Below are 72,089 nucleotides of genomic sequence, written 5' to 3'. Positions count from 1 at the left end.
TTCGAGACAGGGTTTCTCTGTGTAGCTTTGTGCCTTTCCTGGGACTCACTTGGTAGCCCAGGCTGGCCTCAAACTCGCAGAGATCCGCCTGGCTCTGCCTCCCAAGTGCTGGGATTAAAGGTGTACAAGCCAGAACCACCTGCCCAGGGGTGGCACCTCCCCTTCCCACATTAATCATTAATTAAGAAAATGATCCACAGACTGTCTACAGACAATTTTATAGAGGCACTTTCTCATTTAAGGTTTCTCTTCTTAGATAACTCTGGCTTGTGGTAAGGCAGAAAAAAACCCCAACCATGACAAGCAGGTATTTAAAAGCATGACAAAGCTCGAGTTTGCTGGAGCCATGTCAACACCATGCTGGCTGGTGAAACTGGTGGTATTCTGCCACTCAGGCCATATCATATAGTCCCTTTAATCTACTCTCATAAAGTTCTGAAAAGGTGATTATGAAGGCCAATCACTGGAAAACTGAGCAGAGTATTCGGGCAATGGAAGAGTCTGGTATTTTTCTGTCCCCTCTGCCCTGCACTGTGCCACCATTTATCATTTTGTTGACACTAGTAGACAAACACTGCTTCCTCTAAGCCCATGTGTTAAGTAGCCACGTACATAATCAGATTGTGGTTATTTTGCTTGTTTGCTTTTGTTTTAGATAATACAGGATAATTATTGTCTTGTTCAGTCTCTGATCTATATAGTTCCAGTAGGAGAAGTTGGAAAGCTATCAACTATCTTTCTCAAATTCTCTAGCAACTATTTTGTTTTGAGTTAGTTTCTTGCTGTGGGTTCATTCATGATGTTTGGAAGGCAGAACGAGGTATGGATTTTATCTTGACACTCATGACATTGCTGCTGACCACCTGATTCCAGCTTTCATGTGTCAGGAAAGTCTTTGCAGTGCTGAGGCTTTCTGCTCTTATTTCCTAAATCGGAACCCTAATTTCTAATTTTATATTTTTCTGCTAACATGAGAGATAATGGTGGATGGCTTGGGCTTCAATTTCTAGGGTAGAGACATCAGGCCAGTGTTCCATAGGTTTGGGTAGTCTTTTAAAGGGTACACCCCAAAATCTGTCCTCTCAATATCTAGGGTTCTAATTCCCTCATTAAATTTCCTTGTTTTAAACACAATACTTGTTGTTTTGTCCTAAACCTTGAAACAAACGGAGATGATCTGTAGTTCTTCTTTTAAAAAAAAAAAAAAAGAAATACAGAGGTCATCAAAGGGTTGGATTATGCCTATGCTTTTTAGCCATAGAGTTGATAATAGAGTCACTGACAACTTAATCAGTGTTGATTCATGATTGCCACATGGATCTTTAGGTATTACCACAGAGACAATTAATCATTCAAGGTCTACAAAGAGCAATGATTTGGATGTGAAAAATCTTCCTGTCAGCATGAGTCCTGATACACTACTTTCTGTAACACCATTTCCATCTAGATTTCTTTCAGTCATATGTGTGTAGTGAAGGTAATAGCCACAGCCCTGGAAAGAGGTTAGTGTCACTACATGTCTCCTCAATTTACCATAAGTAATACTAACACTTTCCATGACTATTCCCTAGCAGAAGCCTAACTGATTATGTTTTCAAAAATCAGTGGATATAATTAATCAATATTTACTCATGTTCATATATATGATGTGCTTGCTAATTCATTAAATTTATTTATGACATCAATGAGCTATCCATTCACTTAGAAGAGGCAAGTTTTACACTGGGGAATGCTTGGGTACATTGACAGACCCTTGATCCTAAGCCTTATATTATTCCTTAGAAAAATCAATGGTTGGCAGGTAGTCAATTATCAAAATCTATGTACCTGCTAATTGGTTTTTGCTCAATAATTTTTGGATCTTCATTTTTTTAAACAAGCTATCAAACAATTCCAGAGGTTTTATGTAGTCAAATCCTAGGGCATAGTACTTCCTATCAACAACTCTCTTTGCATAGAAGACAATATCATGCATTTAAAAAAAATGTTAAATTGAATGAAATAAGACAGATTTGTGTTTTACTACTTTATGTAATATCTTCCACTTTAATATACTACAAAGTTGAACTCTGCTTTATTTACAAAATATCTATAAATAACTTTCCACTCTGAAAATGAGTTTGTTATATGCATGTATGTTGTGGTTAAAGTATAACACTTGAATTAATGAGCAGTGTATAAGATGCTGTTTTTCCAATAGCTATGATATATGGACCCAAGAATAAAGTAATGTAAAGCATTTGATATAAATTGGATTTACAATAATCAGAGATCTTGCTCAGTAACAAACTTATGAATACATTGTAGGTTACAAGCAACTGAAACAGAGGTGAAGCAGGAGACTCTGGAACACCCTTATAGCTCCAAGGGTCTTCTGGCATCAGTCACTTTCTAGCTTAGAGAAGTAGGTGACATTTCCAATTAGGTTTGATGGTCACAGGGACTGTTTAGGGCATATGCTTCTATCTTTTACTTCACACAGCAGTAAGATTTATATGTCATCCTGGAAGTTATAACCTACAAGCTCATAAACTGGTGTACATAAAGATTTCTAAACCGGAGATGGAAACATGTGTTAAAAGTGTTCTATAGATTAATAAAAAGATTCTCTCCCTGGTAAATATCATCACTTCACTTACTGTGAGAACAAGAGGTCAGATTATTTTTACATTGATCAGACCTTAATTGTCTCCATTATTTATCACAGGAGAGGTGGCAATGGGAATGGCTTCTTCTATTACTTTACTTAATAACCCACATATTGGGCTTTTGATTCCCACCACCATAACCCTTTGCTGATTAGACAGTCTTAATTCAAGAAAAACATAGCCACTTCTGAGGATACACAATCATCCCATTTAGAACGCCCATTTGAAAAATCAGAGATGACAGATGTCTGTTTCAAGAAGTTATCATATCACCTGAGGTGTTTGCTTCAAGTTATTATTGGAATTCATGTTGTTACTGCACAATGGGTGAGTGAGACTGTGTCTGAAACTAGGGCACCATTGTGGGCTGCTAGATCTCTTAATGAATGCTGCAGCACCTCAAAGTGGGTGGGCGGGAACACTGAGGCTTCAGATGCTTCGATAATGACAAGGGGAAGTTTCCCAAAGGCACTAGTCAACTTCAAAGGGAGGAGAGATGGTCTTTGGAAGAGGGGAGCAGTAAATATCAGCTAGAGCTGGATAGCTAGCCATGGAGATTAAAAAAAGAAAGAAAATTAAAAATAAAACACTATAGTTGTAGCTGGACCTATTTCCTTCCTGTTATGTGCAAACACATAAAATAACAATTTTCTTTTGTTTTTATGATTTTATGTAAGGATTGCTTCTGGTATTTAGCTTTACCACTTAGTGTTTGGATTAATGGAAGTTTGGCTGAGCCAGTGCATGGATTTGAAGGAAATGATGTTGCTCAGACTTGCTCCTGATGCTATCATTCAGAAATGAAAGGGATGGTCAGCAGTAGAGCCAGCCTGTATGCAATCCCTTGTACTTAGGAGGTGGGGCAGGAGGATTGCAGATTTGAGGTCAGTCTTGGGGGATGCATATTTGGAAAAGTTTAAAAAACAAAACAAACAAAATTGGTGTGTGTGTGTGAAGAGATAACAAAATGAATGACAGCTGAGGCTTTGGGTCTTCTTTGTGGGAAAACATCTTGAAATGGAATATGGCTCCATTCCTGAAGGCAGATACCTGACATTGTTTTATAAAGTGTAAAGCTGTTGTTTTATGGATCAAGATGTTCTCTAGTCAAAGAAATGCACTGCTAATTTTTAATAGCTATGCTTCAGTCCTACATGAACTTTCTGCACTCTGTGGTGCTGAGGCTGGGCTTTATGTAATGCATTGTCTCAGTTCTGAGCTGAATTCCTTTTAGATTTTGCCCATAGGTGTCTGTGAGGGAGTCTGGAAAACTAGATAAAATGAGTCATCTGAGTTAGCAATGTTTTTCAAAAAAAATAATGTACACTAGATATCTGTTTGAAAATGACTACAAACTCTTCAATTATCAATCTAAGTCCTTATTAAAAAAAAGTAAAAGGGGCAAAAGAGATGGCTTAGCAGTTAAGAGTACAATACACAGCATCCAGATGGCAGCTCATAACCATCAATAACTCTATTTCCAGGGAACCCAGCATTCTCTGACCTGAATGGATACCAGACATGCACTTAATGCAGTGCATATACACACATATGAGCAAAACACTCATACATATACATTAATATAAAAAAGAATAAAAAGATAAATACTCATATTTTCACTGAACAGTTGGACTGTATCATGCAATAGTCAGAACTAGAATAATCTGTATACTAATTTGAAGACTGATGAGTTAGATGAAGGGCAGTTGGTGGTTCAGTCTTACTGTGAATGAAAGGAAGACCCTATACCACTGAACTATGAAATGAGGACCTTTGATTTCTTGCTCCACAGTCTTTAATATTCAATGATGCTTTTGTTTAATATTAGTGGGGCAACCCCTGGTCCTACAACCTTCAGCTGAAACTCCCCTCTGCCATCAGAGAGTTCCACCTCAATCCTAGATACAAATATGTCACAATAGCATCAAAAACTTCTCCTATACATACAATTAGATACAAACCCATAGTCAAGAATCTTTAAAGAATTCTGTTCCCAATGCTATTCTTAACATTGTTTCACTTACAATCCTTTACAAAACATCTATCTTTACTCTTAAAAGCATTTGAGCTTTTTGTTTACCTGATACTCTTAAATATTACCATAATTTAGCTTATATAGTTGTATCTAAAGACTATATACAGTTGTGGGTGTCAATTTTTTCTTTTCTATTATTCTCAAAAATTTCTCCCTCTTTATGATACTCCTATTAGCTGGTTATGCATTCCTTAGTGGGTCTTATTCCCTGGTTTGTCTCCGTTGGATATAGGGCAAATTTTATTTTGTTTTTTTCCTCTTTTATAATGTCATGTATGTTCAGTGTGTAGTATTTCTGACATGTATATTTATTTGTACTTAAAATCCATATGTTTAGAGACCCATATTTGGCAGATTTTCCTGTAAGTGGGAAAATCTCACATTTCAGAGTGTGGCGATGATCTAAGACCAGCTTATTTCTGCTTTAGAAAGAAATTCATTTTTTGGCGCTGTTTGCTTGTCTGTTCATTTTGTTCTTTCTTTCCACCATGATAAGTAGTTGCCTGCATTGCATATAATACACTAGAGTGAATGTTCAATTGTTCTGTATTTGCTATTCAGTTATTTCAATTGCCATACTTGCAATCCTTTGCACTGTTTCCTCAAAGTATCAAAGAAGCTTTTCCAAAGTCTGCCCATGCAGATCAATTGCTTTTCTCTTTTTTCTGTTTTAAGAGGTGGGAATCCTGTACTAGATAAAATCATTGGTTTTCTATGCACTACACATTCAGTTGTAACTGTTGGTTACAACTACACATTCAGTTACAACTGTTGTAACTAACAAGGTAAATATGCACGTATGCACAACTGTACCTTTATAGCTATTGTTCCATGCTGGCCATTGTTCTGCTTCACGGGGGTCAAAAGTAAGACTATTGCTTCCCTCCTTTGATGCTAGCAAGGTTCTTTCTGGTATCATAAAAGCTAGACCTCAGGGAGGAAGCTTTCAGATTAGTTCCAGCTCAGAGTCCTTTGGGCTCTATGTCTGAAGTTCATGGTGTCTTCAGTAGGTGGTCTTTGCCTCTTGGAGAAAAGTTTTTTTTTTTAACCTACCTATGTGCATTTGTATACACAGACTTATGAATATTATAGCCTTTTTAGGTAAACAACAATAATAATATTCTTTATTACTTTTAGAGACATTCTTATTGTTATTTTACTCTTCTCCTTCTGTATTTATCTTCCTCTCCCCTCCTCAGTTAGAGCCTCTCCTTTTCTATTTTCCAGATCAAATCATTTGTACCCTGTTATTCCCTTCTCTATTGATCTCCTGCTCCTATGCCGTAACAATGATACTTTTTTATTTTCCTGGTTTCTGTATTTACTCCAGGATATGTACTCATATGAGAAAATTTGGAGGTGAGAGAGCCTCTGATGAAAGAGAACAGAGCAATGTCTGTCTTTCTAGGTCTGGATTGACTCACTCAATTTAATCTTTTCTAGTTCTATCCATTCACTCAAAAAATTCATTATTCCATTTTTCTGTAAACAGAGGTGGAATTTCTGTCCCTCCTATTACCAAATATCCAGCACCCACTTCCCAAATTAACATACAGAGGCTTATATGATTTATAAATGTTTGGCTGATGACTCAGGCAACCCATGTCTACTAATTTATGCATCGCCATGTGGCATGTGACTTACTGGTCCTTTGTTATCCTGCTCCTTGAGCAGCCGGCTTGCCCCTGCCTGCCCTGCCCTCTTCATCCCAGTCCTCAGCTTGATTTTTCAGCCTAACTTCATCCTGCCTGGCTATTGGTCAAAACAGCTTTGTTATCAACCAATGAGAGCAACACATATTTACAGCATACACCCTACTGATCACCCTACAGCATTTTTCTTTGCAATTGAATATTGAATAGTATTCTGGAGTATATGTATAACACATTTTCATTATTCACTCATTGGTTGAAAGACACTTAGGTTCTTGTTTATTATATAATTAATGGATCAAATATTCTTTGAAACTGGGAATTATTCCAGCCATTTGGAATCATTGCATTGGTCAATCTCTCATGGAATCTATGCTTCAGTAAAACATAGCAGTATAAACTTACAAATCATGTCAAAGAAAAGTCACTTTGATCCATCAAATAGTTGGTGCTTCTAAAAAGAAAAAACAAACAAACAAACAAACAAACCCACTATATCCACTGGTATGATTGACTTGGTGTGCCCCTGCAGGATGTTTTGGAAGTTTCATTTTATGATAGTATATTGGTGCAACTAAATTAAAAAAAAGGTTTTCAAAGTTTGACTAGGAAAGAACATGTCCTAAAAGAGGTATCCAAGAAGCAAATGGTTCCTGAAAGGCTTAGTACATCCAGGAAATATATTAATATAGAAATTGATAAAAGATTATTTGAAATAAAAGAAAAAGTTGCACTTTATTTTATGTCCAGCCTAAACATTTTATTTAACCCCTTATTATTAAAAAAGGCAGAATAGATGAAGTGGCATATTGTTAAACTTTTGCTCTAAATAACTTGGAGGAAGTTTTGGAATTAATTTTCTGATAGGTCTCTAAGTAAATTTGTAAGTAAAGTAATATTATCCTCCCACACAACAAAAGAGGAGGAAACTATCTGTATGGTGTTTATCTGAGATACAATTTTCCTGTGACAGAGGAGAGGGACTAGAACTAGCAGACAGAGGAGAAAGGAAGAGATAATGGGTGACAGATCAACAGGAGACACTCATCTCATTTTCAGAAAGACAAGTATAACATGATGTAGTATCCATAATTTTAGATAATGCCAGGAAATAAAAAACATGTCTTATCAACATTTCACCTAAGGAACATTCTTGATGAAAGACATGTTTTAGACAGCAACATTTTTATGGTGATATATTAAATCATAGTCCTAATCTATTGAAGTTGTCAATGTCTAATCATACCAAATAGTTATTGCTGTGAAAAAAATACTATCTCAAAACTTACTGATTTTTAACAGGAAACATTTATTTAGCTCGTGATTTTGTTGGCTGAACATGTAGTCTGGGCTTGGTTGGATAGTTTTTATGCTTGAATGGGGTCTTCCACATGCCTATGTACTCTGCAGTCATGAGAAGATTCACTTCTTGAGGCATTGGGCAGGTGTTCAATAATGACAAAGTCCTGTTAAAATCTTCTAAAACCACTAAGATTGTTAAAGATAATTTCCCTAAGTTTTTCCTTTTTAAGTCTACTTCTGGTGTTTATTTCCTTGTGAATAACAAAGGTAGTGTATATGGGGGGAAGAGGGACCATGTCACTCCCTAATGGACAATCGTTGGATTCTCCCTTGCTGTCTTGCCTGTTTTGTGCAAAAGGTACTGTCAGTCAAAGAGCCAGTGGAGTTATCCTTTTGTTTTCTGGAACATTCCTCAGACACTTGGAGAAAATTATAGCTGATTTTCCCAGCTCCCAAAAGTGCTCCCTCAGCTAGATAGTTTATACTAGATTTTTTTTGTTATCAGAAGCCTCAGTGAACTATAACCATCCCCACCTAGGGCAGAGGAAAGCATTAGCCTTGGTGGTCTAGAAGAGGCATGGCTTTGTTTGGTGCTAGGAGGCAAAGCTATGATTGGTCTAATTTACAAGGCTCTGATTGGTTCAAGAAAAAAATTATGGCTATGATTACTCCAAAATAAGAGACTCTAATAGGCCTAAAATACCAACCTAAAAGACTGATTTGTGCTCCAAGGCAAGCACGTGATTGACTCAATGAAGAGGTTGGGGTTGGCCTAAACAAATGACATTGATTGATCCAAATACCCTTTTTCTTCAGCTCTATAAGCAGGCCACTGAGTAAGTTGGCTGAACAACCTTCTTCTGCATTCCCTCACCTGGCCTTTTGGCATTAGACTCAATGAAAGACTTATAGGGCTAATGGGTCTTGACAGCTCAGTCCTGTATGAAGACTAACACTAGTGGGTTCCACTTTCTGATGCTCTTACCTCCCTAGAGCCATGGCTTCCTGCCACAATGAGGGAAATAACCACTGCCAGCAAGCAGTGTTTGAGCAGCTTCTGGCCTACTCATGACTTGTATTTGGCTAAAGAGAAAGAACCCTAGCCAGTTAACTGAAAACTGAGACAATTTCTAATTTTGGCTGTGCTTCACACACTACCTCATATTGCTTAGCCATCCAGTCCTGTCTTGTTCTTATGTTGCCTGAGGGTAGTGCCAATAGTGAAGGATGCTTGTAAGGCTTCTGGTGGTTTAGTGCTGGACCTCCTATACTGCCATTTTTACTGATATATGTCAGGAAAGAGGCCTCTGGCAAGGAAAAGTCATGTTGCTAAGGATGTAGAGAGGATTGATGACTATACTCACTGTTGGACTCTGTCACATGAATAAACAATAAACACAAAATGGACATTGTTGAGATCAAAGCCCCAGAAATTAATGACTAAGATGTGGGCTGAAAAGAAGATTTATAATGCAAGAGCACACACACTGCTCTTTCAGAAGATCTGAATTTTTGTTTCAAGCATCCATACTGGGCAGCTTGCAAATACCAGTAACTCCAGCTCCTGGGAATCCAATGCCTTGTTCTAGCCTATATCAGTCCTGTACTCATGTACATATAACCCAAAACATACACATAACTAAAAATAAAATCTTTTTATAAAAAAGAATGATTAAGTTGTATTAGAACTTCATAATACACACTCAGTGATCAGAACCAGTCAAGTTTGCTTATAAAATGCAGACAAGGAAGGTCTTCTGTAATGTGCTCTAGAGTATTGATTAAGATGTTGATTGATTATATGAATGGAAAAATGAAGATTCCTTGTAAAGTATCCTCTAGCTTATTACTAGATAGTGTGGACTGTAGAACTCAAGCCTTTGTCCAGTTCTGATGATTCATGGAAAATTCCTGTGAAGATTTATTATTGATGATTAAATTTAAAATATTGGACCCCAAACAGACCAGTATTAAAATGAATTAACATAAGAGTTTAGAATTGTATGTTTTTAAAGTGAATGGTTAATTGGAAAACATCAGTTGATTTGCTGAGAAGTGGGCAGATGATTATGGTAGTGCTATTTTTTCCAAGTAACATAGTAAATAAGCCATTTTCTGAAGAAACATGGGAGATGGCTCCTCTATAATCCAAGCTGAGTGCACGACATAGCTATAGAGTTACATTTGTCTATATAGTGCTTGTCAACCAAACAGAAATCTTACAGCAACAAAGATGAAATATATTTTGCTCAAGTTTTAGTTAGATTCAGTCAAGTATAGAAAGCAGAAGAATTTTTTTCCTATACTCAGTATAAAAATAAAAATTATGCTTGTAGGATTCAGTTGAATTGTAATCATTCAAAATACAGCGAAGATGTGTGCATTTAGTCTGTTGGCACAATGGACCACATTAACTATGGGCTATTGTTTTCTGGACACTGAGTTTGAAAGAGGTATAAAAATTCTGTTTTTTAACCTTTATTCTTTATTTTTAAAATTATTGCTGATCTAGTCTTTAAATTAGATCTTTGAGTATTTCATACAATGTGTGGTGTCACACTATTATGATCATATATGCAGCTAGCATGCTGTGTCCTGAAGATACTGTTTCTTTGTAGTCATCTACCATCTCTGGCTCTTGAACTCTTCTTACCCCATTATTCTGAATGATCCTTGAGCCTTGGGAGAAAAGGACACAGTATACATGATCCATTTAAGATTGAGCGTTATGCAGTCTCTTACTTTCTGAACCTTGGCCAGTGGTGGGTCTCTGTGTTAATCATCACCTACTAGTCAACTATAAATAGAAGCTTCTCAGATTAGATCTGAGAGGTGTATTGACATATAGCTGTAATACTTTATTAGGAGTCAGTTTAGGATTATGGTCATTTAGCAGTATAATAGTAGTGGTTTCTCCTCTAGGTATTATAACCTTTCTAGCCATAAAGCCTTGGTCCTATAATGGTGCTGGGTATGGGTTTTATCTTCTGGAACAAGTCTTCAATACACCATAAAGTAGTTGGTTGTTCCTATGGTGTCAGGTTAGTGATCCTTGCAGTTAACAGGTTTTGTACCTGGGAATGATTGTTGATTATTTTTTCCTCGGGTAGCATGCATAGTACCTTCCAGTACTATGAAAGATAGCCTGTAGAATGAAGCCTCTATAGGCCAGTACAACTTGATTTTTCCATGTTCTGTGGCTCAGGTATATGGTATCTTCAGAAATGAGTTCTTACCAGCAAGTTCTGGAGGGTAACCAAAAACAATGGCAGTAGCCTTACTGTTTGGGAATGTGTCTGTTGAGCCTTACTGGCCAACAACTTAAAAAGAAGTAATGTAGATGTAACCAACCATCTTATTAAATAAGAATCACAGAGCCAATACAGAGATGAAAGCCAAGAGGTCAGAGCAATAGCTAAGAGCTAAAAACCTTACCCTTCACTGTCGCAGTGGTCCTACCTCTCCAAAAGAGAGCTACTTCCTGTGTGTCTGTCTTTTTATGGTGTTTCTGTTCTGCCTTCTCATTGGTTGTAAATCCAACCACATGACCTCTTAGTCACTGTCTGTCTGTACAGACCTCCAGGTCTTCTCTGGTTGGTATTGAGATTAAAGGCGTGTGTCTCCATGCTGGCTATATCCTTGACCACACAGAGATCTACCTAGCTCTGCCTACCAAGTGCTGGGATTAAAGGCGTGCACCACCATTGCCCAGCTTTCGCTATGGCTCGCTAATAGCTCTGACCTCTGGGCAACTTTATTTATTAACATACAAATCACATTTCAGTACAAATAAAATATCACTATAAAGTAACCCATTCTTGGTACCAGCAATTTTATACATTAGCCTCTGGTGTCTAGTTACAGGTATTTGTTAACCTGCTCTACAATAACTCCCTTTAAATTGCACACACATGTGCACAAACATACACTCACACATACATAAACACACACAGAGTTTTTAATTATATTGGGCTTGTGCAGGTTTCATAAACATATATATATATATATATATATATATATGTAGCTTCTAAATTTTGTTGATGCTTCAACCAGAGTGATGTGAATCTAACTCTTGGAAGCATATTTTTTTTTATGAATTTCTTAGAAATATATGCAGACTAACTTTCAAAACCTGCCAGTGTTAAGATCTGAGTCTGAATGAGCATACTCACCTAAGTCAATTTCTTTTTCATATCAACACATTCATATTTTTGATCATCATTTCAAATTTTACTAATGAAGAATTTCCTTAAAAATCAGCCAACCAAACACACACACACACACACACACACACACACACACACACACACACACACACACACAACCAGACCCTCTTTGTTTGGACACATGGATTAACCACTGCATTATTTTAAAAGTGTCTCAAGTTTAATACCTTATCAGAAACAGAATTAGAACATATTGATATTGTCTACTAGCTACTTATTACCTTATGAATAGTACTAGAAGAATCTAGTTCAAAACACTGATTCATAGAGCTGTAAACAATGGCACAGAGAAGACCCTGTTAAGCTTTTCAAACTCTGATGAACATACTGTTCCAAGTGTATAGCATGAATCTTAAAAGGTCTTATTAACAAAATCAAACTCAGAGCCAGGTATTGGATTAAAGCTGGAAGATCAGAGAAGCAGAACAAGCCACAGCATCCTCACCTCACCAATTCCTCAGCTGATCCTGTTTCCTCAGACTGGAAGCCTCTGAGTTCTCATCCAAATGAATCTCAGCTGAACTGCTGCTCAAAAGCCTAAAACTTAACCAACCTTAGTTCCTAATTTTCACACCTTATATACCTTTCTGCTTTCCGCCATCACTTCCTGGGATTAAAGGCGTGAGTCACCATGCCTGGCTGTTTCCAGTGTGGCTTTGAACTCACAGAGATCCAGATGGATCTCTGCCTTCAGAATGCTAGGATTAAAGGTGTGTGTGCCACCATTTTCTGGCCTCTGTATCTAGTGGCTGTTCTGTACTCTGACTCCAGTTAATTAGGGTGCACAATATTTTGGGGAACACAATATTACCACACAAGTGATGTCTGCAGTATGTAGAATGTTTAAACACTCTATATATTTTCTTAAGGTCATCCAATTATTTCAATTTCATATTGAAGTTATAAATAATAACTTAAGTAAAAGACCAAGGGAATTTTCTATTTTAGTAATTGTTTTGCAATCTTTATATTTAATGTAGTATGTTAAGTCACTGAATTTCTCTGGAATTATTGTGCCAGTTCCTGTTCACTTTTAGAGGCTTTTTCTAAGCATGGAAACTAACCCAGTTAGGCTAACATTGCTCTGAGGACTGACAGGATCACATGAAGCAGTCAGTCATGTAATGGGTACTGAATACTTTGCTCTTTAGATGGTTTCAGCTGGCTGATCAAGGCATTTGATGTAATTTCATCATTGTCAGCTATCAATATAACAGGGGCTGATTTAAAACAGAATTCATAAAGCTCTGTTTAAATGTTCATCATCTTTTTAAGTAAATGTTCTTTCTTGTATTCCGATGGAAATCTGATGTTTTATCACTTTACTCAAGGTTTGCTGAGGAAAACGGAACAAGTGAAAATGAAGTCTGTTGTCAATGTGACCAAAGAGTGTCCACTCACTCACGTGGGGTACTTAAGCTTGTCCGGCTAGTCCATGGTCTGCTGAGCTGGGGGCAGGAGTCCTCAGCTAAGAACATGACAGATGATGGGTAAATCAGACAGCATTCAGTGTTCTTAGAAACAAAACTAGCTAAGGCTAAACTTAGCACAAAAGAAATTTATGGAAGGTCTGGTGAACCAAGCTTAATGGAGAATGTTTATTGGGTACTTAATAGGCATAATGAGCTTGCCTCAGCACTAAGATTGTCTCAATTAATTCTTATCGTAGTCCTGTGAGGTATGTAATTATTGCCTTGTTTTATAGCTAAGGAAACAAGGGTATAGAGAATTGAGTAAATTGCCAAGGTTACACAGCTAGTGTAGTCGAGACCTCAGGATAGGAACCAGGTTGCTCTGGAGTATGTACATCATACCAATATAATCAACACCCAACTCAGAGGACAAGCTAGGATAAATGCACACAAGACATTTTCAAATGTGTGAAAGTCTTCATTCAAAATTCAGTATATTATGAGTTAACTACAGCACCAGCTAATAAGAGCAAAGACTTTGATATGGGTTTTGCCTTAATGCAGAACATAAGAGATGTTCAATTCTCCAATACAGAATGGGAATGCTGTTAAGACAGGGAACTGATGCAGGGTGGTTTATCCTTTTAGGGATATTTACACAATATTATAAACTGAATATCATGTAATTAACAAAAATGATTATAATTCTAGTGGCTGGGTAATCTATCATCAAGGTGGATTGACACTTGGTGGGATCCTGTATCTATTCATGGTACCTTCTTACTTTTTTGGATTGTTGTGGAACATTATTTTAAGATGTGTTGCATTCATTTATGCTGTGGAATATTGTTTAATGATGCAAAGATGTGTTGCATCCTTTTATGTTGCATTTGTTTAACTTTGTAGAGCTCTGTTATTTTGCCTGTCTAAAACACCTGATTGATTGGTATAATAAATACCTGAATGACCAATATCTAGGCAGGAGAGGGATAGGTGGGGCTGCCAGGCAGATAGAATAAGTAGGAGGAGAAATCTAGGCTCAGAGAAGAGAAAAGGAGAAGGACAGGAGAATGCCAGGGGCCAGTCATCCAGCCACAAAGCCAGCCATGGAGTAAGAAGGGAAGAAAGACATATAGAATAAAGAAAGGTAAAAAGCCCAGAAGCAAAACATAGAAGAGAAACAGGATAATTTAAGTTAGAAAAGCTGGCTAGAAACAAGCTAACCTCAGGCCAGTCATTCATAAGTAAGAATAAGTCCCCATGTATTTATTTAGGAGCTGGCTGGAGGGCCCCCAAAGAGTAAAAACAAAACAAAACAAAACAAAACAAAACAAAACAAAACAAAACAAAACAAAACAAAACAAAACAAAACAAAACAAAACAAAACAAAACCCCAACCAACTACATCGGATGGTGGGAGAAGCACTGAGTAAGTTTGGTCCCCTTCATGGGGGTGATAATTTTATGTTTGCAGACTACCCCTTTGTCCTACTTATCTCTGAAAGGCCCAATCACTGAATTTTTTTAAAAGTAATTGGAGTTACATGATGTGAATTTGGGAAAGATACACATATTCAGGGGCTAGAACTGGATGATCTTCTAAGACTCAGTCTGCTCCTCCACCATAGGACAAATAAAATTAAAATAAAATCTCTCTTACAAAGAGAAAGAGTCCAGAAGGCTGTCAATTCAGATGAAGCAAAAGAAGGCAGTGAAAGATATTTTGAATTTTGTAGGTGAAAGCATCCAAGGAAGTGGCTTTTCATGATGCTATCAGAAATAAATTTGCATTATAGACTGAGTCAGTGCCCCATTTGCTTTCCTGCTAATTTAAGTGGATAGCCAGCTATGACCCCAAGACCAATGCAGCAGCATTGGAACAGCAGTAAATTTACACGTCATTCACTTAAAGCAGCAATACAGCCCTTAACTAATACAAGCTTTGTTTTGTGTTTGTTTGTTTTGTTTTTAGGTTCTGTGATATCCCCATAGACAGACTTGCTTACTTCTTGAACCATCTTTCTTTGAAGAGGGCGAAATAAAAATCCCACATGCACTTAGGCACATTTTGAATAAATGAATATCTATTACAACAAATGTCCTGCTCTTGGAGTTGAGCATAAACATCCCACCGTTTCTTGTCAAGGTTTTGCTATGGTTGTGTTACCCATGGGACTTGGGAGCAGGTGCTTAGAGGATGCCTCTAGAGAAGGGGTGTGAGATCTAGTTGCTGCTCCTCTTGACACCCTTTATACCCTTGTAACCCTTCCAGTTTGATTTCTTAGAGCTGCCTGGGAGAGAACAAAGGGCTGAGGAGGCCCAAGGGACAGAACTGTGGGGAGCCCTGGGAGAACACTGCCTCATTCACTTCAAAGAGAAATGCATGTATCACTCACTGTAGGTGTGATCAATCACATACATTTTGGTGAATTTTGTTTATGGGTTCATCTGTCGTGGTTATTTTATGGCTTTTTATTTGTTACTAGGGCTTACAGCCTTAAGCATAAGTTTTGACTAAAAATATTACTAGGATGGTCTTTTATATTATTCTCTAAGCTGTCCCTATGTTTGAACAGCTGATGTCAGACTTTTGTTCATCTTCTGCTTTTGTTTTTGTTTTTTCTTTCTGGAACAGGGACTCATTATGTATTTTAGGTTTCCCTCAAAGTAGTAGTCCGCCTGTCTCTGTTTTCTAATTAATCATGTTACCATTGTGTGCTACCAAACTCAGCTCTACATTTTTTTTAATTAAAAGAAAAATGTGGAATGATTTTTTAATTATAGATGGACACTACTAATTATTTTTTTCACAACAAAGACTCAGTAACTTTTGCCCCACCTGCCTGAAATCCTTTGCTCCCTTTCAGCAAGGAAAGCAAACTGTGACTGAACATTCAATGGCTACTCTGTCGTATAATTTATTTGCTTAATTAAATTATTTAAGAGATATTTATTTATGCATACATTATCCAAGATAAGATATGGGTGGCTTACTTGGGTAAGCAATGTTTAATCCAGCATCATATATTCTGAACAGCCACTGAGTTTCCAACATTTTCTAAACCAATTTGCAGAAGACTATAGTTTTATGTTCAGGTGAAGTAACTATAAAACTTTGATCAAGTTTTCTAATATTTTCAGTCTCTATACTGAATAGTATTAAGTCTTTCATCCAGTCCATTGAAAAAAATCACAAAAACTAGAAAAGAGGGTGAGGAACAGAAGCGATTGTGTCTGGAGGGCTACCAAGAAGGACAGTGAAGCCACATGCTGGGATTGAGGAGACAGGTTTTATTATTGGTAACCTGTTTCAGATTGCCCTTTTAAATTTGTGATGGTACTTTAGAATTCCTAAAAACAGAGGAGTGATCTCTTTCTCCTACAGTCTTGAGTGAATCAGCCTGCTGTCCTCTCCCTTCTCAGGCAGGCTTCTTGGAGGAGCTCGCAGTCTTATCTGCAATTTACTGCCGTTCAGCGTTCATGGCACCCCAGTGACAGTGCTGCTGTTAAGGCCAGCCCTGTGCTTCTGTAACTTCAACAAACCCATCAGGACTTAGCACACTCACTTCTAAATATATTCAGTTCTACAGGTTTCTGAATATCCATTAAAAATTCACTTATAAAAGTTTTAAAAACTTGTATTATTATTTTATTTTATTTTATCTATTATTTTTTGGAGGTTTTGGATTTGACCAGGGTTTCTCTGTGTAGCCCTGGTTGTCCTGGGACTCACTCTGTAGACCAGGCTGCCCTCAAAAATACAGAGATCCCCCTGCCTCTGCTTCTGGAGTGCTGGGATTAAAGGCATGCGCCACCACCACCTGGCTTATTCTATTATTTTTGTTGTGTATATATGTGTACACCTGTGCATGAGTATATGCATGTGAGTTTATGTACCCTCAGAGGCCAGATTATGGTCTCAGATCTTTGGCACTGAAGTCACAGGCAGTGGGGAGCAGCCTGATCCTGGTGCTAGGAACTGAACTTAGGTCCTCTGCAAGAGGAGTACATGCTTTTAACTGCTAAACCATTTCTCCAACTCTCAAAGTTAATTTATTTTAAACCATTTTCTTAAAATGTCATTGGTTCTAGAAACATCATTAAAAAAAAAAGATTCCTGGTCAGCACCCATCATCAGAACTCCCCAGAAGTGACAATGTCCATATTTTCAGAGGTTTTTCTGTCCATAGTGTCATAGCTGTAAGTGGTAACACTGGGATGTTGTTTGATGACTTAGCAATTTTAGGTTTTCTTCCTTGTTTTTCATTTTATATTCTAGGAATATTTTAGCTCATAGCTCTTTTGGTAATCATCTCAATACAATTACACATATTGTTGGATAACAACTCACTTAGTGTCTCCAATACTAAAAATTTAATATTAATTTCTGTGACAAAGAATGTCTGTAATTTTATTTTCTTTCTTGTGAGCTCTTAAAAACAATGCTTCATTATTTCATTAGACTACTTACTCACTTCTGTGAGAATATTTCCAGTTACAATTTTCCATCTGGGTAAGCCTGTTAAATAATTGATCAGTTCAATTACTTTTTTTTCTGCAATTTTTTTCTTGAACTCCCCCAACCTGCCCCTCCAGTGTGAAGTATTTTTCTTTGAATAGTATGCAGCACTTGTTTCAGGAGTTTTTGCATTTGCCTTCTGTGGTAATCTTAATAATTGTCTTATTTTATAGTGCTCATACCTGTTTTCTAAAATTTTCTGAAAATGGAACATTGGGTTATCAATAATTTGTTGAAGACAATTCAATGCAAAGGCTTTATTTTCTCAATTCCCTGTCAATCCTTGAGGAGAACCTGCTGCACAAATTGATTAAGAAATTAAAGAATATTTTTTTTTTATTTTACAACACCATTCAGTTCAACATAATAGCCACAGATTCCCCTGTTCTACCCCTCTCACCCCCCTCCCCCTCCCCCCCAGGCAACCCCCCCCATTCCCACCTCCTCCAGATCAAGGTCTCCCCCAGGAGACCGGGATCGACCTGGTAGACGCAGTCCAGGCAGGTCCAGCCCCCCCCCTCCCAGACCGAGCCAAGCGTCCCTGCATAAGTCCCAGGATTCAAACAGCCAACTCATGTAACGAGCCCAGGACCCGCACCAACGCACAGCTGCCTCCCAAACAGATCAAGCCAAATAACTGTCTCACCCATTGAGGGGGCCTGATCCAGTTGGGGGGCCCCTCAGCCTTTGGTTCATAGATCCTGTGCTTCCATTCATTTGGTTATTTGTCCCTGTGCTTTATCCAACGTTGGCTTCAACAATTCTCACTCATATAAACCCTCTTCTTTCTCACTAATTAGACTCCCAGTGCTCCACCAGGGGCCCAGCCGTGGATGTCTGCATCCAGATTCCTCAGTCCTTGGATGGGGTTTATGGCACAACTATCAGGGTGTCTGGTCATCCCATCACCAGAGTAGGTCAGTTCCTGCAGTCTCTCGACCATTGCCAGCAGTCTTTTGCGTGGTTATCTTTGTGGATCTCTGTGGGCCTCCCTAGCTCTCTGCTTCCTCCCCTTCTCACGTGGTCTTCATTTACCATGGTCTCCTATTCCTTGTTCTCCCTCTCTTTTCTTGATCCAGCTAGGATCTCCCATTCTCTTTCCCTTGACCATCGCCCTTCATTGTTCCCACTCATGACCAGGCTGTTCATGTAGATCTCGTCCATTTCTCCATGTCTTTTTTTGGGGTCCCGTTTTCCAGGTAGCCTCACTGGTGATGTGAGTAGCAGTCCAGTCATCCTTGTTCCACATCTAGCATCTTCCTATGAGTGAGTACATACCATATTTGTCTTTCTGAGTCTGGGTTACCTCACTCAGGATGATTTTTTCTAGATCCATCTATTTGCCTGCAAACCGTATGATGTCATTGTTTTTCTCTGCTGTGTAGTATTCCATTGTGTATATGTGCCACAACTTATTTATCCATTCTTCAGTTGAAGGGCATCTAGGTTACTGTGCCATAAACCCCATCCAAGGACTGAGGAATCTGGATGCAGACATCCACGGCTGGGCCCCTGGTGGAGCACTGGGAGTCTAATTAGTGAGAAAGAAGAGGGTTTATATGAGTGAGAATTGTTGAAGCCAACGTTGGATAAAGCACAGGGACAAATAACCAAATGAATGGAAGCACAGGATCTATGAACCAAAGGCTGAGGGGCCCCCCAACTGGATCAGGCCCCCTCAATGGGTGAGACAGTCATTTGGCTTGATCTGTTTGGGAGGCAGCTGTGCGTTGGTGCCGGGTCCTGGGCTCATTGCATGAGTTGGCTGTTTGAATCCTGGGACTTATGCAGGGACGCTTGGCTCGGTCTGGGGGGCGGGGCGGGCTGGACCTGCCTGGACTGCGTCTACCAGGTCGATCCCGGTCCTCGGGGGAGATCTTGATCTGGAAGAGGTGGGAATGGGGGGTGGGCTGGGGGGAGAAGAAGGGGGGCGAGATGGGGAGAACAGGGGAATCTGTGGCTACTATGTTGAACTGAATGGTGTTGTAAAATAAAATAAATAAATAAATAAATTAATTAATTAATTAAAAAAAAGAATAATAAAACAAAAAGAAATTAAAGAATTTATTTGGGACTCATTATGGCTGCTATTTGGAAGACAAAAATTCATATATATATTGAACATGCATTCAGGATTATCTATTTCAAATAGATTTTAGAGCAAAAGAATTCTGCACCATGGCATGTCTCCTCAAAGTAAATAAATGTTTAAATGTAACCCTGGCTAGGTAGAACACACTCCATTACTCCGTTGATAGGTCCATGTGGCACTAATTGGACTGGATGGCTAAAAAAGAAAATGATGACACAAAGTTCGGTGGGTATGAAATGGAGAGGTGGACCTGGGAGGAGTTAGAGACAGGGAAGAACATGATCAAAATACAATGTATGGATTTCTGAAGTAATTAATAAAAATATGTGTTTTTTTAAAAGGAGGAGCTACTGACATAACTCAATAGAAAAAGATGCTTGCCATGAAGTCTGATAACCTGACCTGAAAGTTGTCCTCTGATCTCCATGCAGACTGTCGTACCTGTGCCCTCCTTCACAAAACATGCACAGCGGGTTGTAATTGAGAGACTCAACACAGTTCTCAGAAGAAGGGCAGAGGGCAAAAGGAATGAAATTTGAGGGAAAAGGACCTGGTGACAAGATGACCCTGGTGGCTATACATAGGACTGGAATTTTATGCTTAAATGAAAATCCACATCTTTTAGCGTGCGAACTGCAAGATGTACCAAGTGTGGCCTGGAGGCGTTCCCAGGAAAAGGATGTGTGCTTTCATGGATTTGAAAGTTTATTTTGAGACGATGCGACTGAAGTCTGGTCTCTCATGTCCTCCTGGCCTAGTATCCTGGGAGGCTTCAACTGTCTTTATTTGCTTTGTTTTCACTTGTCTACATCAGGGAAGGTCTGCACTGAGTTTCACTGTCACTCAGAATCTTGAAAGCCGGCCTTCACTATCGTTCACATCCAGTGGTGCTTTGAAAAGATGAAGTTGCATCTTTTTATTTTATTTTTTTTCTGATGACCTTGGTTCTTTCTTGGGAAACTTTCAGGGCTTCCTTTTATCATTTATTTTGAGATTTTCTAATAATATGTCTCAGCATAGGGTCATCTAGTGTTGGATTTTTCTCACAGCTCTTTGGACCTTTGAGTAGAATGGCCTTTTCTTAGAGCTTAAAGGGCATTAGTGTTTGAAAATATTTTCTTACTTTTTCTCTTCTTTTCACCTTTCCTTTGTCCAGAAATCTCAAATTGTTTGGATATTTTACATTTTTGATTAGTGTTCTTTCTTTCCTGGTTTTATTTTTCTCTCCAACATATGTTTCAAACCCTATATTAAGTATATATGCTTATCAGTTATTGTAGTTTTCAAATAGATTTCTCTTTTTAAAATTTGAGAATTTTATGTATAAATATAATATTTTTTTATCAAATCCACCTCCAGTCCTTACCCACCCCAACTCCTTCTATACCCTCACATCTCCTTTGCCTTCTGACTTTGTGTACTGATTTAAAACCCACTGAGTATATATAGTGTTGCCAGTATGCACTTGGGTGGAGGGCTATCCACTGGAATGCAGACAGTCGATCAAGGGACCAAATTCCTGAAGAAAACTATCTGACTCCCCAGCAGCCATCAATTGCCAACAATTCTTTATCTAATAGCAAGACCTCACGAGTCTCTCCCCAAATCATAACAAAATTTTGACTGGCTTAATTTTGTGCAGGTCTTGTACATGCATTTACAAACTCTGTGAGTTTGTATGTACAGTATCCCAGTCAAGTCCTGAAAGCATGGTATTGCTGTAGTCCTCCACTACCTCTGACTCTAGCAATCTTTTCTTACTCACTTCTTCAATGATCCCTGCACCTCAAGCAGGTATGGTATGAGGCTTGAGAACTATGTTAGTCTCTAGGTATAAAGGTAAGAGTTTAGGGGACAGTTATTTACTATATCCACTTGGCAAAATAATAGTACTAGGTTTGCCCCTAGGGCCTATGACCTATCCAACCTCAAACTTTTGGTCCAGGTAATGGAATCAAGCATGAGTTCCATCTTGTAAAGTGGAATTAATTATTTTAATCCACCGATTCCCAGGTGAGTGAGACTGATGATTTCTTTTCTTTTCTTGTCATAAACAGTACCTTCCAGAAACATCAAAGCTACCTAGAGGTAAAGAAGCTTCTAGGTTGGTACCAGCCTCAGTTCTTAATGTTTTATGATTGATTCAGTTGTGTGGCATCCTCACCAATAGGGTATTATTATCAATTTATGGGGTATAACCAAGGGCAATGGCAATAAAATTCTACATAATTATTGGGGACCTATGGGACCACACCAACTAACAACTCTAAGGGAGATAATCCACACCTGGCACTGGGTTTTTAATTTGGCAGAAGCATCATATTTCACTTACATGGGTTATTCCATTTAAACTATTTCTATATGTATGCATGTATGTATGTATGTATGTATATATTTATTTCAGGAAGATTCTATAGAAATATGTTTCCATATGACTTTTTCAAAGGTCTTTAGTCATTCCTCCTAATAACTTCTCTATTCTGCTTTCCCATGTCTCAACCCTTGTTTTTTTTTATTTCAACTTTTATTTAGAGTTTTATTTTTACTCTACAGTCTCTACTTCTGCTGAGTTGTGATGTCATTCCCTATATTGTGTCTTTCTTATGCATTCTCCCTCTACCCTTCTCTTCATATCATTGTTATTCGTCCATTTTTCTTATTAGAACTTCTTGTGAATCTATCAGGGCCCAAATATTAACAAACTGGTCACTGAGACTTTGCTCTTGATGAAGGTCTCCTAGCTCTCTGTTGGAAGCCTCTGATGTCATCATGTGCAGGTAGCTAGCTCTCTGAGCTGGTCAGTGTTCAGAGATAAGAATATTTCATTGCTTTTGGAATCTGGAGGTGGAGAGTAGATGAGAGGCTGTGCATAGAATAAACATAGCCACAGGTGTTGTGGAACTCAGAGAGGGTGAGCTAGATGTTCATTTTCCATGAGGAAAAATCAGTGTCAGCCTCTGAGTTTGCAGTGTGCTCGATTTTGTTTTGTGGTTCAGATCCAGGGTTTCACTGTATGTTCACTGTGGAATTTGGGAGTCACTGTTGACTTTGATCAATCTCTCTATTTGAGGGTCCACTTGGAATCTGGTATGATTTCCTGTTCCAGTGCCCCATGTTTCTAGTCCTTTAGAAACACATTTTAGACAACTTTCATGTCTACATGTTCTGGAGTCTCTTGACTTCTAAATCTTTGTAGCACAGCTAGAGTCACAGCATGCTAGGGAGCCTCAGAAACCACAGCAAAGCCCTATAGAAAAATGTGCTGTAATTCTCAGCCTTTGGTAAGAATGACTCAGCTGTGATTGACATGCTGCTGGAGCACACATGCTGTCTGAACATTAACTCACCACCAAACATAGCCCAGAACACTGGCATCATCTGTATCATTGCTCTGCTTTCCCATAATGAAGATATTGAAGGAGGTCCTTAAGTCTGGAGAGTGGCTTATCTGAACTTCTTTCATGGATTTTGTGAGTATAACTCGGGAACTAGAAAGAATGAGCACAACGCTATGGGAAGATTCTTAACCTAATAACATTCTCTACTAGCCAGTTCCTGTGGGTCTGGACATGAAAAAACCTGAGATCCCGGGCTTATGAAAGGAAGAGGCAGTATATAGGAGGGGCTAAGGAGCCACTATGAAAGTCAATCTGGATTAGTCTTCATGGAAATGTGTGGTGAGAATATCTTGGGACTGGCCTGCAAGAAGGCAGAAGTGAGCACCAATAGTGATGTGGATGCCTGGCTATTTCACTGCAGATAAATTTTGATAAAGGTCTTGAATTTCTGGTGACACAGGTAGAAAATGCTAAGTTCTTGGGCAGCAGAAATTCTGTAAATTATTCTGGAGTGCTGAGGATTCTGCTATATTTGAAAAGGACATTGGGGAGCTGAGGTTTGGCATGGAATGGGCTGTTTCTTCTTAACAAAATATGGTCTCTATGTATTTAATAGAACCATATACTCACTATATGGTTTGTCAGACCATGTGTTCCTTTAGTATGCAATGCATTGGTCCTATTTCTCCTTAACAAAATATGGTTTTTATGTATTTGATCACATGGTGCTTGATTATTTAAAAATGACTAAATTTAAATTCTCATCAGGAAATGCCATGATATACCTTTAGTGATTTTAAAAGAGACTGCAACCTTGACGAAGTTAGATACTATAGCATGGAAAATTGGGGTAGATGGTTGCAATATCTCCTATAGTTTTAACTACAAGCTCAACATTGCATTTCCTGCCTAAGCATTAAGAACAAGCAACTCAAAGAGAACTCAGATGGCAAAGTGTGATGCTTAGCTTTTCTCAACAACACAAACCTGGACACATCTGGGAAAAGGGAATCTTAATTGAGAAAATGTCTCCATAAAATTGGCCTGTAAGCAAGTCTGTAGGGCATTTTATTGATTAATGAGGGGTGTGGAAGGACTCAGCTCTATGAGGCTAGTGCCATCTCTGGGCAGGTGGTTCTGGATGGTATAGGGCTGAGCTAGCTATGAGGAGCAAGCCAGTAAGTAGTGTTTCCCAAGAGCCTCTGTTTCAGTTCCCTCCTCCAGGTTCCTGCCCTACTTGAGTTTTTTTCCATGACTTCCCTCAGTGATGTGATGTAGTAAGAGGCCCGAGAGTTGTAAGCTGAAATAACCCCTTTATCTCTGAGTTGTTTTGGTCATGGTGTTTTATCACAGCAATAGAAACTCTCAGACACAAAGGCAATGTGGATATAGTACTCACATTATATGGAGAAAACATTCCCATCACTCTAAGAAAAACTGAAGGCCAGAATGCTGCATAATGTTTTGTGAGTGGAAAACATTACATTAGAAGTAATGAATAAAGAAATAATCCCTGTTTTTAGGAAATCCATTGACTAGAACCTGTCTTTTGTTGTATTTCTTTTAAACCTTGCCTCCACGACCAGCATCCCCCTTTAGACTGTCTTCCTAATTTTTCTCAGTATGTTTGTCATTTGTATTTAGGAAGGCCACTAATTTTATTTTTGTTAATTTTGTTTCCTGCTACTTTGCTGAAGGTGTTTATCAGCTGTATTAGTTTCTTGCTGGAGTCTTTTATGCATTAAATTATATCATTTGTGAATTTGTTTTCCCTTGATCTCCTTTGGTTATGTTATTGCTCTAGCTAAGACTCCAAGTACAATATTGAATAGGTATGGAGAGAGTGGACAACCTTGTCTTGTTCCTAATTTTAGTGAAAATGCTGGGAAATCACCAACACTTCTATAAATGTTGTTTTACAAACAGCAGTAACTAGAGAATGTGCTGGAAGTAAAACACCACAGCATCGTAACTCATGAATTATCTAGATTCTAGTACTAAAATACTTTTAACTTTCATAGAGGTAAGTTTAACATTTATTACATAACATAAAGAAGTAAGACACAAAGTCACAGTTAGAATCTTGACTCAGGGTCCCACTAGTTTTTCTGGCAGCTTCTTTCAGCCTTTCTTTCCAGCCTGTCTATTCTGGGTTAAGTCTGACTGGTGTTGAGATTTTGGTCAATTTGGAAATTACTGTTCATCTCCAAATATCCAAATTTGATCTCCAGACTATTGGTGATCTTTCGTATGGTGATATTTACTGTTAGAAGTTGAAACACGCAAAAAAAAAAAAATGTGTTGGGACCAGAGAGGTGGAGCAGCAGTAAAGAGCACATAGCTTTTACTGCTCTTGCTGAGGATCTGAATTTGGTTACCAGAACACGTCAGGTTGTTCCCATTCACCTGGCACTCTAGCATCAGGAGGCTGTTATGTCTCTGGCAATGATGGGCAATTGAACTCTTTTACACATAACTCCCCACCACATGTACACATAACAATAAATAAATACATATTAGTTAATAATCTTAAAGTTGCAACTGCTGTAGTAGAATTTAACATAAATAATACCTTTCTATTTTGCCTGTTAAAAATTCTATCTAGGTGTCTTTTATTTTTTATTTTATATGATATGTTCCTTTCTATTACATTCAGACTTTCTATACTTATTTGCTGTGTTTGCCTTCTGTAGACAAATTCTTTATCTTCTCTTTTTTATATCTGATGTAAGGGTATTGAATTTTAATTAATGCATTTAGTAAATATATTTATACCACTAATGAACTTAATGTAGATACTCAGTATTAACTATGAACATATGTAAATGGTGTGATCTTGGACATTATTTTGCCATTTTATCTCATTTATACTTTTTAAACTCATATTTTAACTTTGAAATCATTTTGCTATTTTTTATTCTCAAATGAATTCATTCAAACCATCATTTGAAAAATATCTACTTGTTTTATGGAAGCTGTCTCTTACTTACTGAGATGTGTAAATATGCTCTTTTAAAATCTTTAAGTAGTTACAGAGTCTTTGTACAAATGAGGGAGAGACATTAGCTCATTTTTTTTCTTGCATTCTCCGGCTCTTTTCCATTCTTGATGGAATGCTATCACTTGATCTCACTTTTTTTTCCTGGCAGATTTTCATAGTCCATTTTGGGTAATGGTATAGTGTTCCAAGTTATTTACTACAGTTTCTTTCCATTATAAATTTTAATGATTTCCTGTATTTATTTATTTTTTCTCTTGAAGTTCTTCCCAGAATGCTTTAAAGAGCATGTTTGTGTGATTAGAACTTCTGAGGCATTGGATGCCTGAAAGGATAGTTTAGTTGTACATAAGTTGTGAATACCAAAATACTTTTCAAAAAATGAATTTGCCTTTCTTCTTTCAGATGTTACTCTTTAATGCCTAGTGTCAATTTGTTTTTTTCTCTTTTCATTTTAAAGAGCACACAGTTTCTTTCTTCCTATATTTACATGCAGGCTCTTTATTTTTCTTACTTATCTTACTCATTTGTTTTGAAAATTTACACTCTTTTTCAATTCTGGGAAATTATCAGTCACACTTTAAAAATATTTTAGATAAATGTAGTGGCTCATTCCTATAATCCCAGAACTTTCTGTGGAGGTGGGCAAAGGGTATTAGGTTTTCCATGCATTCAAGACAAATTTTAGACCAGCCTAGGATACTGGGTTTGAACTCTCTAAATGACCACTCTGTGCTCAGCAAAATATTCTTTGTTTGTGTGTTGGCCAGTAATCTCAATAACAGATTAAGAGACTACCCAAAAGTCAACAAGTGTTTGGAATTATGTGTTAGAAATTCAAAGGACTGTAAAGCTGCAAGTAGATCCTGTTGACTTTCACTATACAGGAATACAGATAAATTGTCAATAAATAATTAGGTTTTTCCACGCTAGAATTTCGAATTAATATGATAGAAGATTTAAGAAAACCTTAATGCAATATCCTGAGAAGAAAAGACCCCAAAACGTTAGCTGACAGTATTACAAGAACCAGGCCAAGAGCCTCATAGAGCGACAGCATTTGGAGCTTTGCCTTGTGGTACATACAACGTTGAAGGAAGGACTTCACAGCCAGGCCAACTTGGGTTGACAGTAGCTAAGGCTGTTTATTGATCCTGTTTCCTAGAAAGTTATTTGTGTGTATGTTTAATGGAGCAGAGTCATTGTAAATAGGACTAGATGTAGCAGGTAATATAGCTGTTACAAAACAGGTTTTGAGTAACTAAAGCCAACTAAGTTATTGCAAATTTAGTTTGAAAGTTTTTTTTTTCAGAAATAATAATCATTGTACCAATTCCATCTTATATTTCTTCCATTGTTGATCATGATTTTCTTCTTTTTTATTTCTCCTGTTTGATTCTTGAGACAGGGTCTCACTAAATAGTCCCTGGTTGGCCTGGGACTCACTATGTAGACCAGACTGGCCTCCAATTCACAGAGATCAGCCTGCTTCAGTGATTAAGATCACTGGTTATTCTTCCAGAGTACATAGGTTCAATGCACAGCACTCTGTGGCTGCTCATAACCACCTGCAATTTTAGTCCCAGATGACCTGGCCTCTCTTCTGGCCTTTGTGATTATCAAGCACTCATATGGGCATACAGACATGTGGGCAAAACATTCATACACATACATTAAAAAACAAAGAAGGAAGATATAAATTCATAAGTGTGGACTACATACAGTGCTTTGAGACACTTGAGCCATGCTTTAGTACTGCAGGCATCAGGCGATGGCTGTATATTTCCTCTTGCCTTCCACATGTAGGATGTATCAGAACATCTGAAGAGTTCTTGTGGGGCCAGGCATGGTGGTACACATCTGTAGTTGTATATTCAAGAGTGTGAGACACAATTCTTAGTTCAAAGCTAGCCTTAAGTCCATAGCAAGACCCTGCCTCAAAAAAATAATGAATAAAAATAAAAATCTATAATAAAGAATTTATTTTGTAGTTCCCTTCTGGTATAAAGTCTGGGAAGTTGTAACCTAAAATATATCCTTCAGATAATTTGCCACAAGATTTATGAGATACTTCAGCATGTTAAAATACCCTTTCCTCCTACTGGGTTGCCTTGTCTAGCCTCAGTAGGGGAGGAGGTACCTACTGTTACTGCAACTTGATATACCAGGGCTGGCTGATATATATATATATATATATATATATATATATATATATATATATATATATATATATATATATATATATATATATATATATATGGCCTGTCCTTTTCTGGAGAGAAAGGAGGAGGAGGGGATGGCAGGGGGAGAGGAGAAGTTGTGGCAAGGGACTGGAAGAAGAGGAGGGAGAGGGAACCGTGACTGGGCTGGGAAATAATTCATTAGATAAGTAATAAAAATAAGTTAAAAAAAGGAAAAATGAACCTTCAATCACAGAATTTTCAATATTAAGGTGTATAAGTGTGGTAATTCAGTTATAGAGAAGAAATTATTCTAGACTCTTGGAGGCATAAAAGATGCTATTATTCTATTTTTCAAGACATTTTGTGTTAGAAGAAAGCAGCAGTAACAGCAACATCAGGAAGGTACAGCTGTCCTATCTTATTCAAGTGGAAGAGCAGATTCATTTGGAAGTTGTAGAAAAATTGGGAAAACTTTGATAGACTTAATCACGAGTAAAAACATTGCAGTTGCAAGTAGCAATTGGGACAACAACCAAAAAAAAATCTCATTGAGCATAAAACAGTGTAGGCGAAATGGTTGATAAAACACTCATTCATCCAATAACTGTGGTGACTACATCATGGGCAAAGTGGAGCTTGGCCTGCACTGCAAGTACAGTGGGAAGAGAAACAGCTTAGAAGGTATCAACTCAAACATGAAGTATTAATGAGTTGGAGGGTGGTTTCAATGATGAAGAGGATTGATTGGTTAGGATGTGGGGGCAGGGGAGAGGAAGCGGTCTTCCGTGTCTGGTGTATGCCTTCGCCTGTGTTTCACAGTTACTGGGTTTTTGTTGCCTCACGTATTTATAGGCACTGAATTTGCCTTTTACTTGTCATTTAAACTTTATAGCAATACAATAAAGTGGCATTAGCTCACATGTGTATATGCTGATTCTGTGGACCTCCGGGTTGTACTGCTAGAAGGCTGACATGGCTAGATAAAGAACTTTTCCAACCCTTGACAGGACTGCGTTACTTTCGTCTCTTTTTCAACAAATCAGAAACCATACCAGAAATTGATTAATAATATTTCATTGCCATGCCCAGTTGTCTGAATAGTATCTTCACAGAAATTATACTTTGTAGCATTAGCAAAGACAGCAATTAAAGTTACTTAAAACACAAAATGTTCAGATAAAAATTTATAAGAAATTCCCAAAGATAAGCTGTACTTTATCCTCCATTTGTCTTAGAAGTATCATGTTAACATAACACATAGCTGGGGTGGGAGGTGGGAGGATGCTGTGTAAATCTGAAAGAAGGGTTAAGTTAATTAATTAATTTATTTATTATTTTTAACTCAATTGATGGCTGAGTCTGGCTATAATGCAGACTAAAGAGAAGGAGTGGTAGCTGCTGGCAAGTGAGCTGGGCTTTAATTGTATCCATCTTGTCCGTCTTTTCAAGTTTCCCCTTTCAATTGTCTCTTTTTCTCAGCAGGATCTTACCTATGGCTCAAGAAATAATTACTGGGTCCTGTGCTCAGTGCATGAGTTGGCTGTTTGAAACCTGGGGCTTATGCAGGGACGCTTGGTTCAGTCTGGGAGGATGGGACTGGACCTGCCTGGACTGAGTCTACCAGGTTGATCGCAGTCCTCGGGGGAGGATTTGCCCTGGAGGAGGTGGGAATGGGGGGAGGGCTGGGGGAAAGGAGGAGGGCAGGAGGGGGTAGAACAAGGGAATCCGTGGGTAATATGTAGAACTGAATGATATTGTAAAATAAAATTTAAAAAAAGAAGCTAACATCATCTGTACAATAACAACACAAATAAATACTTTTCTCACAACTATAAAAAAAAAGGAAATAACTCGTCTTAAGTAAAACGGTGAATTACCATCAGTTTGGTTTTCATTCCTCTGTCTCTCCCTTTTGTCCTGTCCCTGCTTTCTGGCAACGGCATCTCTCCTTTCTTCTGTGAGTGTCACACATGCAAGCATAGTCACATGCTCCTTTCCAAGGTACCCACTAGTGATTTGCGCCCTGGCACCAACTGAAACTGGGCATTTTCCCTTCCCCTGATGCATGGGCACCTAAAGTGTCTTTGATGGTACTGTAGCTCCTGTTTATCCTCTGAAAAACACGAAGTTCTCAGTCAGGAGGGACCTCTTGGGGAACAAGGGACTCTTCCTAGGACCTGTCAGATCATACTCCCGGTGGAAACTTTTTAGCCAACGGGAAAGGGCCGCTAGCTTTGATGCTTACACAAAGGCAGTTGGGAATAAGCTACCTCCACTTGCATAAATAGTTTTATTTGTATTCAAGGGTGTTCCAGCTGACTTTCTAACCTTTCAGAAAAGAGTATTTTAGATGCTTTGCACCATGCAGTAGCTTTGTGTGAAATTTGAAGTAATTCAAACAGAAACTCCCTCTAGCTTCACAAGACTGAACATTTGATTAAAATTACAGAAGTTGGCTACCAGGCAACTCCTGTGCTGTATGGAACATCTGCCGAAGCAAAGCCTTTAGAAGTCAGGCAGAATTGAAATGTCATGCTCCGGGGGGAAATACACACAACACAAAATTAAATAATGAGCATGAACTGGAGAGCTAAAAGGTGCAGCAATGTGGAAGCCGACACATTGCTGACTTAGTGTGGGGGAAACAGGTGCCAGAAAAGAAGGGGTTTGTAGGTTTCTTTCTCTGATTCCATTAGCCTAGTAGAGTGTCTTGCCATCAGATTTGGGCACAATAAAATAACAGTTAATATGAAAATAGGAAGCAAAGTTATATCATAAATTCAGTCTAAATCTTATGTTTCCAAGTTTCAAAAATAGCTAAATTCACAACTCTAAAAAGATATAATTGACAATGACACATTGTCAATAAACATTTTTAGAGATGTGTGTGGCCATTTAACAAATGAAGCTAGAACGTTGCTATCAAGTTTTTAAAAAATAGTGTATTAAATCTGTTGAAACCAGGTGAATAGCTGCTGCTATTTTTTTTGTTTGTTTGTTTTTACTTTCATAGGAAAAAAAAAACACTACCAGTGTCAGTGTACACAGATCTCACATCCATTTAAAGCATTGTTTTGAAGTGAGTCTGTACATAGCAGGACATGGGTCAAACCATGGTGGTTGTGTACTTCTGTGTCACAGACTACCTTGCCAGCCATCAACAACCTAGTAATCTCACTGTAGGCAAGATTGTTTTGACTCAGTTTTCAAGATAACTGTAGATATCAAGTTTAGAATATTTAAACTTATTTTGATAATAGATTTAGAATAGTTGGATTTATTTTTAATAATTAAATATTATTATTTCTGGTTTTATATATTCAATAGAAAAGGCTGCCTATAGACTTAAATTTCAGTAGCTAGGGATGGCTCATTGGCTAAGAGTGAATACTGCTCTTTCAGAGAACTAGGGGAGTTTAAAATTTAAATGAAAAAAAAAACTTTTCTGGGAGAATTTCATACATGAAATTCTGTATTTTTATCATTCCCTCTTCCCAAAACCTTCTTCAACTCCTCAAGTGTACCCCTGACTCTAATTTATGACCTTTTTTTAAAATTATTACTGGTACACACACACACACACACACACACACACACACACACACACACACACAGAGAGAGAGAGAGAGAGAGAGAGAGAGAGAGAGAGAGGGAGGGAGAGACAGAGAGAGACAGAGACAGAGAGAGAGACAGAGAGAGAGACAGAGAGAGAGACAGAGAGAGAGAGAGAGAGACAGAGAGATGCATGCACACACAGGTATTTGTAAATACAGCCTGCTGAGTCCATTCAGTGTTTCTTGTATGTATATATCTTTTAAGGTTGGCAGCTCATGATTAGATAGTCTATTAGGGGGCTTGCCCCTGGGTAAGAATGATCTTCTCTGTCAGTTGCTATTAATTAGCTATTGTGCTTCATCCTGTTCCTCATCCACCTTGAGATATCAACTGCTGTCACTATTGTGCGCGTCTGTTTAGATGACCGTACTGTTGAGATTTCATGGGTGCTGCTCCCTGTCGTACATAGAAGATTTTGCAGCAAATGTCTTGGTCCTCTGGTTGTTGCACTCTTTCTGTCCTCTTTTCTGTGATGTTTTCTGGGCCTTTGTTGTAGGGGTCACGTTGTGGACATATAAGTTTGAGTTGGACACCCCAAAGTCAGTAGTTCTTTGTCTTTGAACAGTTGTGGTTCCTGTGAAGCATCTTCAAAAAGAAACTTGTTTGATGAGGGAAGAGAGCTCCACTATACTTAGTGGATTTGAAGTTAAACTTTTAAATGCAGTTAGAAATCACTGCTTCAGAAATGTTTCAGTAGTAACATCTCCTGTGAGATCTATAACCTTTACCAGCTATGTATGGGTTGTTGGCTAGGTTTACAGTATCAGGAATGGATTCTCTGCTACTGAATGGAGTTTAAGTTCATTTAATATGGCATTTTATTACTCCCAGAATGCAAGTACCACTCTTACACTATTGTGAGATCTCACTATGCTGATCACAATTGTGCTTTGTAGGCTTTAAAACTGGATAGGACTCTTGATTGCTTTTCTTTCTTGGCATCGTGTATAGATCCTTCTGATTCTATTAGAGCCAGTTTTTAAAGCTTTTATGTCATTTCCAGCTCAGTCGCTCTAAGAAGAGGACCCTTGAATTTGGTTCCTAGCAATCACAACAGGTGACTCACACTGCATGCAATTCCAGCTCTAGAGGATCTGGTGCACTCTTCTTTTATATTTGATATTTACACTTACACACATGCACACACATACATACACAATTAATAGAAAATATTCAGAATCAAACTTCCGATTTTTATGATGGACTGGGGAAAAGTGTAACTTTGAAAGTGGAGAGATAACACAGCAAAGAGACACCAATGAGAAAGTACCATGAATTTTTGATCATCTGTGTTGGTTGCTCATTTGTTGAAATCATATAGCTCATTAATACAAGCCAGAGTAAAAGCAAAACTAAGATACATGAGATTATAGAGATTTAAATAATCCCTGGGTTACTTATTTTTATTGTTAGCTATTATTAATAATAGAAACTTATTTTTATTAATAGTCGTATCAGGAAATGTTACTATAACATATGATTTAATAAAAATACTTTTACATGTTCATGCAGAAATCCATACATTCTTGGGAGTACTTTCCCTGTCTTAAAAAAAATTTAATTTTTGTTGTTTGACAGTTTCATGATATATACAGTGATTTCTGACATTTTCACTCCCCATTTCCTTTTTAACTCCTCTTTTTTCCATTGAATCCTTTCTTCTTCCCAAGAAGACCCCATCCTACTACCATGTCCTTTTCTCTGTGTGTGACCCAGTAGTTTTATTAGGGTTGTCTGTATGAACATAGGTTGGGGGACATTGTATTGAGAGTGGACAATGTGTGAGTGACTAGACCACTGAAGAAAGTGATTCCCCTACCCCCACCATCACTAACTGTTATTAGCTCCTTAGGGAGGGCTAGGATTCTTTAACCTTGCCCTGTCCTGTGATGAAATGTTGACAAGGTCAATTTTGTTCAGGTCTTCTTTGGCTACCAGAACTAGAGTGGGTTCATGAGTGCATGCCACGTCCAGAAATCATCTTTGTACAAAACACCTCTCCACCTTCAAGCTCTTATATTCTTTCTGGAAACTCTTATACAGTGCTTTTCTTAATAAAATCTATTTGTATTTATAACCACATCCTGGGCACTGTTCATTGTCCTAAGGTATAAGAGCCTGGAAACATGTAGGAACCTTGGGACTCATGCACTACATCAGCTACTTAAGTTGTTATTACCATTGTAGTCCATAAGGAATAAAATTTAGGACCCTGCTGTTAATTGCTAAGATGAACTTTAAACTAATATTTAGAATATGTTTCTGAACATAGATTAAGTAAATTTAGGTTCAGGGAAAGGACTAAGGAAATTAAAACTTTAGCCTATGTGTACATATGTGCAAATAAAGTAGAGGTCAAAGTATGCTAAAGTAGGTTGTAGGTTTTTTTTCCCAAAAAGGGAAATGTGTGCTAATTAAGAAATATAGAAAAGTCAAGTGTAATCATGCATGATTATTAGAGAAAACATCCCAGGTTCTTAGAGTTAAGATTTTTGTGTCTGTGTCTGCAGCCCACATGCTTGATGCATTGTGGGAAATGCTGGGGATTGAAATGAAGGTTAGATATGGGTCTGCCTTTCAAAGAGCTAAGAGAATAAAAAAAATTGAAATGCATAATATGATTCCAAAATACATTAGGTGCTTGTGTTTTGACTTCTTACTGACAGTGAAAAGTATAACTTCTTTTGCATAGAACATGCCCTGTACAAAACAATTCATGTAACTTTTAGAAATAGATATAATAAGCAATTATCATTACAATATGTCCCAAATTGTACCTAGTAGTTAAATTGTACTATACTGAGAATTTATAATTGCATTATAAAATGCTACTCCTTATTTGTGTTAAGAGGAAAGCTGATGAAGTCTGGAAGACTCAAAGTACTTATTAACTTTTGACTTGGTTGATTCTTTAATGAAATTAATGAGCCTACAAATTTATATGGTGTATTTGAGAAAGTTCTAAAATGATTTTTGTAGACTAACTCCAAATCAATGATTGTATTTTAATAGGCAAATTTTTGACTAGATATAAACCAAAGAAAATAAGATATTAAAGTTGATAATTTTATCATTCATCTAAGCTATTTAGTTAACAGTAGATGTATATTCTGAGATGACATTATTACCATTTATTTTATTGAAAACATCACTCACTGAAATAATGTATTGATAAAAAAGAAAATAAACTATAACAAAGTACTGTAGCATGAATCTTAACAGGTCTTATTAATAAAATCAAACCTGAGGTCAATTATTGGTGTGAATGCTGGAAGATCAGAGAAGCAGAATAAGCCACAGCTTCCTCACCTTGCCAGTTCCTCAGCTGATCCTGTTTCCTCAGACTGGAAGCCTCTGAGTCCTCATATCCAAATGGATCTCAGCTGAACTGCTGCTAGAAGCCTAAAAGCTTAACCAGCCAAATGCTTCTAGTTTCTGGTTTTCACGCCTTATATACCTTTCTGCTTTCTGCCATCACTCCCTGGGATTAAAGGCTCACTTTCTGGGATTAAAGGTGTGAGTCACCATGCTTGGCTGCTTCCAGTGTGGCCTTGAACTCACCAAGATCCAGATAGATTTCTGCCTCTGGAATGCTAGGATTAAAGGTGTGTGTGTCACCATTTTTCTGGCCTCTGTATCTAATGGCTGTTCTGTTCTTTGACCCCAGATAAGTTTATTAGGGTGCACAATATTTTGGGGAACACAATACCACCACAAAGTACCCCATGTGAAATTTTATTTGATTACAAGGGCATCTTCTGTCTTCAACTCTGGAATTCTTTTTGGAGAACATACCATTTGATAAAACTCACTCACTGAAAAAAAAATGCTGCAAAATTTACCTATCACTTCTCTGAAAAGATAAAATAATTTTTTATTCCATATTTATTTTGCTCTTTCTCAGGCATGGGTATTGATGCTGGTATTATTTTTAACACTCTGTTTCTTTTTAATAGAGGATAGTGTTAAGCACAGAACTATGGGAACCGAAAGATATTTCCTTCCTTCTCAAGAACCTGGAGGTAGACAAATTGTCTTGATACTTTACATTTTTGTAAAATTTCAGATTCTCTGGTTGTGTGAAAAATAGTCACAATTATCCTTCACTTGAAAATAATCTTTTATAGATAACGAAGTTCAGAAAATCATATTGAGGTTTGACTTCATGTATCAATGAAAAATGATGGGGCACACAATGAAGAATATGCATTAGCTGAACTATGAAAATCTGAGAGAGATAAAGAGCCAAGGGAAAAACTATTGTTATCTCACATGTAGATCCAAACATTTATATGCAAAGAGCATTTAATTACAATTGCATTGATTGAGAGGTCAGCTCCCTATGCTGTTGTCTTGAAACTAAAAACTACACATTTTGGGTTCTATCCCCATGTTCTAATAAACCAGTATGACTGTCAGAGAGACTTTCTGGGTACTTCCTCAAAAAATCATGAACTTGACTGAGATACAGCTCTGAAGTCTGAGGCTCCAACTGACCTTGCTACATTTGTTACCATGGCAAGCTCTAAGGTCCTTAGACATTGGTTTTAATCAGAAATAGGCTCAAGAATGACACTGTCTGTAGTGGGTAGCCATTCCAGCTTTGATCTGGAAGTTCCAACCCCCATTGAGGCTTTATGCCTACAAGGCAGGGCCAAGAGAGGACTCCAAAGACCCGAGATCCGGATGCACTGCCTCTCTTGGTTCCTGGACGCTAGATTCTGGAGGTAGACCAAGCAGAGTTCTCCAGAGAACACTGCCAGACTGTGCTCCGTCTTTCCCAGACCCTGCAACCTACCTATCCCTTCATTTGTAAGTTATGCCACTAAATAAACCTCCCTTTTAACTATGTGGAGTGGCCTTAATAATTTCACCAATAACTGTCATGGTATCCTGAATATTAGTGTAACATGAATGGAATTTAGTTAACATGGAATGAATGATAATATTTTTATATATGATGTCTTTTATATTGTGTATGAACAAGGGTTTAGTGTAGCCTGAGATGTAAAATATACTAATTTAATACTAGTTTCTGATTGTCAGTCAAATTTAATTTCCTTTTTTTATTTCAAGAATTTTTGACAACAATTTTTATTCTAGTTTTCCCATGACCTATAAAGCTTAATATTATGGGTATAAAGAATATCACTACTCTCTGATAGATTGTTTTGCAATAAGGTATTGTGATCAAAGGAAAAAAGGAATAATTTTAGAGCATTTTGCAAATTATATGACTTTAAAAAACTACTAATGTTTCTGAGAGTCAGTTTATTCCTACAAAGAAATAGAATAATAATATTCATAATCAGAATCCTAACAAGGATTAAAAGAGTATTTCTTTTTGTATTCAAATAAATATTTCAAAGTTTGAAAATAGACCAGTTTTCAGGACAATCATTAATCCATTACACCATACCTGCCAGCCAATATTTTCCCTCTCCCCCATCCTTAACTCAGAGGGACCATTTTTGTCTCTGCTGGTGGAGAGTGTTCTGTCTATCACTGGCTTTTTAGGAAGTTTGATTTGTCTTCATTTGTATTTTGCCAGTTACTTTATTTTAAGTGAGAAAATTACATTGCATTTCATAGACAATGGATTTTATTTATGCTCATCCTTAAGACAAGTCACAGGCTATGATGTGTTAGAAACCAAGATACTCCAAATGATCACAGAAATACAGACTCCCTTCATCGAATGTGATGATTAGAGATGGTGTTTAGAGACATCTCTGCTAATTTTGTGTGAAGGATATCTCTATATCTAAATCACATTTTTGATGAATTTTCCATAAAAATCAAATTTGGAATATCCCAAAGGAAAAAATATGACTTTCAAAAACTTCTGGTAAGACTTCCATCAACTTATGTAGAGAGAGATCTGACCATGAGTCGCATCAGATGAAAATCTGTGCTGACGAAAGTTAGAAATAATGAGGAAGAGTAAGTACCAATAATAAATCATAATGATGCATCCGCATCTACATTCCTTGGGAATTTAACTTGTTCTTTTATTTCAAAGGTTACCTACAACTAAAGCTAAGACTTAAAAAACAAAGGAAAAGGAGAATCATTTATTTATTACTAAAGAATCTCATGAGCAGCAATCCTGGAAGAGGCTGACCATCAGAGGCTACCTGTGCTGACTATTTCCCAAGCACCACATGCTTATATCCTTTTGTTTTGCTGATGATTAGCTAACAGAAAGCTATTTTTTTTCTTGGAATGATTTTGCATAGTTAGGAGCATAATGGACTGTATACCTTCTGCCATGTGTGAAACAGTACTCACCGAGAGATGCAGTATGTCAAGCCAGATAAGCCACTCAGTTTTTCAGTCTTTATAGCACTTTTGTTTTTACATTTATTATCCCTGGTTGGTCATTAACACAGGATTATGTACATATGAGGCTTCAAATGAGCTACAGGTTTATGTGAGCTTCAAAGCTTCTCTAGCCAGGAGGGTTAAAAATAAGTACAATGTGGTGTGTGACTATGACAGTCTAGAGGAATCAATGATCTATAGTAAAGGACCTTAACTTTTGTAAGAGATATTTTATAAATGATTAGGAACAGTCCTCTATATAAATTTTTTAAAATCAAAATAATATAGAATATTGATTTACAAAAAGCAAAGATAGTAAAAATAGTTAAAGATCTGTTAGAGGAAAATTTGTGGTTAAAATTGAAATTCATTTATTTGATCATATGGAACAAAAAGCAAAATTTATTAATATAAAAAGGTGAAATTTTATTAGTAAACCATGGAAAGAAGTTAAAAAAACTCTAATAACCTCATGATGTAAAAACCATAAAGGTTTTCACAGTGGCTTATGAATGACTGCCAACAATTAGTATTGGTTGAATGAACAAATGAGGGTCAAAATCCTTTTGCTATAAGATGATTTTGAAATCCACAGTTCTGGAAACTTTAGAAGGAAATAAAGCCTTAATTTATTGAGTTTCTGCACCATATCTTCAAATGATGTGGAAATGCTACCCACTATTCTTCATAGCAGTCATGTAAGGGATGATTCATTGCTCTATTTAAAGGTGTGGGAACTGTAGTTATGAGATGGTAAATACTTTGCACATTTTACACAAACAGAAAGTGAAGAGTCCATATTTCAGGTTAGTCCAATTCTGGAGATAGAACTCATGAATACACACACTTCTTTCCACTTCTTTCCACTTCTTTCTTTCTTTCTTTCTTTCTTTCTTTCTTTCTTTCTTTCTTTCTTTCTTTCTTTCTTTCTTTCTTTCTTTCTTTCTTTCTTTCTTTCTTCCTTCTTTCCTTCCTTCCTTCCTTCCTTCCTTCCTTCCTTCCTTCCTTCCTTCCTTCCTTTCTTCCTCCCTCCCTCCCTCCCTCCCTCCCTCCCTCCCTCCCTCTCTCTCTCTCTCTCTCTCTTTCTTTCTTTCTTTCTTTCTTTCTTTCTTTCTTTCTTTCTTTCTTCACTCTTTCCCTTCCTTCCTTCCTTCCTTCCTTGCAAATATTTCCATATGGGGCATTCCAGAATAACAATAGAAATGATAAAGGATTCAGCTTAACTTTGTTTCTCTAAAAATGGTTAGAAGGTAATATATGATTGACAAACATTATACCTAGAGAAGTTTTCTAGAAATATATTCAAAGGACTTAAAAAGACATTGATGTGACATAACATGAAATTATATTGTGTGTTGAATTAGAGTTCCATATTAACGCGAATGTGCCACAAATTAGGATCAAGCATATTGAAAACAAGATGCTATGCCTTTAGCCCAGTGATAATTCTTTCTTTTTACCTGTATTTACAACAGTATTTTAAAATTTCATTAAATTTGTGTGTACCTCTTAGGCTACTCCTTGTTAGCTAGCTTCTCTGAAGCTGTGGGTTGTAGTCTGGTTATCCTTTGCTTTACATCTAGTATCCATTTATGAGTGAGTCCATACCATGTTTGTCTTTCTGAGTTAGGGCTACCTCACTCAGGATGATATTTTCTAGATGAGCTCTCCTGAGTAAACTGGGGGAAAGGAAGGCAATGGAGGGTAAGGGATGGAATGAGAACATAAGGGAATGGGATGATCAAGCTGGAACAGGGGCAGAGTAAATGAGCATTGAAAGAAATAACATGATAGAGGGAGACATCATAGCAATAGGGAGAAACCTGGTGCTAGGGAAGTTCCCAGGAATACACAATGATGACTCCAGATTAGTCTACTAGCAATAGTGGAGAGGGTGCCTGAGCTGGCTTACCCTGGTAATCTGATTGGTGAATACCCTGTCATCACAGAGCCTTCATCCAGTAACTGATGGAAACAAATGCGGAGATCCACAGCCAAGCACCAGGCAGAGCTCCAGGAGTCCAGATGAAGAAAGGGAAGAAGGATTCTATGAGCAAGGGCCATCAAGATCATGATGGGGGAATCTACAGAGACAACCAAACCAAGCTAGTGGGAACTCACGAACTTTAGATCAACAGCCATGGAGCCTACATGGGACTGGACTAGGCCCTCTGCATAAGCGAGACAGTTGTGGAGCTCGGACATTTAGGGGACCCCTGGCAATGGAAGCAGGATCTGTCTCTGGTGCATGAGCCGGCTTTTTGGAGTCCATTACCTGTGGTGGGGCACCTTACACAGCCTTGATGCAGGGGGAGGGGCTTGGACCTGTCCCAACTGAATGTACCAGACTTTGCTGACTCCCTAAGGGACGCCTTATCTTTTCCGAGGAGGAGATGGTGTTGGTTTGGGGTGGAAGGCGAGGAGTAGGGAGAGGGAGGAGGGAAGAGTGTGGGATCGGTGGATGGTATGTAAAATGAATAAAAAGTTCCTTAATAAATAAAAAATAAAATATCATTAAATGTAAGTGATTTTTTTAGCTTTTGTAGAGTTTGGGTAAATTAGTAATAAGGCCATTAATACAATAGATATGAAACACACAATGGAAAAGCATAATATGAAAGAAATTTGCTTTCAAGATGATTTGGGAATATAAGTGTTTAAACAAAAAATACTTAAGATGTAGGCAGAGGAACTAACACCAAAGAGAATGATCTGTAGTGGCCACAGCCACATGTTTTTGGGCTATCTGAATAAGTCAAGGCAAATGGTATGAGTTAATGAAATTAGAAAGAAGATTGTGCAAGGTGAAAAGTAACTCAGAATCCCTGAAACATTAATACTTTGAGTCCTTTGAGCAGAGAAATTGGAGATGAACAGGCCAGGGGTGGGACATGGAATCAGGAAAAATGATTTGATGGGAGCTAAAGATGAGGCTGTGTGGTAGTTACTGTTTTGCAAGTTAATTGAGTCCACAGAGAAGGGCTGAAACATAAATTTTATGTATTGAAAACAATGTCTTTTTTGGAAGCTGTTTCAATAAAGGGGAATGTGAGAATTTGGGACATCGAAGGGTGGAAAAGTGGATGACCAGTGAGGAATTGAACCTAAGAATATAATCCAGTTACTGTGGCTGAGTATAGAGGAAAGAGTATAATAGCTGGAGTGGAGTAGTCTATTAAAATGAAATGTGGAAGACAATCACATGTTTAAATGATGCTGATAACATGTTACCAATTGTGGCAAAATTAAGGACACAGGGATCTTGCTCTTTCCTGCCCTTACCAATATCTGTCTCATTCCCTAAATTCATTTTAAACAACAAAACTAAAGAAAAGGTTTCCAATACCCTTACCCTAAACATCTTGAGTTAAAGTTACAAAGAAGGATATTATGGTATTGTATTACCATTCCTGCTCACAGAGAATTAAAAACAACCATAAATATACAGTGCAAAGAGTTCAAAATGAACCTGAATATTAAATTCCAAAACAATCCAGTAGTGGCATCCAGGTTCTTTGTCTTTGAGGTGTTATCAAAAGAAAACTACTGCATTTGATAATAGTCTACTTCCAGCCTTTTTTTTTTACTTTTGATAACATCATTTAATGAATTGTATTGTTCATTTTATTGTTCTTTTCATGACTCTCCCCCTAACTGCCCATACTTGCCAATCCCATTTTCCTCTCTTTTCTACAGAAATTGTAAACCCTTATTGTACCTAATCAGGTCACAATTCTGCTCCATCCGGTAGTCTGGCCAAACAATAAAAGGAGAGATCATGTCCATCTTTGCTCTTCCAGGACCCATCAACTATCCCAAAAATTCTTCCCCCAGGCTTAATAAATATTTTGAAATGAATAAATGGTTAGTATTTTGAGAAAACTTTTTCTGTTTTTCCAAAATTGTTACATTTCTCAGGGATTTGTTTTCATGTCTAATGTAACTTAAATCCCAGACAAAAATCCCTTAATAAGCTATGTTTATACAGTCAAAAAGCTTAGAGATTACAATGAAGATATTACACATTGAATTCACAAGCCTGTAAATTAATTAATTTACTCAGTTTTATAGTTGAGAAACAAACCTAAGGGGAAGTAGCCCGACATTTTGTCAACCAGTAAGTGATACAATTAGAGATTACCAGAGGCACAGAAAAATGCCAATATGGTAGCCTTAATTTTCCAGGCTTTAAATGTTGTATTATTGTTAGGAATTTTAACCATTATTTGCTGATACTTTTAATGTGAGATTGCCTGTAAAGATAGACAAAATCCACCCATGGAGAGGTGGAACCTCTACAACCACACCCTTGAGCCGGAGCTCGTGTCTGTGCATTTGATCAAGAGAATAGAGGAGGAGTACTGCTGCTGTGTCGCTTCAGACTTAACGGCTTCTTCCTCCCATCTCTCTGAGTTCTGAGCTACTCTTGAAAACTCCAGACTCAGCTCAGGTTGACTGGGGTGATGGCCCACACCTTTTAGCCCAGCATGGAGAGGCAGAGGCAGGTAGATCTCTGAGTTTGAGGCCAGCCAGATCTACAGAATCAGTTCCCAGACAGCTAGGGTTATACAGAAAAACCCTGTCTTGGAAAACAGACAAACAAACAAACAAACAAAAACGAAGAAAAGAAAACTTTAGGGTGGAGAGAAAGGCTACCTGTATGGGAATCTTCAGGTATGTGAGCGAAGCCATATTGAACAACTCTACCTGCAAGTGAGACCACAAATGAGATCCCTCCTTTAACTGATGAAACCACAGAATCCTTAGAGGCAGAAATAAACTGCTATTTTTGAAGTCCTGTTATTTTTATTTTAAAACAATTTTTAAATATAGTTGGAGCATAGCCTTCCCCTCTCCTAGGTACGTCAGATCCTCTCCTCCTACCCAACTTAAAGTTCTTTCTCCAAAACTCAATACAGCAACAAAACCTGCAAAACCTAAAAAACAAAATACAGCAAAAGAAACCAAACAAAAAACCAAAAGGCAAAATACATCAAATTGTAACCAAATAAAAATACACACTCAAAATCTATGGAATCTGTTATTTGCTGGTCAGCTATTCCTGAACATGAGGTCTGCTCTGGAGTGGTTGATATACTCAGTGTCATTCCATTGGAGAAAGTTGATTTCTCCTTCCCTGGGAGGTATAAATGACAGTTCCATTGTTAACCCTTACACCCCTGTGGCTAGGTTACTGTTAATTTAGTCATTCATTTTTTAAAAAATATAACAAAATAAAATACAACAAGATAAAACAAAAATCATCACATTAAAGATGGACAAGGCAAACCAACAGAAGGAAAAGAGTCCAAGAGAAGGCACAAGAATCAGAGACATACTTGTTTGCTCAACCAGGAATCCCATAAAAACACTAAACTGGAAGCTGTAATACATACACTGTGAATTTCTTTTCAACCATAGAATTTCATCCATTAAAAGCTACTTTACTTTTAAGAAATGTCTATAATGCTATCTTAAAAGTGACGAGAATAATAATATTTTATCAGCTAGAACGATATAAAATTGCCACTATTCAACGATTTTTACCTACAAAAGTGGAAATTTCATTGTATTATATTGGAGGGATACTTTTATTCAAGCCTTTCAGCAACTGCAGGAAGCAAGGCAGGCATAGATACTCTTTCACTGAGGAGAGAAACCTAAATGCTAAGTGACATAATTGCTTCAAAGCTAGAAAGTAACAAGTAGGATTTGGATTCTGGAGTACTAACACTGTGTTTACTAATTTACACCTTGTTTTCTACAGTAACTAAGTATTATTACCTGCCTCGTAATCTAAGCTTATCTTCCATTGCTATGGGGTTTTTGCAATTAATATGTCACAGTTAATGCTATCAATTAATCTGTTGCTTTTAAAAGTTGTTTGGACATAAAAAAGACAGTGACATGAAAGTTCCAGGAGCATAGTTACTGATCATCAACATTTCTTGTTTTCCTATTCATTGTACTTGTAATCATGTTTTCTCATTAGGTCTGGGTGTCTCCATCCGATAATAGACACACTTGGAAGAAAGCAAGAATTGTAGAAATTAAACACAGGTCAATTTGAGGGAGTGAACAAAAAGCAGTTCATTGGTGAGTTTGTAATTAAGCCAAGAAGACTGAACATCTAATGCCAATTTAGAGAATAGGGAACTGCTGCTGTAGGAGGTTCCTGCAAGAGTGCACAGTGACGGGGCATTGCTGTTCCCTATGAGACGATGTTGAAGACTGGAGCAGAGGGAGCAATGGGGAGGAAAAAACTTCCCATCGGTGAGTAATGACAGCAACTGCTGACATTTTTTGATGTTTTCCTAATCTAAGAGATTTATCATCTTTGCATATGACAACACTCAAATGAAGTAGCCCTGTTCAGGACCTATCAGTCAAAGATGATGTGGCTTTATCACACTATGTACTAAAGGCTCATATTCATTCCTATTACCAGTGTCTGATTTATTTAGTCCTCCTTCATAAGTTGTATCTGCAAGATGCATTTATACAGTGTGCCCAGAAAAATCTTCAAGCTTTCCCATTTGTCCAGGCACTAGAACTCATCAATATCAGAGAAAAGTCTTGATTTGTTTTCTGTCCATCTTCAATTTAGTTGATGTGTCTGTAGTATTCGGAGATTGCTACATTATGGATGGATACTCTCTTCCCCCCTCTTTTCTCTTTTGCATCTAAGATTATTTTGTTTTTTTTAAAAAATTAATTTAGTCTTTGAAAATATCATATTTGTGACCCCTAAAATAATACAAGCTGCTGCCATTACTCTTGGTTGCCCACCAGAACTTGATGATAAGATTCTATGGTTGAAGATAGCACACATTTTGGTCAATGGACATGGAGAAACCAAGCTGGTACTGACCTGGAAAATTCCTGCTGGTTAGCTAGCTTTCATGGGGCTTGAAGTTACTATGTGGCCTACTAGTTAAGAAAAAGCAACAAGAGTCTTACCCAGATGTTAACTCGGAAAGCTATACCAAGAACCAGCCCGGCAAGATATCCCTACTGGAGCAATGTAGAATGAATGTTAGGGGAGTAACCAACCATGTTCTGATTAGATTTAACTCATGCCTGGTGTTAGCTCCTCTTCCACTGTTGTGAAGAGACACAGTGACCAAGGCAAGTTATAAAAGAAAGCTTTTTTTTTCTTAATTGGAACTTGCTTGCAGTTTCAGAGGGTTAGCCCAGAATTATGACAGAAAGCATGGTTGCAGGCAGGACTGGTGCTTGAGCAAAGCTGGGAGTTTACATCTGTAAACTAAGGTAAATTACTCCAAAAAGACAGAGGCAAAGGTAGAAAGGGTGAGACTGGGCCTGGTATGGGCTTTGGACACCTCAAAACCTACCCCTGGTGATATAACTACTCCATCAGGGCCATACTCTTAATCCTTCCTAAACAGTTGGCTAACTGAGAACCAGACATTCAAATACATTAGTCTATGGGGGGTATTTTTATTCAAACCACCATATCTGGCTTTATAAACCTAGCCCCAAATCCATGGTTTAGGGAGCTCTGGGACTTGGGGAGAACCTATTGTTATTACTTGGGTAAATGGACTTAGTACCAGCTGTATTCTAAATACCCATAGGTTTGTGCAGCTCCCAATCCTGTCTAGAGAAGGGTCTTTGTATGTCGTGGTCAGCAGTTAATATAAAGACTCACAACTGGTCAAAGCACAAAGAAAAAGTGAATGGGGAGTGTTTGTCCCATCCCTAAATGTGACTTCCATATCACACACTGTTCCCTACACTTTTCACTCAGGGCATGTGGTACATCACAGAATTGAGTGTAAAGAGACGATAAGAACAATAGGTTGGGGAAGACTGTTGTGAAAGTGTCTTCGGGACAAGACACGCCTGATGCAATCATGAGCTCACAGCATCTGTAGTTACCTGTACAAACCCTGCATAACATTGGGGCTGTCAACTTTTCATCACTGAAGGGAGGAGAGTTCATAAGGACCCACCTTGCCCAGAAGCCCTATCAACTATCAGAAGTTGAAGATTGCTAAAGGAGTGTTTTTTTGTTTAGTGCTGTGCCCACTGATGAGTTACCTATTCTCCAGCAGCAACCTGCCTCCCATGCTCGTATATGAAATCCTATTTAAAACTCGGTAGTCCACATACACTCAACTGATATTATACAAGAAGGAGACTTGGATTTTATTTGAGAAAGACAGGATGAGACAGGGAAATAGAGGGTTAAACAGACTATATTCATTATAAGGATGTATGAAACTATAAAATCTCTCTCTCTCTCTCTCTCTCTCTCTCTCTCTCTCACACACACACACACACACACACACACACACACACACAAATCCAATCCTTCTTTATACTCCTTTAACCCCCTAAAATCTTGACTTTTGGTCTTCAGAATTAGTAAACGAATTTTTCTCTACAATTCTGTAAATTTTAGGAACCTATCCATATTGTGACATTGCTCATCTTTTTCTCCAATTCAGTTTTCCTCCATACCACTGAGCCTCTCTTTACACAGAACACATTTATTCATTTTGCTCCTTGCCTTTTTATGTTCTGGGATTGTTACAATGACAGCTACAGAAGAGTGGATATCTTTGTTTATTCACTACTCTATTATCAATGTCAACATATGGGAAGTCTACAATAAATGTTTGCTTAATCAATAAACACAAGGACTTCTGTTTCTTCACGTGGAAAAATTTAATAATGAAAGTATAGGATACTCTTATTAGCCAAATTGTCTTCATTTGGCCAAGAATACTTGCTAGTGACTTCCTGGACAATGAAAGCTTGAAGCTCATAGTTTTTCATAGGAGAAAAATATAAGCTAACATCCAAGGACCAATCAAATGTCAATAAAATAGTCTTTCATATCTAACAATTCACAAATGAATCTTTCATGACATAAAGCATTCAAACTATGAACTACTAAGTAAAGTCATTGGTGAGGATGATTACATGCAGCATATAATACTACTTTCAGCTTTCTTTTTCTACTGCAATGAGTGTGCATGCTAATGCAAATAAATAATGAGATAAGGTGTAGAATATAGAAAAGAATCAAATTAAGTTAGAACTTATTGATAGTGTCCTGGGTGCCTGATAGAAGCAAACAGTCATACATGGCAAGATACAGTTCTAGGTAAAGGGTACAGAAGACAGTAGCAATTATACATGATAGATTTAGAAAGATTTAATAAAGCTCATCATCCCATCAAGAGAACAGCAGAGATAGTTACACAGTTGGTATAGTTTCTCAGGACCAGCATCCACACAGATACGTGTGTTGCTTTACAAGTGTATTTAGGGATCTTATTTATTTTGATATTGATTCCTTATAAACCATTTTGCAAGTCACTACAGCAAACAGAAGGTCAGGAATTGAAACACAAAAGTTTAATTGTACATACATTGAGGATTTTTTTCTTTTTTATCTGGTTTAACTTCCATCTCCTCCTCCTGGTTGCTCCCCACCACCTCCTCTCCCATCTGTATCTACTCTGTTTCTGTCCCTCAAAAAAAAAAAGCAGGCTTCTAATGATATTCTGCTATATTCATAGATTGGTGTCTAGCCCAATTATCATCAGAGAGGCTTCCTCTGGCAACTGGTGGGAGCAGATGCAGAGACTCATAGCCAAACATTAGGCCAAGCTGGGGGAATCCTGCTGAAGAGAAGGAGGAAGGATTGTAGGAGCCAGAGGAGTCAAGGACATCACAATAAAACCTGGCTGGCTCATAAGAGCCCACAAAGACTGAACAGGCAACTAAGGAGCCTGCATGGAACTGACCTAGGCCCTCTGCATGTATGTGACAGTTGTGTAGCTTAGTCTTCTTGTGTGACTCCAAACAATGGGACCTGGGACTGCCGCTGACTCTTTTACTGGCTTTTGGGACACGATTCCTCATACTGGTTGCCTTGCCCAGCCTTGATGCAAGGTGAGGTGGTTAGTCTTACTACAACTTGATATGCCATGTTTTATTGATATCCATAGGAGGCCTGCCTTTTTCTGAATAGAAATGGTGAAGGAGTGGATGGAGGAAGGGCACAAGGAAAGTAGAGGAAGGGACTAAGAGAGAGGAGGGAGGGAAAACTGCAGTCAGAATGGGAAATTAAATAAATAAATACATAAATACATAAATAAATAATAAAATGAAAGAGCAGGCTTGTAGGAGATAACAAAACAAAACAAAATATCATAAGATAAATTAAAAACCATCATACTGAAGTTGGACAACCTAAGCCAACAGAATAATAAAAGAGTCCCAAGAGAAGGCACAAGAACCAGAGACTCATTCATGTACACATTCAGGAGTCCCATAAAAGTACCAAACTGAAAGCTATAGTATATATGCAGAGGACCTGGTGCAGACCTGTATAGGCCCTGTGCATGCTGCTACAGTCTCTTTGGGTTCTTATGAGCGTTTCTCAGTTGTTTTAGAGGGCCTTGTTCCCCTGGTGTTCTCTATCTCCTCATCATTTGGAGGCTTCATTGGGACTACCTTTGTATATTATAGCAAATTTCAACTGCACTAGGATTCCATGTGGCCTTCAAATTCTCCCCAAATGCTCTTTAATTCTGACTGCCTCTTTCTTCATTCCCTCCATCAATTCCGTCTTCCCTCCCCCTTCCCACCTGATCCTCCTATTCTTGTCCCTGCCCCAGCTCCAATCTACTCACAAAATCTGTGCTGTTTTCCCTTCCAATGGACATCCATGTGTCTCCTCTAGCCCATTACTCTATGCCTGCCCTCTCTGGGTCTGCGGATTGGGGCTTTGATGTCATTTATTTAATAGATAATATTCATATATAAGTGGATACATACCTATTTATCTTTCTGAGTGCGGGTTATCTCACCCAGAATAACTTTTTTTCTAGTTCCATCCATTTGCTTGCAAGTTTCATGATGTCATTTTTTTCAAGAGCTGAGTAATGCTCCATTGCATGAATGTACATTTTTTTACCCATTCTTCTGTTGAGGAACATGTAGATTGTTTACAATTTCTGGTTATTATGAATAGAGTAACAATGAACATGTTTGAGCAACTGTCCCTGTCGTAGGATGAAGTGCCCTTTGAGTATATGCCCCAGAATGGTATAGCTGGATCTTGAGGTAGACCAATTCCCATCTTTCTGAGGAACAGAAATATTGATTTCCATAGCGGCTGTACAAATTTTCACCCCCATCATCAGTGAAGGAGTGCTTCTTTTGCTCCAAATCCTTGCCAGCATGAGCTGTTGCTTATATTATTGATTTTAGATATTCTGACAGGTGTAAGATAGAATCTCTAAGTAGTTTTGATTTGCATTTCCCTGATGGCTAAGAATGCTGAACATTTCTGTAAGTGTTTCACAACCATTTAAGTTTCTCCTATTGAGAATTCTCTGTTTAAATCTGTATCCCATTTTTAATTGTGTTATTTGGTTTTTTGATATCAAGTTTCTTGAGTTCTTATATATTTGGATACCAGCTCTCTATCAGATGTGGGGTTGGTGAAGATCTTGTCCCATTATGTAGGCTGCTGTTTTGTCTTTTTGACAATGCCCTTTGTCTCACAGAAGCTTTTCAGTTCCATGAAGTCCCATTTATTAATTGTCAGTCCTAGTGTCTGCACTATTAGTGTTCTGTTCAGAGTCTTCTCCAGTGCCAATGTGTTCAAGACTATTCTCTACTTTCTCTTCTATCAGGTTCAGTGTATCTGGTTTTATGTTGAGGTCTTTGATTCATTTGGAGCTGAGTTTTGTGAAAGGTGATTAGTTTGGATCTATTTGCCTTCTTTCTCTCCCCCACTCTGTGAGAGAGTTTCTAGACTGTGTTAACTGAAGTGGGAAGACACATCGAAACTGTGGACAACTTCATCCCATGGGCTGGTGACTATAAAGGAGGAAGCTGCTAATCACACACATTCATCTTTACATTTTGATTACAGTTGCTTCACAATCTTGTAATCAGGCCTTCCTCACCTGGATGGACTAGATCCACTACCAGTAGAAGCTAAAATAAATTGACTTTGTCTTTAAGTTGCTTCTGGTCAGGTATTTTGATCACATCAATGAAAGAAAAGGAACTGTGACTAGCTGCTCTCACTTAGAATAACATCTTCCATTGTTACTTTCTGTGTCTTCCCGTGTTTAAGTGATTAATTGCTTCTTTGCTACTTTCAAAATCATCTTTGACAATTTATGTTTAGTCTATTTTGGTGCAAAATTGCTTGACTATTCCTGTTTGTGAAATCTTTGACTTCCCTTTTCTGAATATCTATTTTTCTCTTAGATTTGGTATCTATATGTCTGTCAGTCTATCTATTATTATTATTATTTTCTTCTTCTTCTTCTTCTTCTTCTTCTTCTTCTTCTTCTTCTTCTTCTTCTTCTTCTTCTTCTTCACTAAAATGCTTTCTGTAACTTTATCTTTTTTCCTTCTCTAGTGGATTTGTTTGGCCATATTACATACATACCTTGAGATTTTAATAATATTTTTTGTTCCATATAAATTTCTCCTCTGCTGATTTGATAATTTCATATGACTAGTCTTCAAGCTTTTTAATTCAGTTTTTGCATTATTGTATTATATTCTTTGTTCCAGCACTTATATTTGATTCTTTTTAAAGTGTCGATATCTTTGTTAATGTTCTAATTTGAGATATTCTTTTCCTCACTTTTGACTTGTATCTTTGCATTCCTTTATAATTCATTAACCCTTTTAACATAATTATGTAGACCCTTCGTTTTGGGGGTGTTCCATTACCACTTTTGGTTGAGTCATATTTCTTTCATTCTTTGCAGTCCTAGTAGTTTTGAGTTGTTATGTGTACATTTGCACACAGATATCTTCTCCAATATTGGCACACTGAGAAAACTTACATCAAACATACCAAGTACACCATGATGCCTTCCCAGAAACTCTGTGCTCCATTAAAATATTCCTTATGTGGGTGTGTCTCCTCTAATTTAGAAAAGCCATGGGTCAAGACCTTGGAGAAGTTCTACACCCTTAAGTTCTATGCCTCAGCTGATGGTATTGAGCTTAGGTGGGAATGGTAGGTACATTATTTACTGTGGTAGTATTGTGATCCCAAAAATATTGTGCACCCTAATAAACTTATCTGGGGTAAGAGAACAGAACAGCCACTAGATACAGAGGCTAGAAAATGGTAGCACTCAAGCCTTTAATCCTAGCATTCCAGGGGCAGAGATCTACCTGGATCTCTGTGTGTTTAAGGATACAGCCAAGCATGGTGACTCATGCCTTTAATCCCAGAAAATGAGCCTTTAATCCCAAGGAGTGATGGCAGAAAGCAGAAAGGTATATAAGGCATGAAGACCCGAAACTAGAAGCATTTGGCTAGTTAAGCTTTTAGGCTTTCGAGCAGCAGTTCAGCTGAGATCCATTTGGATAAGGACTCAGAAACTTCCAGTCTGAGGAAACAGGATCAACTGAGGAATTGGCAAAGTGAGGTGGCTGTGGCTTGTTCTGTCTCTCTGATCTTTCAGCGTTCACCCCCAATATCTGGCTCAGGTTTGTTTTTATTAATAAGACCTTCTAACAATTCATGCTACAATTTGCTTGTAGCTATCTTCACAAAGTTGTGAAGACTTTTACCAATGCTACAGGTGAGACAAAAATCATAGCAAATGCAGTGCACTAAAAATTGAGACATAGGGGAACCGCTGAACCACTCCCACATCCCCTAGGGGCAGTAGCCTGGGCTTTTGCATATTTTCTCCAATTTATAGAGCCTTGCTGGCCACAGTAATATTCCGACCTATTCTGCATTTGAGCCTTGCTGGATACATTAATATTGCCACCTATTTCTGCATTTGAGCCTTGCTGGATACATTAATATTGCCATCTATTTCTGCATTTCTATCTGCCTTAAACCATTTGATTCAGCCGACACTTGATTTCACTCTTCTACCAAATCAGAAACGGCAGAAGATTCCCCATCTCCAAGTCTCTAAATCATTAAAAATCATTATGAGAAAAAAAAACACATATATATTTTTCAGTCATATACTAAATCCCAAAGAAGAATATTAGCATACAGCATCTAATATGTGTTAAACTATCATCATGTTAGGTATGTTTCATATATGAAGGAATAGTTCTTTTTAGGAAAAAACACCCTGGTCCAATATCTAGCTCTGCAGAACAAACCTATTGAAATAAATTTCTAATTGATTATTGACACCATAAATACTACCCATCTCTCTCTCTCTCTCTCTCTCTCTCTCTCTCTCTCTCTCTCTCTCTCTCACACACACACACACACACACACACACACACACACAGAATTATTTACCACTAATCTTCAAGGCGTAACAGATAGTGATCCACTCATTGTCTATTGTATATCATCATTTTTCTTGTTTTTCTGTTTGTTTCCTAAGAGAGAATTTGACTGCATATTCAGACGGCCACTGAATATGCTGTGTAGCCATGCTGTAGACATGATGTACACATCATGTGTGTCATCCCTAGCAGCTTTGCCTTTAAAAAGTTTTGTTTTAAATGACACTTTTAATATTAAAAATACTGTGATGAAATTGGGTTACTTTTTCCTACTCATTATTTCACTTTTTATGTGTATGTATGTTTTGTGCTTGTACATACATATGTGTACACATGTGAAGGTCAGAGGACAATTTGTGGGAGTAAGTTCTCTCCTTCCACCATGTGAGTTCCAAGGACTGAACAACACAGGGCTCCAGGTTTGGTGGAGAGCATCTTTGCTCCCTGTACCATCTCATTGGTCCCCCTAGTATATTAAATTTCAGATCATACAACCTTGAGGGCACTAGGAAAAATGTAAAAAATACTACATAGTAGTAAAGAAAACATGGCTAGAGGTCTAACTTAAAGTCATTGCACATGCCCCAGGATTGATCTTTCTTATGAACAAGTGCAGCTTCAATCTCTCTTGACGATATTAATTTTTTGCTGTTGCTTATTTTGCTCTGCCATTGTTTTTCAGCCTCAAAGAGACATTGGATTACCACAGTGACACTTTTCAAAAGGTTAAAAAAATAAGCCCAACTATGTAACTGTTTAATTTGACTACTTAATTACTCTTTTTGAAATAATAAGTATCAGGTAAGAATTTTTTTTTTTAATATAGGCTTTCATTATATAACAGTAGCTGCTCTGGAACTTGCTATGTAGACCAAGTTGGCCTTGATCTTATAAAGATTAACAGCCTGCTCTTCCATGCCTGTCCTCAGATAAATTCCACAGAAGGTAGGAAGGTTAGGGAATGAATATTTCAAATGACAAAAGAAAAGTCTAGAATATGAATACTTCATTTCATTTTAAAAGACTATTTTTTTCTGTCTTTCAAGTTCTTTGGGTGCAGAAAAACATATTCAAAGATATTAGACTTCTCATATATTTCAAGTAATTATGAAGGAATTGAAATACATGTTAAACGATAATATTAAACATTGAAATTTTAAGTTGTTCTTTAAAATATCTAATTACCAGTGCCATATAAAAGAAAGTATACATATATATGGAAATGACAAAGCATATTACTGCATAACAGTGGAATGCAAGAATGAATTTTTATTAATTCAGTTTCTAACATTAATAGATCAACCAAGCATGATATGGGAACTTTTCCATTTGGTAGAACTGGAACAAAATTTGAATATTACAGCAGATATTTATACAGAAGACAGATATGAACAACAAAAGGTACTTGTTATTTTGTTTGTGAAAAAGCAATTTAATAAAAATGTGACTAATGAATTAACATTAGATGAATAAAGAATTGATTTCAGTCAATGGTTTTATATACCTCCCACATATGTATTATATATGAGGGTTTGAGCTTATTCAGTAGATAACAAAATCAGATAAAGCCTGCAGATAATTTTTGTTGACCACTGGTAAAATCTGAATCTGACCAATGACAATAGAAGGGAATAAAACAATACAAACAAAATAAACAAAGAAGATATTCACTAACACAAAATGACCTATGCCATTTTATATGTCTTGATTTGTAAATGTTTAATTTTTCTTAAGGATAAACATCATTAAAAGCTATTTTGATACCACTGATTTTTTTGTGGGGGTGGATATTTTGTTCTGCAACTATCTCTTTCATTCTCAAAAATCATTGGATCATGGAGGTTATGAAATCTTTAACCATGGCATTGACTGATTATTATTCACAGTGCATCTAATTTTTAGAGAGTGTAGATTCTGACATAAATGCTGGAAGTCTACGTTCTGCTTTCTTATACTGGAGTCTCATGGTGTTTTGTTCCACTTTCCTAAGGTTTGTTGCCTCTAGAATGTACCTTGCCACTGTACAACTGATTAGTTTTTATTCTGGGTTTACATTGAAGAAATATTGTATTGAGTAGAAAGAATATTCAAATCTGTGAGCTGGAGAATAAAATCACTTCTAGTCAGAATGTGCAGGTGAGCTATGAGACTTGGAGGAGAATGGGGAGAAAAGTATTTCCCACTGGGTGAGATTGGCATAGGCACCCACCTCTGGAGAGCTTAGGGGTCCAGGGACACAGGCTGGCATGTCAGGCCCTGCTTCATGTAGGAATGCACGCTTACATATTTTGATTGCTCAAATAACACATATTTGGTCACAAAAGATATAAGAAGCAGCCAAGGAAGCTACTTACTTATCATCTTAATTGGACACATGTTTTAATCTCCAATTACATCCTTAAATACATTGAAGACAAAAGGGGAGTTTGTCTCCTTCCTGGATAGAAAACAGGACAAATGCAACAAATGGTAAGAGAGCTGTGTTGCAAGCTGAGGTGAAAGGTCGGGTTCTTCAAACCTAAATCCGTCAGCGCCTGTGTGAGCCCACTGGAATGGAAGAAGCAGAAAACTGTGTCTTGGCTTCAGTCTTCCTTTTTAGCTCAACCAAATCAGAGCAAGACTGTGAGATTTCCACATGATATATATATATATATATATATATATATATATATATATATATATATATATATATATATATATATATACATTCACACACACACATATAAGCTGTATATAGAATAATTAAAGAATCAGGCAGAATGCAAAACTATGGAGGGAGAGAGCTGCTGAGAGCATGGTTCTGCGCACTGCCTGAGGTGTTTCAGTTTAATTTTTCTAAAAAACACTGCATCTGCCAGAGACATTTTGTGGAACAGCCATATGCAGACTGCTCTACCTTAATTTGAAACCCAACCTTTAGAGATAAATGCAGATCTCCTTATGATCTGCAGCCTAAAACTTATCAAGAAAAGGCAAAAATCAGTTAACTGGGTCCCTGAATCCACATGAATTTTTTTTTTTTGTGTGTGTGTGTGTGTGTGTGTGTGGACTCGTGTGTACACACATGCAGAATAGACAAGACATCAGCAACATGGAAAACAACTTTTGAACCCAGTGATTGCTTTCTCTCAGGCAGTGTTCACATGGCCCTAGATGCCCTCTGCCAGCCTGCTGCCCCGTGAAGCCAGGTGACACCCTTAGTTGCTTTGCTCTGTTGCCTGCCTCATTCCCTCACATTTTCCCTTGGTCACCCTCTGGCTCCTGAAACAAGATAATATAGGTAATTTACTTGAGAGAACAGCAGAGGTTAAGTAAGGACACGAGATGATTAAATCTGCCGGTAAAAGCTTGGACCAAAGGCTCCCATTTTCATATACCTCTCCATCACTGTTTTCAAACACAATTTAGTCTTCCTCCCCCCTCCCCATGTGCCTGATAGCTTCTCATCACTTTCTAATTGACTGAGTGTCTAGTGAGTTTAGTTTCTGTTCAGACTGAGCCTGCAGCAAAAAAGCAATAAAAGAGAAATGGAAAAACCAAAGCAGAGGCTGGAAGCGGAGGAGACTGCTGTCCTAAGTAGCATCACAATGAAGCAGGAGAAGAATTATGGAAGATGAAAGGACTGATGCCTCCTAACTGAAGCATCAGAAATGGGGCCAGGCAAGGGGACCCGTGGGAGGGTTGTTTTCTGTGACTGATGTCATCCTACTTCTAATACAAGGACAGGAAAGCTCCTGGTGGCTTTGACAACTATGCACCTGTTCATGACCTTTGGTCAATTTTTTTGTTTTATAAATTTACCATTCCTTTTCATGTTTTCAGTCTTTACATACAAGTATGCTTGGTGCCAAATAGGAAAATGGTGTTTTTATAAAATGCCTGATTTTAATTGTCCATTTTAGAGAACTAAAAAGGAAGTCTAAAGAGCAGCTTCCATTTCACAAAGGAAAGGCAGAGCAGGCCTTGTTGAAGGTGTGTTCAGTAAATGAACAGTCTGTTTTCTCAGCCGGTAACGGAAGCACTGGGAGGTAGCTGTAGAAAATAATTTATTATAATTAGTCAGTTCTTCATTTAGGGGACAATACAGTGACTGACTGTTTTGTAAGCCCTGCTGACAAAGTATTTGCTGTTGTCTAGTTGCTCTCACTTTATTTCTGCTTCTTTTGTGCAGAGAAGCATTGTGTTAAAAGACATTGTTCTAGGCTGCATTGCCTCAGCATCATGAATAACACAATCCTTGTCTTCAGAGCATGCTTTACCACACCTGGGTATACTATAATTAGAGAAAACGGTGTGGCGGTGATGTGGTTAAAGGGCATCACTAAGGTCAGGCGGGATTTTCAGCATCCGAGACTGCAAGATGTTTTTAGAGTATCCCTCATTTACTTTACAGATAAGATCAGAATGAGTCTCTTTGGTTAAAGAATCTCTTAACATAAAAAAATACTTGGAAAAGTATGACTCTGTACAATGCAAATCAGAAGATCAACATGCAGTTCTTCCCAAAAGAGTGATCATAGGACCTAATTTTTATGACACTATGGTAAGATTAATTTAATAAAAATTAACACACACAATCGGTTTCTCACCTAATTATTTGCCTTTCTTCTTTTGTATTTGCTCTACCTGCCTTTTCCTTGAACATTTTTTTGTCAGTTGTTATCAGCATTTAATTTGTTACCTGAGATGGACCAGCACTCTGGTTTCTGTACAGACTTACTTCCATGAGTGTGTGTGTGTGTGTGTGTGTGTGTGTGTGTGTGTGTGTGTGATATAAAGTTAAGCAATCTTATAATGTGACAATCTGATTTCAATATTGTTAATACATGTGTTAGATATGACAAATTTTATAAGATTGTTTACATACTTTATAAACATAATCAAAATTGTTTTAACTTGAAGTTTTATTTATCTTCCCCCAGATACATGCCTCTGGGCCTGTAGCATTAATATACTGAATCTTTCTCTCTCTCCCCTTCCCCTATCACTTTCCCCCTCCTGCTGGGTCCTGGTTTGAGTGGGGGTGCTTTACCATTATACATGCATGTTATTGCTTTAACTAAACATTAATATAGGTGGGAGAATGCCCTTGTCAATATCCAGAACTATGTGCTGCCTTTTAAAAAACATCCACAGATACCTCTTAGGGAGAAATAGCTTATTTTATCTCCATGCATTTATCCTTATTTCCCCTCACATCAGTTCTCAAGAAAGTCTCCACAGAGATGCTACAAGGGAAGGCACATTGGTTCATCAGCTGAAACCCTCAATTGCTGCCCCATATTGCAATTTTAACAGCCTGTATTTCTCCTATAGCATTCTCTAGGTTCTCTCCCTCCAACCACCTCGTGGGCTCATTCTGTGCAGCATTCACCTTTGCTCAGTCCTTTTTAGCATCACAGACCCACTCATTGTCTCCAGATCATAGCACCTATTGTCTGCCCAAATTGCACTGTCTTCATTCATTCATTCATTCATTCATTCATTCATATCTGTTAACTCAGGAAGACCACACTAGCTAAAATTGATTTTTTTTATTTCACAGATTCTGTGATCTTTATTTCTTGTTTTATTTCTCCTTTTAATATCTTCATGGCTTATTTTCTTAATTATGGTCTTTGCCTTCTGAAAAAAAGTATCTATAAGAATGGAAAGTTGCTGATATTATTTACTGTTGTAACCTGATTTCTGAGGAGAGTATCCCCACAAGAAGAAATAATTTATTTACTAATTAAACTAATACAAATCGCCATCTTCTTTCTAATTTAAGGATATATATTTAACCGAAGGATCTAGGCTAAATGATAGATGGAAACAAGACTAAAGCCTGGAAGGGTAAATTAACAATTCAGAGTTCATTCCATATGTGCAAACAGCCCATAAAGGTGGCAATGTATTTATGCCAGTGTTTGACTGTTCACATTAGCAGCTCAGTAGTATTTACTAGAGCATATTCTAGTCCCTATCACAGATGCTGACATCTGACAGTGAGCTCAGTGGGCAAGAAACCTGTCTACTTGAAACTTGTCTTCTAGTTGAGGAAGACAATGAAGTGAAGCCACCGGGTAGGGAACATCATCATAAGCCATGATAGTGTCATATTGCTGTTTGGTCTGAGTATGAGGGGAAGATGCATTTCAAGTTTAGTAGATTATTCTTTGAGGAAAGGAAATGTAGCTCAAGTTCTTCACAGGAAGGGTTAGATAGTCTGCAAAGAATCTGGGCAGTGGCCCTACAGAAGATAGAAGTAATAGCTAGTATACACGTTTGTAGTTGGAGGAGCTTAGAACACTGGAATAATGGGATATATTTGGAACATGACAAAAAGGACTATGTTATGAGACAGGCAGAAGTTAGTCCATGTGTGGTCTTTTAAATCAAGTGACATAGGACTGGATTATTTTTTAAAAAAGTGATTTTCCTGATCAGACTCATTAGGCATACATCCTCTCTTTGTTCCCTAGTCTGGGTATTAGGGAGTAATAAGGATTATATTACGTAGTCAAAGATAATTATGATAATGTTTTAAAGAAGGCATGAGACAATGGAGATGGAGAAGACTGGAGTCATCACAGAAACAATTTGAAGTTTGAATTGCCTGGGATTGCTAATATATGAAGAGGGGAAAGGCAATGAAAAATGTAAAGGTAGGACTTGTGTATAAGTTTAAGATACTTTGAATGGGAGTGTTATGAAGAACAAAGTGTGGAAGATTGTTAGGAGGAGAAAAGAAAACCTCTGTTTTGATTATGTAAACACTGAAATGCTTCTCTGAAGTCAGTTTTCAAAGATGTTGAACCTGTAGGTGAAAATTTGAGTCTCAGTTGATGGACCAATGGGATCTAAGCACCCTGGAGATATAAGGAAATCCATGAGAAGGAGTCACTTAGGAAGAAGGGCTAGAAAAGAGATTGAGACAGCAAGAAATACTTGTAAATGTATTTAAACCCATAGCCACCAGAGAATATAGATTAAACTTTCAGATTCTATTTCACTCTTGTCAGAATGTCGAATGTGAAGAAACATAATACCAAATGCTGGCAAGGAAGTGGATAAAGAGGAAGCCTTATTTCCTTCATGTGGAAATGTGAATTATTGCAGCTATTAAGCAAATCAGTATGGTGGGTACTCACAAAAATACAATGGAGTTTTACTCAGCCATGAAGAAAAATGAAAACATGACATTTGCAGGAAAATGGATACAATGAGGAAAGATTATGATAGATGATATAGGTCAGGGGCTTGAAAGATTGCTCATTGTTTGATAACATGAGTTGCCATTGCAGAGAGCCACATCTGGATTTCCAGAACCAATTTTGGGTGGCTCAAAATTGTCTGTAATTCTAGCTCCAGGAAGATCCAATTCTCTAGCTTCCATAGTCACTTGTACATAAGTGCATACATACACATAATTAAAATAAACAATAAAGTAAATTCCTTAATTTGAAAAAAGAAAAGAAATGTCAACTTCGGGGAAACAAATAGCATTTGTTCTAATTTTAATGTGTGTGTGTGTGTGTGTGTGTGTGTGTGTGTGTGTGTGTGTGTGTGGTGTGGTATAAAATGAGAAAGGGGAACATTTGAGGGGGAAAGAAATTTTAAAGGGATGGTGATGTTAAATCAAGAATAATGGAATGAATATAACATGTAAGTAGAAAAAGTGCTATTGTGGGGGAGGATGGGGACCAGAAAGAAAAAAGTAGGGATGTGAGAGGGGGTTGGGGAAGAAGGACCAATAGGAGCAAAATATAGTTGATAATGCCATAATGAAACTTACTAGTTTATATGTTAACTTCAACTAAGAACAAAAGAAAAGTAAAAGAGGCCATGATCTGAAAGAGAACAAGGGAGTTTATATGAGAGAGTTTGGTGGGAGGAAAAGGAAGGGAGAAATGATGGAGTTATGTTATAATCCCAAAGACTAAAAAATTTTTTAAAAGAAAATAAAAACAAATTGAAGAATACTGCTTTGGAAACAGAAGTCTTTATATCCAGAGATTAATGTTTAAAATGTGTTAACTGTGAGAATTGAAAAAATGAATAGACAAATATGAATATATTGGTGTTGTTGGAATAGGGGAAGTGACCCCAGGCTTTTGGGAATGAATGGCTAATGAAACAGCAGGTAAATATGAAGCATGATGAGGTTAGAGTTCATGGGGAAGAAGTGGTTAACTTTAGTGCACATTGCGAGGTGCTCCATGGAAACAAAAACCCATTATCACTGTGTTTGGGTTGACATGGAAGTAACTGATGACCCTGACAAAAACAGTGGTACTTGGAGTGATAAAGAGAAATCCTACAGCTAGAGATTTACAAATATCACTTGAAAAATAGTGGCTATTGAAGTTGAAATCTGTTAATAAATCCTATGACTCTGAAATTTGTTTATGGATGTTGTTCTCAGTTTTGTTTTTCCATGGAAATTTAATGTTTGTATTCATAATGCTTTTTAATTATGCATATTTTAGTTGTAAAAACAAACTGGCTTCCTAAAGTAGGAGAAAACATGAAACATGAGTTAAACATTACTTAGCTGTAAAATTCAGAAATAAGAAGCCAATTGCATTTGAAAGCAAATCAGATTGAAAGAGGGTTTTTTTTCCTTCTGATGGGTTTAATTAGCACATATATTGATATGTGTAATGGAATACCAAATAGTTACTTTTAAAGACCCTGTGGATAATATCTGGAAGGAATACTTGTGGTTTACTCTTTCAAAACTTGGCTGATGGCAAATTTCAGCAAATAATTTTGCCTTTCTTCAACAGCATGTTTGTTTGGGTTTTTTAAATTGAGATCAGATTAAATCTTCCATCTGCTATGACTACAAGGTCCCTCTACTTCCTATAGATAAAGATCAAGGGAAGAGCGTCAACAAAATGCACAGTGATGCTCTGAGAAATGAATATTTAGTGTTTAACTGAGGGAAAGACACTCAGGTTTCAAACTCATCCTGGTAGGTCAACACCTCTTTATCAAATGACAAGAGACAAGAGAAAGCCATCATATATTAATTTAGCCGATTAAATCCCCGTGACATACCTATGCACAATAAAACCTGCTGTTTCAAATGTATGCTATATTCCTGCTTGCAGTCTTACATCTGTTTAGGAAAGGCTCTTTAAGCTGAGAAAAAGAATATGTCAGCACACTTTCTGAAAGTTTCCTTTGAAGTCTTGTGGACTGTATAGCGGTGTTCAACATAATATATTGGAAACAAGGATTTTATAAACAAAACTCATTTTCTGTTTTTGTCTTTTAAACATCACAGCTTGAAAATGTTCAGAACATAGAGAAGTACAGCATAAAGTGCTTTATGGAAATGAATTGTGTAGGTGGCAAAATACCCCTTGCATCATGGGGGGCAGATGACTGCTGAGGACCAGCCAAATATAATTACCATTCATCTCTCAATTATAAATATGTTATTTTTTCTCAAAGGGGATATGTTTGTAATGTGTTTTTAAATATCTTAAGAACAAACAAATCTTTTCAATAGTGAACAATGCTTTTCAAAGTGTGAATTATAGCACTAAGCATATAACAAATTAGAGGGGGCAGACAAACGCTAGTGTTCTACAAGCACAGATTGCACATGCAGTGATTTCTAAACAATTTAATAAGTAATTTCCTTTTTTTCCCTCCAAATAGAACATGTAGTTATAAAGCAGGGTATGTTTAAATTAATTCCCAAAAGCATCCATGTAAAACTTAGTGTTTAGCTAGCAGAGATTTGTATGCAAAAGCAATTTGCCCACTACAATTACCCTCTTCCTTCCATTTAATTTCTTTTTTTAAGGTATGTTTTATTTTATTTATTATGAGTTGTATATTGTGCATGCTCTACGTGTACATGGTGAGTGTGTTTAAGGCTGTAGTCCATGCACATGTGTCAACATGAGGAGGCAGGAAAGGTTGTCAAAGATGTCTTCAGGTACCTTCTTTATCAATTTCCCCTTTATTACCATGAGAAAGGGGTTCTGTGGTAGTTTGAATGTAATTGGCCCCTATAAGCTCATAGGTAATGGAAATATTAGGAGGTGTGGCTTTGTTGGATTAGGTATGGCCATTTTGGAGGAAGTGTGCTACTGTGGAGGCAGGCTTTGAGGTCTCATATATGCTCACACCATGCCCAGTGTTTCAGTTCTCTTCCTGTTACCTGTGCAAGATGTAGAACTCTTAGCTACCTTTCTCCAGCACCGTGTCTGACTTCACATCACCATGTCCCACCATGACAATAATGGACTTAACCTCTGAACTGTAAGCAATACACCACAATTAAATGTTTTTCTTTGTAAGAGTTGCTGTGGTCCTGGTGTCTCTTCACAGCTACAGAAACCCTAAGACAGGCTCTCTCTAAACTGGATGCTTGTTGTTTGAACTAGTCTGGCTACCCAGGAAGTTTTGGGAATATAATCATCTCTGTTCCTTATTACTGAGGTGACAGAAGTGCACAGCCCTTCCCATAAAAGTATGCATGTGGCGTTTTGAACTCAAGTCCTCATGGTTGCATAAGAACTCTTAGCCACTAAGCCATGTCCCCAGCCACTCATCCACTTAATTTCTACAAACACTCTCAGAAAACTATTTGGTAGAACTCTACACTGTCTCTGGGCAAGGTTCCACATATTAAAATTAACAGACAATGCAGGGAAATTTCCTTGGAAGAGCTGTCAGTGTTTCACTGGGATCTATTATTCCTGCCAAATATGCTTATATAATGTAAAAGTTATTGCAAAAAGTATACAAACTATTTCAAAGGCATTTCCAACAAGATGTGACTCTCAAGGGTTTTTTCTTTTTTCTTATCTGTATGTCCCTTTTAGTGTTTTTTTTTCGAAGCTTCTAGCTGTTTGATTGTCTACAATCTCATTCCCTGATCCTCTCCAGTAGAAGTAGTCCAAAGTAATGAAATAATTAATTATATTTGTTTTCGACATGAAGTGATTCATGAAGTCACACAGTTATGTCTTTTTGAAATGTCACTGTAAAAAGAAAAAAGAAGAGAAAGTTGTGCTTAATTTGTAAACAAATTACATGGATTTGGTAAAATGGAATATACTGAGAATAATGATTTATATCAGCAAAGATAAAAAAGTATCCTATGCTAAGGAGAAAAAGAAACCCTAATCCTTTCGTAATGGAAAACCTACAACAATCTTCTGATAATATGAGTGTCTGTCTCAGCATAGAATTGCATTTCCTTAATCCTGTTTATTTCTATTTCTTTTAAACAGTTTTCCGTTTGGACATCTATTTAATATATGTGCCACTTCAAGAACAGATTTACAAATTTTCAGTACCCATAATGTCTAGAAATTTTTGAAAATAAATTCAATAAATTTGTCATATCGACTCGGATATTTTAGAAATTAATTAAAAATTGCATATATTGTCAAATTTTTAAAAATAATTAAAACAAAAACCTGTCAAAAACACTTTCTTAATCTTTAATTAAAAATATGTCAGATTTTAATATAAAAGACTCCTTTTTCCCCATGAGAAGAAATTATAACTGAACTATTCTATCAAGTATAAGTATACAGTTGCTGATGAGGATGGGGAATCAGAAGTTGCCTCCTGTGCAGTTAGAAGAAAGTGAGGATAGCAAGGAATACACATTTCAAAAAGACAATGAGTGGGTGAACAGGAGATGGAGAGATGGCCTAGTGTTTAAGTGCAGATGACCAACCACCTACAATTCTAGGATCAGGGGATCTGACACCCTCTTCTGGCCTCCCCAGACACCCGTACTCATGTGGACATACATAGTCCCATAAGATAAAATAAGCAAGTCCATTTTTTAAAAAAGAATAGATCAATATAGAGATTCACCGAAGACTGGGAAGTGCAAAGAAAAAAAGGGAGACCCATTGATGAAGGGCAATGTGGCTTCCTGGTGATGGGATGGGACATAGGAGCCTCCTGCAAAAGATAAACCAGGAGGTCCTGATGGGCTACCTGACAGAGATAGCCACAGGATAAGCCAACTGTTCTGCAAACCCCCAATTCAGATGGAGAGACTATTGAGATATAGATTCCTCCAGTATGAATAAATAGTGAAGAAGTATATTTTGTCACTCTCCATGTTTTGTAGGTGTGTGGCTGGGTGCCATTCTGAGAGGGAACCTACCACTAAAGACTTAACTACCCTGTGTTGTGAAATATTACTTTAACTATGTAAAGGTGTGTTACATTTGTTTATGCTATATTTGTTTAATTATGTAAAGGTGTGTTGCTGTTTCATCTTGCCTGCTTAAGGTACCTGATTGGTCTAATAAAGAGCTGAATGGCCAATAGGTAGGCAGTAGAGAGATTGAGGGGAGCTGGTGGGTTAAGAGAATAAGTAGGAGCAGGAATCTAGGAACAAGAGGAAAAGAGAACTAGGAAGAAAGAAAGGGAGACTCCTGGGGTCAGCCAGGCAGCCACTGACAGCTAGCCAGACATGGAGTAGGACATATAGAATGAAAGGTAAAAAGCTCCAAGGAAAAATAAAAGAGAAACAGGTTAATTTAAGTTATAAGAGCTAGTGTGACAAGCATAAGATAAGGCTGAGCATCCATAACTAATAATAAGTCTCTGTGTCATAATTTGGGAGCTGGTTGTTGGCCCAAAAGAAAGCCTGCTGCAGCTCTGGGGTCAATTACAGTCAGGGAACCTGGAGTCAGACTCCCCCAGTTCTTGTGTGGAAGGTGATTGAACAAGGCAATTATGGATTAGCAAAAGCACAAATGGAGACATACAACAAAGGTCAGGTGACAAGAAGTTTAGCTGATCAAAGGCTCAGTTGTGATCTCCCCAACACCCCCTCACACCTTTTGCAAGGAGATAGATAACCTTGGAGACTGATGATATTAACCTCGGAGTGTTGTGTAAAACTATTTCTGGGGCCATGTGAACAAACAGTCTACTCATCCCAGATATGGAACCAGTGATAGACCAAAGTAAAGGTACCACCAAAATCTAACTTCACCCAATGCATTTTATCAGAGTAACTTATAGGAATATGGGTGAAGAGTTACTTACAGAAGTAGGAATGACCAAATACAGCTGCATCATCAAAAGCTAACCCCACGATGGGTATTAACTCACGAAAGCCAGAAATCTCGAATGTACTGTACATCTATAGGCAGTTCATTGAGTTAGTGTCATTTCCAGGTAGCTCAGTTGGTCTGAGCCTCTTTCAGATCATTCATCCGGTATCTGCTTCTTTCAGACAGCTTCGCAGCTCTCTGTTTCTTCCAGGTGACTCAGCTAATCTGCTAAACTATTCCAGCTCTGATCATCTGTATCTGTCTTTCAACAATCCTTGCAGCTTATATTTGCTTGAGTACAGAGGGGCCTAGGGTATCCGGTCAGTTTCAGGGACTTCCTGAGACCTTTGAGTTGTTCAATTCCCAAGCTTAAGAAGTGCTCCTCCAGGACAGAATGTTTCATCTCCCCTTAGAACATCCTGTTGTTTCATCCAACATCCCATGTTTTAATGAGCTCACATTCAAAATGGAAGGTTTTAATCTCAGAGAAAACTGCTATACAACACAAAGCCAAAGGTCAGAAGGTAGATTAAACACCATTAAAAGCCACCAAGTTTCTCCCTCACAGGCATGGCAACACTAAGATCACATCTATTAAACTTTTCTCACAGTCTCCTCCTTCCTACAAGGTGTTTAATATTGAATAGGATAAGGAAGAACTGAGACAGACCTTTAAATTACAGACCTCATTTTCTTTTTTCTTTCTTTCTTTTTTTTTTTTTTTTTTTTTTTGGTTTTTCGAGACAGGGTTTCTCTGTGTAGCTTTGCGCCTTTTCTGGAACTCACTTGGTAGCCCAGGTTGGCCTTGAACTCACAGAGATCCGCCTGGCTCTGCCTCCCAAGTGCTGGGATTAAAGGCGTGCGCCACCACCACCCGGCCAGACCTCATTTTCTGAATGCCTTTCTCAAACCTCAGTATACTTGGGAGACACCCCTTTTAAACTAATAACTGCAAGGTAGAAAACCAGAGAGTGTATGGAACAACTGAGAATCTTGTGAGCCCACACGGAGAAGGAAAGACCCCCAAAATCATTGTAGGACTTTGAGCAACTGAACCCTGACCATTCTGGGCTCAGTCCCAGTTTGTAGAGGTTGGAAACAAGTGTATTCTAAACTATTCAACATGATTGCTATATGTAGCAAAGTTGTCATTAAAATTATCACAGAAATAAACATATCTCAAGACTTAGTAGACTAAAGCACAAACTATAATAATTTCTGATTCCTAAGTCTACAGTACTGAAGAAAACATGTAGTTATATTGAAATTGAACAATGCACTCACAAATGACCAGTAGGTCTTTAAAGAATCAGGGAAGAAATGTAAAAATTCTTAGAATTAAATGAAAATCTAAGTACAACTTTTGGAGTATATCAAATGAAGTTGTAACAGGCAAGTTTATAGCTATGAGAGATTATATTAAAAAATCAGAAAGATCCTAAATGGTGCAACTAATAGTCCTAGAAAAATAAAAACAAGCCAAATCCCGAAGTGTTACACACAAATAGTAAAGACTGGGATATAGATTAATGAGATAGGAGCTAAAGGGAAATAATTTAAAAACAACAAGAAACAAGGATTGTGAATTGAAAAATAATAATAATATAGCCAAACTTTTTGCAAACTAACCAAATGAAAGATAGACAAAAACAAAATTTAGCCGGGTGGTGGTGGCACATGCCTTTAATCTCAGCACTCAGGAGGCAGAGCCAGGTGAATCTTTGTGAGTTCAAGGCCAGCCTGGGCTACCAAGTGAGTTCCAGGAAAGGTACAAAGCTACACAGAGAAACCCTGTCTCGAAAAACCAAAATAAAAAAAAATTTAGTAAACTAGAGATAAAAAAGTTGTTGCAACAAACTTCCATGAAATTTGGAATATTGTGAATGGAAACGTTGAAACCAAACATCTGAAAATCTTGAAGAAATTTTTCTACTTATATAACTGATAAGAATCAAATCAATATGGTATAAATGACCGAGTCATAACTTCATGAATGAGACAATACTAAAGGGTTTTCCAAAAAAAAAAAAAAAAAAAAAAAAAAAAAAAAAAAAAACCCATGATGAATTCAATGCAGAATTTTGCCAAATTTTGAAGGAAGGCTTAAAATAAATACTTCTGAAACGCTTTCACAAAAAGAGGGAGTGAAGCACTGCCATCAAACTCATTCTCTGAAACCACGATTATCATATACCCAAACCAGATAAAGACACAAGAATGAAAACTGTGGTCCAACATAGATCTGAAATTTCTGAACAAACTACTTGCAATCTGAACTCAAGAGCACATTAGAATCATATATCATGACTGATTTGATTTAGACTTAGAGATGTACGATTGCATGTAACATGGAAATCAATGTAATATAACAGAAATAGATTGAAGAGCAGGAAAAAATCACATCATCTTCTCAAAGGAAAGAAAAAGGCAATTGACAACAATCAATATTCCTTCATTAAAATAAAACCTAAAGAAGCTAAGAGCAGACAGATATATACCAACATAATAAAAGCTATAGACAACATTATACTAAATGGAGAAAAACAGAACATTTCCTATAAAATCTGAAATAAGACAAGGGTACTACTCTCCACACTTTATATAGTATTTGAAGCTTTAGCTATAGCAATAAGGTAAGAGAAACAAATAAAGAAATAGACAGTATACAAATCGAAAAATTATAATTATGCCTAGATTTTAGATGACATTCTTTTAAGCTTAAAAGACCCTCTGGATTCTACTAGAAATTATATCTGTAGCAGGAATCTTAGATGGTTTTATTAATAAAATCAAACCTGAGGCCAAGTATTGGGGTGAACACTGGAAGATCAGAGAGACAGAACAACCCACAGCTAACCTTACCTGGCCAACTTCTCAGCTGATCTTGTTTCCTCAGACTGGAGGCCTCTGTGTCCTTATATCTGAATGACTCTCAGCTGAACTGTGCTGCTCAAAATCTAAAAGCTTAACCAGCCAAATGCTTCTAGTTTTTGGTCTTCACACCTTATATATCTTTCTTTTCTGCCATCACTCCCTGGGATTAAAGGCTCACTTTCTGGGATGAAAGGCCTGTGTCACCATGCCTGGCTGTTTCCAATGTGGCCTTGAACTAACAGAGATCCAGAGGGATTTCTACCTCTGGAATGCTAGGATTAAAGGTGTGAGTGCCACCATTTTCTAGCCTTTGTATCTAGTGGCTGTTCTGTCTCTGACTTCAGATAAGTTTATTAGGGTGCACAATATTTTGGGGAACACAATGCCACCACACTTCCCCTTATTTTGTCTAAAATAAAAAAATCTTATAACTAATACAAGAAAAACTATCCAATAAGTATATACAATATATACAGTCAAAAATTAAATTAACAATGTCTAGTCCATTAACATTTGACAGATTCAGACAAAAAACTCCATTATATACATTCACGATGTCTAGTTCATTAACATTTGACAAATTCAGATAAAAAATTTTTCATTACTTATCCTATATAAACCAAGTAGTTCCTTTTTAAGAGCATTTTTCTTTTCATAATAGATTCAGTAATCTGTCTTTTGTCATTTTTGTATCTTTTTTTTCTTTTTAGAGTAGATTCAATTATCTACCCATTTATCTTATTATTTCTTTATCTTTTTTTCTCAGGGTAGATTCAGTGATCTACCTCATATCTATATTCTCTTCTTTATTTTCCTTTTTTTTAAAAAAACAAAACCTCTGAATCTAATCTCCATGATCAGTTTTTTTCCTGACCATTAACAATTAACAACTTGTAACCAATCATCATAAACAATGACAATATTCATAACTCATAAAACAACCAAAAACCTCCCATCCTACCTCTTGGAAATGTGGGCGTTGTTTCCTTAAAATTACTTCCTGCTTTCTAGGGGCGAAGATATCTTTAGGGAATCCTGAAAAGAAAATTTTTGGGTTAATTCTCAAGTCCTGTATCATTTGTTCAGTCGCTGCATAATGAGAAAGTGCAGGGCTTGTTTCAAGTCCTTGTTCAAGTAGTCTGTCAGGCTGGATCATCTCAGCTAGTCATCTCAAAATTGTCCTGAGCAGTTTGTAGTTCAAAGCAGATCTTTCTGTGGTGTTAATCAGCTTAATGGCTTTACCCTAGTCCATGTGGAAATCAACTTTGTGGAGTCCCATCATGCTTTTGAAGATTTCAAACTTGCTGTTAGGCCTAGTCCTGGTTCCCTGCAGATTTTTTTTTTGTACCTCCTCTGTGGTTTGGATTAATCACAGTCTGATAAATCTCTCTCTCTCGAAACCATGAACGTTCTTCCCTAGAAGAGAAAATCTTCACAGCAATTTCTCCCCACCATTTGTCTTGCCAAACTTTTCTAAACTGACCTTTGCCAATGCTTTCTTGTAACATGATGGTCCTGGCAATTCTTCTCTGAACAAGCAGCAATAAACTCTTCGTCCCAGGTAGCAGCATCACAGCAGTCACCAACATGATGAGAAGGAGCCAGCAACTCCGAACAGTAGCCGCTGCCTCCATGGTCCCACTGCCACAGTTTGTGCCTGAGCCAGAGCTTCTCCTTAGCAGGCCTCCTAGGCTGGCCTCGAACTCGGGATCCTCCTGCCTCTGTCTCTGGCTGAGTGTAACTCAGGCCTGAGCTGGGGCCCACAAGGCCACAGGCAAGCAGCTTTTTCATGAACTCTTGTACCAAGGATGAACATTGGGTGCCAGATGTAGATGTTACCATCTTGTTAAGTAAGAAACACAGAGCCAATGCAGAGATGAAAGCCCAAGAGGTCAGAGCGATAGCTAAGAGCTAAAAACTTTACCCTTCACTGCCGCTACTGTCCTCCTCAGCAAGAGACCTACATCCTGTGTGTTTCTCCTTTTTATTGACTTTCTATTCTGCCTTCTCATTGGTTGTAAACCCAACCACATGACCTCCTCATCACAAGACCTCCAGGTCTTCTATGGTTGGTATTGAGATTAAAGGCGTGTGTTTCCATGCTGGCTGTATCATTGAACACACAGAGATCTTCCTAGCTCTGCCTCCCAAGTGCTGGGATGAAAGGCATGTACCACCACCGCCCAGCTTTTGCTATGGCTTGCTATAGCTCTGACCCTCAGGCAACTTTATTTATTAACATACAAATAAAATCACATGTCAGTACAAATAAAATATCACCATATATATCTAACAAATATGTTTAGAAAAAAATGTAAGTTACAATGAAACATACAAAAATCAGTGGCACTTATACATACCAATAATAAACTTTCTGAGAAAGAAAAAAATAAGTGAAAATAAAATATAAAATTCCCATTGAAACTCAAAAGATGCTGATTAACCAAAGCATTATTAAACAGAAAAGAACAATGTCAGAATTATCATAATTCCATTCTCATATTATAGTCTGGTACCATGGTGACAAAGACAATATGGTTCTGATATTAAAAATAGGTGTAGACCAATGGGTAACACTAAAGAAATCACAAAAGAAGTCTACACTATGACAGTCACCTAATTTTATTTCTTATAATTTTTTAAAATTTTAGTTAAAATATGATTACATTATTCCCCTCAGTAGTTTTCTGCCCTCCAACTCCTCTCAACTCATCCTTACTCCTTCTCAAATTAATGTTTTTTTTTTTTTTTTTTTTGGTAATTGCTGTATACACACACACACACACACACACACACACACACACACACACACACGTATGTTATGTTCACACACCCATTCATAACTCACAAAAATATATAAATGCAACTTGCTCAATTTGTTTAGTGTTGCTTGTATGTATATTATTTCAGGGCTGATAACTAATTAGAGGACCTCATCCTTGAGGGGATGAATATTTCACTTTCTCTCGGGGGTCTTTAGTTGCCCTGTAGTTCTTTGTCCAAGGGTTCCTGGCAGGGCATGGGTTGGGGGTGGAGGGTTGAGATGGACTCCTTTCACATAGATGTGTCTATTAGTACTGTGGTTGCTTACCATAGGTAGCTGGTTGGTTTCCAGTACCTGACATAATTTCCCTCTTATTGATCAGGCCTTGAATCCAGTTGGACATCTGTTAGTTACCACCAAGATATGGATGCCAATATTTCACCTTTAGAGGTATCTTTCCATGGTGGTCACTGTTATGGTTTATAGACATCACAGCTGGGTAGGGATATTTATTGCTTCTCCACTGGGGCAGCTTACATGGCACCTTCTTATACTAAGAAAGCTAGTCATCAGGTTGGAGGCTTTCAGGTCAGATCCAGCTTGAATTTTCTGAGTTCTATTACAGAAGGATACTTGAAAGCCTTAGGGAGACATTTTATATTCCATTTATTTAAAATACACATACACACATATGGCACATGAAGTTCTGCCACTTAGGCTTGCAATATGCCCACCCCTCAAAAGCCATAGGCCATCTAAACAAATCCAGCAACAACGAGGCATG

This window comes from Peromyscus maniculatus, chromosome 7, assembly GCF_049852395.1.
Source record: "Peromyscus maniculatus bairdii isolate BWxNUB_F1_BW_parent chromosome 7, HU_Pman_BW_mat_3.1, whole genome shotgun sequence".
In the NCBI taxonomy this organism is placed as follows: domain Eukaryota; kingdom Metazoa; phylum Chordata; class Mammalia; order Rodentia; family Cricetidae; genus Peromyscus; species Peromyscus maniculatus.
Note: the sequence above shows the minus strand (reverse complement) of the source record.